Below are 72,089 nucleotides of genomic sequence, written 5' to 3' on the forward strand. Positions count from 1 at the left end.
TTTTAGTGATGGTTTCTTTTCAGTGTGTTTGTCTGCTGTAAGATTGTGGCCAGCACAGTAGCCGTGCTTCAGCAATGAAGTTACATTCCTTGTGTGCCATAAGCCCCCTAAGTAGGATAACTGTATCTTTACTAAATCTCCTTGTAGCCATGCTTTTTTTCCCTACTTTTCTCTAAAATCAGCTTGCAGCACTAACTTTCCCAATTGGAAAAATGTATGTTTATTCCAAACCCATATTTATTTAGTGTAAAGGGATCAAAAGTAAGTATGACAATTATATCTACTCACATCTGAGTGCAAGCATGTGCAATAGAATATCTTGTGTAATCCTGACCCACGGCAGGTTATGTCTTGTACTGAACTGACCTTACAGGAACCTGGAAGTGTTCTGTAGGGTCAGGTTCTTCCCTCTCTGCCAGCATTGCGCAGTGAAATTACCTGCAGCCCATGCCAAAAGAAAACATTGCCACAGATTCCCTCTTCGGTGCACCTCCTGTACAATCCACATGCTCCAGCTTGGACACCTCTCATGCTAAATGGCTGGCATTGGGGCAGGATGCTGTTTTTAATCCTCCCACAAGTGGCAACACCTCAGTTATTTTCCATGTTCTTACTTTGTCTTTTTTTAATTGCTGTGCATGTATTTATTTATTTATTTTTAATATGTGTAGGGGTATGTGTGTATTGAGTAATTTTGTATATAACATAAGAAGTTCCTCCTTTTTTTTCAGTTTTCTTCCAGTTAATATTCCATATTTTAAAGGCCTTAGCTGAACTGACTATTGCAATGCTGTACACTGTAGTTTAAAAAGTGACCATCTCTGTGTAAGACCAACAAAAATATCAGTGTAAGATGACCTTCTTTAGTGATAGACCAGGGCCAAGTTTGCTGCATGAACCATCAAGATCAGATCTCTCATGGAAAAATGTTGAAATCCAAGGAAAGGATTAAGAGTCACTGACTGTGTAATAGGCCAAATATACTTACCTAATTGGACTCAAGACACCCTGGCTGCCTGGCACTCCACTTGCTATTCCTCCAGCAAAACATACTTGAAAATGTGGCTGCCTCTGAATTGGTTCAACTCATCTGCAGCCCTAGAGCCAGCCAGCCTCACCATGGTTTAGTGTGCTCTTAGGGAAAAAATCGGTTTTAATATGTTTAGTTTGGGGGTTTTAGGTTTTTGAGTTTGTTTTGATAAGGCTGTGGGAACTCTTCACAGTGAGTCACTTTCAACTTGGTGTTCCTGGTTCAGGTATTTTCAGGCTCTTATTGCTCTCTCTGATGGTACAATAATGAAAGTAATATAAATAGAGACAGCGTGAACAAAGGACAAGCTGAAGCCATGACTCAGGATGAAGCCCTTCTCACAGCAGACCTTTTCTTTCAGCTTCATTGTCTCACTGTAACCATAACGATTCTCAGGCCCATTAACTAAAGTACATCCAGTCTCTGAAAGGTGTCATAAAAATGTTAGCCAGGTGTATTTAGACATGTGTATTTGGCCTCCTCTTTAGTGGTTGATTTTATTTTCAAATTTTATTGACAGTGGCCTGTACATGTAGTTAATCTATTTTGTTCCCTCAGTGAATTTTGGTGGTGGTATTTATGAGTTTCTTGGTGTATGCTTTTGTGAGAGAGCTATTAGAAGAAAAAGCCAAGCTACTGCATGGCAAACATACCAGTGGAGAGATGGTCTCTACAGGTCAGAGCCTTCATCTTTGGAGTCCTGCAATGCCACTCTCTAATTTTTTTTGTCTCATTGGTGATTTTGAAGAATAGCAAGACAGGATGAAGACCCACTATGAATCTTCACTTGTACTGTCACTGAGACTGGAACACAGACCTGGAGAAATGAAAAGCAATTTCATTCAGTTTTTCTTGTTCCTGTTTATCTACTCTTTACCACAGTGTATGTTTATATTTACATTGTTTAAAAAATTGCGAAGTCTACCCAACCTGCCTAGAGTTGACTCTCTGGTGTATGCTGATCATGATTTTCATTGAACAGATAGCATTTTTACTGTCAATTTGATTGAAGGTTAGTAGGTCAGCAAGAAGTCGGACACTAGAGGAATACACCAGGAGTTCTCAAACGAGCCCTTGAAATCACTTCAAGCGCCATTTAACTTCAATAATGCTTCTGGGAGACCAGGTCAGACTAGGTTTAAACAGAATTAGACTAAAGTAGATTTTCCTTAGTTGTATTTTAAGTACTAATCGATTTGTATGAAGGGAAGGTAGGTTTATGACCCTGGAAAAATCTTGATCCCTTTCAGTCTAGTTACAGGCTTCGGTGTTAGAAGGAGATTGAGTCAGTTCCTCTGGTTGCTGCATTGGACTCATCTGATGGCCAACATCTATCTGGATTTGTCTTTCTACTAACAGCCCACCTGCTGACTGACCATGTAAGATCAAAGGTTTGGATGCTTTTCTGACTAACCATCACCAGAACAGCTCATGGAGAGATCACTGGGTACTGGATTTAGTGTGAGGAGGAGGAAGGAACAGACAGGCAAGCTGAGATCACCAGAGCAGAATTGCTTTGGCTGCTGTGGCGTTGCAGTTTCAGTCTCAGTGCCGAGGTTAATTGTCTGGTAGCTTCAAGTACACAGCAGTGATACAAAGTCTGCTGATTTCAGTCATAGCTTCAGGGTTAGCTAGCAGAGGCTAAGCCCTTAACATGAAGGCTGCAGAAATGGGTTTATGTTTAATTTTGGGTGGGATTCCTTCTGATATTAGGAATTCCATATCTTACATGCAAGCATTTGGCAATAAATAAAGATCAACGGTGGGAAGAGTTTGCTGACTCCTCAGGAAGACTCTCTAAACTAGAGTTTAGAAATTATATTATGTAAGGAAATGGCCTTAAGGTCCAAGTTAATTTACTCAGCATTTAACGTAAGCAGAGGTTGTTGTGTTTAATGGTTTGTCATCTGGTGGGGGTGAGTCACAGGTCAGCACAGAGTCACCAGCCTTCAATAAACAGAGGCATTTAGCTCTGTACACAAACAGCTGCTGGAGAACAAAGGTTACACCAGTGAATAATAACATTAGCACTTCTGCAGCCCTGTCCTTGTTGTTTCCCAAAGCCCACCACCAGGCAATGCTTGCACGAGTGGGAGGCTGAAGCTCATTTCCATGGGTCAGCCCTGCCCTCCCAGGTCCAGCTGAGACCTATCCCCGTGTGCTGCCCCAGCCCCTGCACCCTCCACAGCCCCAGCCTTTTACCCCCCTACATCCAATGCAATCCATGCAATCACTCCACAGCTAGATTTTGCCCAAACAGGCACATCGTAATGAGTGGTGGGTGAGGAGTAGCTGCCAGGGCAGAGGTGCAAGCTCTGGGCAGTGCCCCCGTGGCTGAGAAAAAGCCCTAGTATGTGACACCCCACTGTCCTTCACCCACCTCCTTCACTGCAGTCCCCTCTCCTTCTGGGGGCATATGAACTGTGCTTGTCTGAAGCAAACCTGCCCGTGATTTCCTCAAAGCAACTTGCGTGACTTGAGAAGCTGCTGAGGGGGTTGTTTTTTAACTAGCTCAGCCAGAAGATCGTGTCCAGAACGTATCTGTGCAAAACTTATTAGTATTGGAGAAAGAAGGCTAATATATGTAGAGCCTGCTTCTAAGTATAAGTAGTGTGTTGTTTAGGGCTGGAAATAGAAGGCTATTTTTAGAAAAAGCTGACACAAGAATATCATTATCAACTGCAAATCCCAAGCAGTCAGGATAACTTCCACTTTTTCTGCTAACTATACCTTCTTTTTGGGTACGTTTCACTATCATAAGTTCAACTGCCAGCCTCTGTTTATCTTTTTAACCAAATAAAATTTAGCTAGGTGGAGTACAGGTAAAAGGGCTGTATGTAATCCCTGTGTTTTCCCAAAGCTGGCCCTTAGTTTTTAGGAAGTTTGCTGCTCAAACAGCTCTTGTTTGCACATGGGTCTACTCTGGATGAGAGCTGGGTCTGAACATCCCTGCCCCTCACTTATCCACCTGAGCTGAGTGCTGAGCATAGAGAACCAAACTCCTGTGTTTTGCAGAGATCAAATGCATATTTTTGCCTCTTGAAAAACCTTTCATGTTCCCAGGATTCCAGCCACAAAACACGGCACATAGGGTTTTTTTCTACTGCAATGAAAATACCTTTCTCAGCCCACAAAAGTAGTAACAAAACCAGCTGAGGAGTCTGATTCAGTTTAAAATAACCTGCGGCTAACCACAGCTTTCCCTGTGCCTCTGCCTCCCTGCAGACACATAAGAAGGTGATTGCTTGCGGTAGGTCCCAGAACATTGCAAAATTTGCTGGAGAGAAAGGGTTATCTGTGGGATCCTGAGTGGTACCTGTTGCTGTGCCCTTGCCTGTCCCATTGCCTCCATCCCAGCAGTGCCAGGGCAAGCATCTACCAACAGGGACTCAGCACCTAAATATCAACATTTGTTTTGTTGTTTTGTTTTTGCCTTTTTTCTTTCTTTTCCCTGTGTATTCGCAAGACATTTCAATATAAGGAAATAGTTTTTGTAAAGAAATTAAAAGCGAAGAAGTTAACCAGCGTCTTAAGATTTCCCTTTCCCAAAGCTACAACCTAGGAAAAAAAATTCTCCATTTGTTTAGTTAAAGAAATCATTGGGCACATCAGGTAGTCCCTTAACAAATTTTCAAGGCTAAGCAAATATTTTGGGCAGGCGTATTTGTTTTATCTGCACTGGTAGTGCCAAGATCCAGCACCATGAAATCAGACTGCTTCAGCTTTATCCCGCCAAGCACTCAGAGGGGCTCAGAGCAGCCCAAAAGGGCCACACAAAGGGCAGGGCCAGCTGCCAGGTGCTCTGTGAAGGTGTAAAGCATTTAGGCCCATCACACTGCCTCTGCTGGCCCTGGAACATCAGAGCATATGACTAAAAGACAGATTATTAAAAGATGAAGTTGGCTAAGCCTGCATCTGGGCAGGACAGCATCGCCTCTGCCAGCATTGCTCTAGCATAAGCAGTTCCACACCCCCATGCTTACTGCAAGTGGTAAAGTGGCAGGGAAGATTGAATTTCCCCAAGGGATGCTGACCTCTCTTTTACCTGTGCTCAGAAGAAAGGCACAAACATGCCACCAAAGAACCTACAAAGTTGCATGTGCCACCTTGAGGTGCGCTCTAGCAAGCTCAGTTGCCTTTTTTTATTTTATTTCATTTATTTATTTTCAAGGTGATATTTTTATTTTAAAAACAATGAAGACAGAATTTCTGTATTATGTTTTTGTCCTTTGCAGGGCCTCCGATCAAATTTTGTCCATGTCTGACCCAACTTACCAGATTTTGAAGCAAATGTTTTCCAGCCTGCCCATGCAAACTGCAAGGAGGACAACACAAGAAAATAAATGAAAGTGCCAGGGAAATTATTTTTTTGGCGGGGAAGGGGAGGTAATTTCTTTTTACTGTCTATTTTATGATTTTATAGAAATTTGCAGCCAGGAGTTACATGTCATGTTTCAGTGATCTGACATGCAAGCAGCAATAAATTGGTTCTATTGGTTCTAAACATTGGTTCTATTTTTATGATGATAGGATAAACTGTTAAAAGAGGAGTCTCAAAGTCTAGTATGCAAATATTTTAATCTCTTGTATCATGTACAGCTGTTATTTTAATATTGAAAAGGACGCAATTCCCTAAAGGTGATGACCCCCTGTGCAGTAAATGGGCCAGGGAAAATGCGGAGGAGAATGACAGAGCTGTTTATGACAGTGAGAGACACCATGTAAATCAGGCTTGTACTCAATTTTGTCAGATTATTAGCCTGTACTTCTGCGGGCAGTGGAGGAATCTGCTTATTAGTTAAAGAAATCATTGGGCACATCAGGTAGTCCCTTAACAAATTTTCAAGGCCAAGCAAATATTTTGGGCAGGCGTATTTGTTTTATCTGCATTGGTAGTGCCAAGATCCAGCACCATGAAATCAGACTGCTTTGAAATCCACTAGCTCAGCCCCCGTATTTTAAGGTTAAACATGTAGAGATTTAGTGAACTCACTGATCTCAGCCAATGCGAAAGTCAGCTCCATGCATTTAGCGCTGGTATTGCTGTACAACTCACACTTCAGAAGCCTGGTGAAATAACAGAAACGCCCAACACAATCATTTAAGAGACATTAGAAACCGAACTGCAACTTTCTTTGCTGAACAGGTAAGAGTCTCCTTTATAAATATCTTCCAATGCTGCTGAGGCTGGAAGTAGTTGGCAAAATGGATGCAGAAAACTTTAACTCTCCCAAAGCAATGTGAACTTTGCTTTGAGAGCAATAAGATGCACAGTTTCACTGCCTTTCTGAGCAGGTTGCTTAGACCTTTACAAGCAGCCAGAAGCGGCTGGTTTTCTTCTGAGGGGCAGACATGGCAGCTGAGTTCCTGAGGAAAAGGAGATGCATATCACTATATCCCCTTTACCAGCTGAGAAAGGGCAACATCCAGCCTGTCTTCCCAGGCCTCTGCCAAAGTGAGACAAAGCAATGAGGTGATGCCCATTTTCTTACCCTCTCCTATAAAATGATGAATAAGTCTTATTAAAGGACAGTCATGTTATTGCAAAATAATTTTTGATAATGTCTAGGACCTTGGTTTTGCAACTTTTTTTCCACAAGGGAAGACCAGCTGAATTTTTCACGGTCTTTGTATGCATGAGAATGTCAGGGTTGCACAGTAATCCTGGATTTAGAAAACAAGACACAAACTCTTATCCTTACTATATACTAATATCATCCTGTTCATCCATCCATCCTACATTCATTACCATGGTATCTGAAGGCTTATCTAATTGTACTTAGAGGACAATTTATAAAACAAAATGTTATTATTCTGAGTACTTGCATGAACAATGGCAGTGAGTATGAATCATGATCCAGAGGGTCATATGATTATCTTGCACTTTTTGTGTCTTTTTGCAGTTAAGCTATTTTAACAGCGAATTTGCTGGGGTCAGAACTCAAGTCTGGTGGTGGTTTTGAAGCAGGGCTCTAAACTTGTCCCAGAACATAAAATATGGGTCGTGGTCATAGACTGCATATCTGCAGGAACTCAAAAAACTACTCTGGAAGGACTTGTGAGGAGCGGAACCACTGATGGTGCCTTTTCCTCTCATGTTCTTAAGAGGAGGATGAAATAACCATGTTATTACACTGTTCTTTTTCTATTGGAAAGGATCACTTTTAAGAATTACATTCTATATTGGTAAAGGCCAGTGGTGAGGAAAGAGAAAATATCTTCCTCTTGCCTCTCCTCTCTCTTTCTTTGCCCTGCAATAACACCGCTGCTCTCTTTTTATTAGCAGCTCTCACCCCCTGCACCACACTTGTACAGGCAGAAAGAAACCATGGATGGCTGATTTGGTTAATCTGGCCTTGGATCAGAATAAGGGCATTAGCTGCACAATATTGTTTCTAAAGCCTGGCCAACACTGAGTCTGACACCATCCTTCAGTGATGTCTAATTCAACTCGTTCACCAGCCTTGGCCGGCAGAGGTCCGATGTCTCTGTGGTAGCAGGCAAACCCAAGTGGTTTGGCTCTTGCACAAGACGTACAAAATGTTCTGCCGCTCCCAGGTCTATGAAATGTCCTGTTCCGTAAAGGAATAGGCAGGACTGGCCATCACTCCATGCCTTCTGTGAAATCAGCCCAGTCTATTTCATGTTAGGTTGCTGTCCAGCCTCAATCTTTCTGTGCCAAAGCAAATTGCAAAATAAATAAATGAAAACACCCTTTTAATAAACACACGCCAAAATGATAAGAAGTATAAAATATTCCTAATTTTCCTTGAAACTATTTTTAAGAACAGTGATGCCAATGGAAAAGTTGTCAGTGATTCACTATGGACCACACTCTGGGAACCAGGCGCGCACATGAAGTCACATTTAGGCAGCTGGTTTAAAACAAGCAGAAGTGATTGTGTCACCTGACACATAATCAGTAGGTAAAACTCACTGTTACTGGATGTGATGGAAAAGAAAAACGTCAGTGGTTTCAGGAAGGAACTTGACAAGCTGAGAAACTAAACCAAGCTTCCCTGCTGCAAAGCTGACTTTGAAATTCTTTGACTTCCTGGCTGAAAACAGGAGAAGCTACAAGGGAAGCCTCAGCTCATGACATGCCTTGCTGTTTTCCCAGACACCTGTGTTTGTCACCCTTAACAGCAACAGGACAGTCCTGCTGGACATCCCTTTGGTCTGACACAGGTTAGGTACTCATACATCGCTGCATAAAGAAGTGCACAGCTTCCCCTGCAGGAGAACAGATGCGACGAGCAGTGGCCAGCGTGCCATCCACTACATCCCCGCTCTTCACATGAAGACCATGACCCTGTCAACAGCTCCTGGGCTCCTGAGACAACTCCTCTTTCACATAGCTTTTTTTCAGATGGAGTATTTTAAATAAATGAGAAAGGGATTTATCTATTTATTTATTTATTTATCTGTTTCTTTTGGTCTGAAAATGGGCCAGGGCCATCAGTGTGAGAGCTGAAGTCCTCCAAGGTTTCACAGAAAAGGTACTGAATTAGGAATGCGTGGTGGTGGTCAGAAAGGAGAATCACTGAAACCTCTGTGATGCCCAAACAGCCCTCAGCAGCCTAATACACTCGGCAGGATTTACAGATAGCATTTGACAGTGGCTAATCAATTCTACTTGCGGTGGGTGACTTTTTCTTCCACCTGTTCAGTTTGATTTTGGTTAGCAGACACCACTAAACAACGGTTAGCTCACAGTAACTTTCTGCGGCTGGATGCCTAAACTGGATTTATTGGATACCCTGAAAGTATCCTATCAGTACCCTCTGGTACCCTCTGTGTACCAATTATGGGAAACAAACACATCACGCAAAATTCATTTTGGATCAAACTGGGAGAGTAAGTGCATTAATAGCATGTTTTTACCTTTCCTCATTTGCCACGCTGTTAACACCGCCTTTAGTGGACCACAGCAGCAGGGGTGGAGAATCATTTCCCACCTCCACTGTTTGTATTTACAGCAGCCAGAGGTGGGTGGCCACATGCTTGGTGGGGAACTAAGCAATTCCCTCAGTGCCTTTCAAGGCTCTGCAAATACCCACCCCGTTCCCAGTCACCCCATGCCCAGCCTGTGCCCGGAGGGAGTGAGGAGGATGCCCTGGCTCCCAGTGGGCCCCCGATGGTTTCCTTCACAGCCTCAATACCTGAAACCACCTGATTTAATGAGGTTATGTGACAATGAGGCAGAGCCATTTCCTTTCTCAGTCCCGTATTTCACTAAGTTTAGCTTTCTTCTGCACTGACAGTGTTTCATTCCTCCCACAGGGTCACTTATGCCTGAACGCACGCATCTCCTGTTGTTATTTACCATCACGGACAGAAACAAAGGCCACCTCTGCCAGCATTAACAGCAGATGCTATTTACTCAAGCAGGGATTAATAATGTTTCTAACAGCATATTTAGAATAAATTCCATTGTAACCCATTCTTCCTTCCTGTTGGGCTTCATCCTTCTTGTTTGGGGTCAAGACTCAGGAACATTAATATAAAAACACCCCTTCTCGGGGAACACATTGACTGGATAAAAGGACTGGAAGAGCTGACTTTCCCTCGAGGCAAACTAGTGCTTACACTGGATTAGGCTTTGATTTTCAAGCTTCCACTTCACAGAGGTAGACAGCAGCCCATATGTAGCAGGGGACACGTCATCGGTATTTTGGCAGCAAAAGGCCCCTGTTGAGCTCCCACGAGCCTCACAGAGGCAGACAGGGCAGGGCCAGAGGCTGGGCAGGTGCTGGGATGGGATGGGGCAGGGAGGGATGTGTCGGAGGGCACAAGCCCCAGCTGTCACACCACACAGCTCCTCCCCACTGCTGCACCCAGGAGAGGGTCTGGGGACAGACCCCACTGTCTGCAGTCATATTTCCACAGCATTAGTAGCTTGGGTCAAAGTTCACTTGTGTTTTTTTGACAGGAACTAATTTGGGAGTGATTTATTTCTGCTGTGGCTCTATAAAGGATTTCCTTGAGCTCTGTGATTAAACGGTCTTTCAAGGGAAAAATAATCTAGAATAAGAGTCCCTGAGGCTTCTGCTAAGGGCGAACTGTGCTTGTGGATGTGCGTGGATGAGGAAAGCCAGGGGCAGAGAGGTACCAGTGGATACACCACCCCTTCTCCCACTCCCTGGCTGTCACTTCTTGCTTCCTTTTCCACCACCTTAAATCACAATTATTTTCATTTGGCAGCTTTTCTCTCTGCAGGTAAGTATTACCAAGCTATTTCTAGGCATTTAAATCATATATTTGCATGAAACACATAGAAAATCATAAGGAAGTTTGGCACTGATCAGAACCACACCTGAGCCTTTTGCACAGCATCCTGTAGGGCACCTCTGCCACAAATCATGGCCCTGACCCTGCAGCCACACACATATTAGCAGGGCTGGTGACAGGCACACTGGGGTCCAGCACCATCGTGGTGTTTCGTGCTTTGGCAGGCTGCAGCCTTCAGCATTGCAGCTGGTGTAGCACATGCTCTGTGGGCAATAACCACCAAGCAACGTCACAGGCTCTAGAGGGTCCGCATTAGTGTTGTTGTTATTGCTGTTGTTTTTTAATCTAAATACAGTTTTCCAGGACTAAATGCCAAGGAACTGAGTGTTTCTTTCGGCAGGTTGTGTCATCTTCTACAGTGCAGACCTCTACGCGGCAAGGAGGCTGGAGAACTGTTCAGAGGAGTACTGCAGCTTTCATACACCAAAGGACATAACATTCTCATTCCTTCTCCCACCCTGGATTTCAGCCATCACCTCAAATACCCGAGCAAGTCAAGCTTTTTTCACGGAACATTTAGACGCTGGGGAAGGAATTGTGAGATGGCAGTAGCCTTGTGGAGCAATAGCTGTGCGCTGCTTGCAAGCAGCTGCTGCTCTAGGAGGTGCACCGACATTTGGAGGTGTGAAGATGGTCTGCACACCTAGCGACTAGTGGCAGCCCATAACACAGCTGGGGGGTGTTATCACTGGGGGGGGATAGGACGGCTGTGCAGGGAAAATCAGGGAAAAGGGCTTTGTATTCCTTTGTTCTTGCTCCTCAGTTCCCTTCATTATTGCTTTTTCTTTCTTTCGATTTTCTATCTTTCTTTTCTCTTTCACTCTTTTTTCTTTTCCTCCCTCCTCCTTCTTCCTCCCTCCCTCCTTTGTTTGTCCCTCCCTCCTTCCTTCCTCCCCCCGCCCCTCCCTGCCCTCCTCTCTCCCCCCCGTCCCCCCGGGACCAGCCGGGCGCTGCGGGCACGGCGCTGCCTCGCCCCCGTGCGGGCAGCACCCGACACTGAGGACCTCGCACGGGACCGGCACGGCACGGCGCCGGCCCGCCTCGCCTCCTTGTTTTGGAGGCTGCAGCCCTTCTCCGTGTTTTGCTTTCAGAGGGTAAAGCCTTCTTCCTGTTTACTCGGAACAAAAAAAAAAAAAAAAAAAAAAAAGATGAAAAATCCATAATCTCAGATTCGAACTGGAATGAACTTCTCATCTGTTTCGCTAGTTTTTTATTCAAGTGCAAAAATGGAAATTATTAACCAGCTCTGCGCCTGGCTCACGTGGGAAAACATACAATTTGCAAGCTAAAATGGCATTGAAGTAGTATTTGGTGCCGGCCTTACAAAATAACCTACTTCTTTGCATCTGAGTTAATATGAAAGTTGATTTTATTTTATTTTTCAAACTGTGAAAGTTCTTAGAAATATATTTACGTTAACACACAAACATTTAATGTATGAAAAACACACTCATTACATTTGTGGCCTTACAGGCTACAGCTTGTAAATTTTGTAAAAATGGTATGAGAGACAAGAAATCAATGGCATCTAAACTTTCCGTTCTGTCATAGTTTATGAATCAATCGGGAAGTTTTCCTGAAAGAGAGCATTTCTGCTTCTTTATTTGTTTTCCCTTTATAATCAAGAGATGCTCTGGCTTTCACAGGCTTCTGCCCTGCAGGTGGGGCCACCTCAACCACTCCTCCCTCAGGGCCAGTCTTGAGAAGAGGTCAGAGCAGAGGATTATAACCACTCACCTCTTTACAGGCTTAGATTTAACAATCTGTGAATTTCTCTTTCCACAAAGCACCTTCTGTACACAGTTCAGACTCTCTTCTTTTCCCTCAAATGTCTCTTGGAGCACGCACGCCTTGGTGTAAGGTTTCTGGAAGTGGCCACGACATGTACAGCCCCTCCGCTGGTGTCAGGATCACTCAGTGCCTGCTGGCATACGCTGATAGCCAGTGATGGTCTCCCTTGGCACACCTGTTTGCAGCTTCACAAGCTGTACAAACACAACGGTGACCATCACGTTTTCTACACAGCTGTGGTCAAATCAGATGGGAAAACTGGGAAGCTATCAAGCAATGGGTGAGCAGGTGGGGAGCTGTTTTCTATATCTGAGAGACTGCCAGTGTTGGAAGGACAGAGGTGCATTTGTCTTAATGCTGGAGTTCTGAACATCTTTTGGTTCAAATCTAAGCATGAAGCTGCTAATGCAATAGGCATGTGAAAAATGAACTGGTCTTTTTGCTCTGGGGTCAGGAATCATTTCTGTGCTCCAGAGGGAACCCAGCAACAGTTGCCACTCTTTCTAAAACAGCAAGTGTTCAAGTTTTTGTCTGGTTACACTCAAGAAATTATATATTCTAGCATATAATGAGAGCAGAGGAAAAATGCATGGCAAAATCTCATGAGATCTGTATTTTCTTTTTCATTTGTGAAATGAAAGCATATCTTCCTTGCTCTTCAGGACCAACACAGGAGAAGCAGCATTTTTTTTAACTCGTGGAGTTTCCACCACTGTGAGTGTATATGATGGGCTCTGAGGTAACAATAATGGGGAAAATAATAATAATAATAATAATAAAGTATAGTTCCTGTGCTTAAAAATTCTTGATACACTCAAGTGGAGCAAGAGTGAAGCTCTCAGTGGAGGAGCAGGAGATCACGGTCGTAGGATGTGCCACCTGGTGGGCCACCAAGCTGGACAGTGGCAAGCAGAGCTGGACTTCGAGGGTACTTTGGAAGAATACAAATCTTTTCTTTCATAACCTTTGTATATTTGGTGCTAAAAAGTGACCTTGGCAGGAAGCGACCTAATGATGTGATGATGGGGGTGCCAAAAGCCCACCTGACAAGACTGGGGAATGAGAGGGCCCTCTACAGTGGGCTCACAGGGGAGACAGTGGCCTGTAAATTTCTGTCATTGTACTACTGGTATGTGTTTGGTAAAAGAGACAGAAAAGCAGACATTAAAAAAAAAAAAAAGAGCCTAGATGTTTCTTAGGGTAAATTTAATAAAATTGAACAGTCAGAATTGTGATACCTGCAGGATATTTGCACAAGGCTGAATGTGAAAGGAAAACACCGCCTACTCTATGAACTATTGCTGAAGTAAGAGCAGGGCACAGCTGTGTATTTTTAAGAGAACTAATTTTGTATTTAAACATTTTTGGCATTACTTAATTTCAAATTCATTGGGACATCTGGTGTAATTAGCATATAAGGTGAAGGGTCTGTGAATTGTACGCCACTGTGCTGTGCTAAGGGATTGCTAAGAACATCCATGTTTGTGTGTACAAGTGTGAGTAAACCTGGGGAACAGGACTTGCTCCTCAGAGGGCGATGGTACATTCTGGTCTCTGATATTTAGTCCATGGTGATTAAAGCCACTATTCTCATTAAGATTTATTTTCTTTCCGTTTAGGTTAAGATTTAACTCCAGTCTTAGAGGTAACCTTCAACCAAATCTCCATAAATCATGTTCTGCCAGTAATTTCTCACCCTATAAGATCATGAAGAACATGATGGTTAGAATAACATCAAGGAGGAACAAATGTATCTTTTAAGGGAGAAAAAGATCATAAATTGAATTGCATTGGTGAACTATAACTAGAGAATTGATTCAAGGGACAGGCTTTACAACTCAGCAATGGCAAGTATTTATGCCAACTTCAAATTCTGTAACAGAAATGTATTTCACACTCTGCTCCAAGTCAACATTTTATTTCAGACTAGCTCTGGTCCAGTCCCATGGATTGAATATCCACTGAGTGTAGTAGGTACACTTCTAAGTACATCTATTTCATTACAAAGCAATGCAGTTCAAGACCATTCCGTGAAGCAAAGCAAACACAGGATTGAAGGTGACTGGATGGTGACTTTGAATGCTTGCTCCTGCTCTGAACTAAAATGCTAACGTAGATGCACTCACTAACCTTCAAAGACAGCTTTGCATGTACACAGGTAGACCTGTCTGGAGATTCTCTTTGTAGTAATCCTTTTGTAAACAATATGAAAATAAGTCATGAATAATGTCACAGTATTTTTACAGGGTTGCTTATGCAAATGCCTGTGCATGCATTCTTTCTTTTTTTACCTGAGAGTCACAAATTAAGTTCCTAAGCAACTGTTACATTTTTCACACAAAGGCATTTTTCCAAAGATATGGTAATGTATAAAGTTGAAATATATTTAGCCAAAACTTGAATGCACAGATGTTCACATGTAAGAAAATCTGTATACTGATCAGAAGAGCAGTATTACCAAGCAGAACCTGTAGTAAAGTAAGTCTAACAGTAAAAATTTTGCAAAGTTCAACCTTTATAATCTCCCTTTGTCCCACAGCTATTTCCATCCCTTCTCTTCAAAATTAAAAGCTCAGGGAACATTTTATTCGGCACTATACACATATATATACATATATAGTCGGCACTATACATATATGTATATAACAAGCATTAACACTGCCTGCAGTGGAACTGCTATTCTTTACGAAGTACCAGAGAAGTTGTGCCTATGGCCTTCACCACTGCTGCGATTTGTTTTAACTGGGGGCTGAGATTAGACTGTTTTATTACTTCCAAGTTCTAATAGACAGAATATCTATTATATTTTGAATGGTATCTTTAGGACAAAATAGAAAAGAAAGAGGCACTGCTCATATTCCATCTGGATTTCATGGCGTTTCTGAACATATTTTTAGGTTAATTCCTAAAGGGCATTTTTAATCAGAATTAATGCAAGAATTAAACCCACAAACTCGTTACTTTGGAAAGAAGACAGCTAATTACAGGATATAAGCATAGGGCGAGCATCTTTCCTTTGAATTTTAACTATGTTTTTAACTTGTGAACTATAAACCTATTAAGCTTAGTTATAAATCATCCAGCACCTCATCCCAAATGAAGAGTCTTTGTATTCTTCTTAATAGCCATGGGAAGAGACTGGTGAAAATTACACTGGTAATCTGCTCATGACTATTCAATGGCTTTTTTTTTTTTAAGCTTGCAAATTCTGTGTTCACACGTGTACACCACATCTGCATCAATTAATTGTAGTGAAACAGGTAATTGTCCCTGAGATTTACTGACAACATACCCAAAGGCTCCCACATTTTTAAATTGGCTTACATACCTGCTGTGCTCACGTCTGGGGTTTATACTGCTTTAAATAAAATCTCAGATAAAAACTTAATATAGTACTCTAGCAAAATTTCATAAAGGCATTTCTTACTGCTATTTTCCAAACTAAAAATGTTAAGTAGTAGAATTCCAATGCTGAAAGCTTAAATAGGCCTTTCTATTAAAAACAATGGAAAAAAGAAGCTTTATTTTGTCTTTCCTCTGTAGTTTGCATGACTTGTGCTAAATTGGTTGATGAAAATACAAAATAACTTTATTTCTTGTGCACATAATTTTGCATTAGTTGGTAACAACTTGCACATAATTCTCAAAACTGTAGCACACAATTCCTCAGTGTTTAATTAGTGGTTCTGCTATGGGAGTTTTTGTTTTAAGGAAATCTGTTCCTGTTGTGTTTCAGAGCTGCTTAGATTGGGGACATTTATATGTCTATGCTTTGAAAAGTAAGAAAGTGAAGAAAAACACATTAAAAGAGATGTGACTCTTTGTGCTTGCTGCCAAGCACAAGAAAAACGCATTTCAGGGTAGTCTACTTCCACACGAAATAATAAAAATGTTACTGAAGCACTTGCTTTGATTTATCAAGCCAGCAAATCTGGTAATAAAGCTACATCAAATGCTCTTAAGAATTTAGAGTCTGGAAAAAGATCCCTTAAAATAACGTCATACATATGAAGCAGTTTACAACCCTCTACAATGGGTGCGTCTGAGTTCCCCAGTATTGTGCTTCGCTGACACTTTGCCATGTATTATGGTCTTCAGTGTAAATCTTCATTAGTCAGCTTGCCACCTTCCTCCTCTCTCCTCCAAAGTCAAACACAGAAACAGATGGGGGCTGGTGTAAACGCAAGGCCACTTTATTTTGTTTCAACAGCACATAAGTTCCCATTTAGCATGATCAAAACCAAGCAGAACAGAGGAAATCACATATAGCACTTTTTCCAAATACATTGTTCTTCCTTGAAGTTACACATAAGCACAACAGGGAGGAGGCATTCAACAACATAAGTCCTGGTTGGTATTCTTCATGAAAGAACAAAACAGAGCCTACACACGATAGGTGACAAGCTGACAAAACCAAGGACCAGAATCAGGAAAGCTCACTGCATTGAAATGCCCATTCTCCCCTGGGGAAAGAAGGCTCATATAGAAGCAAGGGTTGACAGTCTGCTATCTTCAACAGCTAATGAATACGTGTAATCACTTCTTAAAAGCTTCATCAGCAAAAGCTTTTAAAGGAGCACACAACCCATCTCCAAAGCCAGGTCAGATAGGACACAGAGATCAAAATCTTCAGTTGTCACCAACACTGGTCCCTTCTACTGAAGGCTTAGCTCCAGGGAGTTTTCTATGTAAAGGAGCCTAGGAGCACAGGGCTAAGCAAAGCTTCTGGTGACTCAAACACAGACCAAGGTAAAATGTTTTTATGTTTATGTCAGCTGCTTACATTTCACATCCTGGTCTTGGCTGTGTTTGCTACCTGCTGACTCAAGTCATGAAGCCAAAACACTGAGCCTAAGAGTTGTGCAAACATAATACTTTCCTGATGGGAGAGATCTTTTGAGTTGAAGTTTTAGGTGGGTGGGCGTAAGATTGTCTTTCAAGCCTTATCCTTCTCCCGGTTGTACTCATTCATACCACTTATTTTCAAATTAAAATGAAGTCTGCGAGAAACCATGAACTGAATACGCAAGTCTGAGTCCTGGCCAGGGAGAAAGTATGACTCCAGGCATGCCTATTGCATTCACTTCTGCACAAATCGCTGCCGCTTGCAGAAGCCACAGGAGATCTCATTGGTTGAAGCACACGCTGATTTAGGACATTTTCCAAGAAAAAAATTCCATTGAAATTTCCAGGAAACTGCCCTCCAAAAGCACTGCTCAGCCTTTCGAGGAAAACTAACAGTTTTATTAACTTTACATAGCAGATTGTTGCTGATGTCCTTTTGGCTTGCTAAGAATTGTTTTTGTTGCTGTTGTTTCTTTTGAGAGCCTTGCAGATGTCATTTGCTTGCTTCTCTTTCGAGAGAAGCGTAAGTTGTTACACATAACAGCAGCAGGGCTTAAAACAACAACAGCAAACTTTAGGCCAAAGTTCCTGGTAGCTTTAAGTTCCCTATTAGGTATGTGCAGTATAAAATGTGCTGTGCTCTCTGCAGTGTTCTGGACTTGAAAACAAGCTGATTTTTAAAACAGCCCATTTTCAGGAAAGTCTAACCACACCAGATACTTTTCTTCCTGTGCTGGAGTCTGTCATCATGGCACCATAAGGTGCATGATGTGTGGGGCATGCATGAGCAGAGGTTCTTCCCTGAGCTCAGACTGCTTCAGTATCTGACCTGGCCAATGCCAAATGTTTCACGGGAGATGTGAAGATAAAGCCTAACTTGTATTAGGTTTCTTCTGGAGTTGTTACAGGTAATTTTGGTTTAAATCTTGAAGTAGATTTTGAGAGGTTGAAAAGTGTTATAATTGGCTGTGATAATTTGGGCTCTTTTTCTAAGCACATAAATAACTGCTTCGCTTTGGAAATCTGTTCCATTGTTGGGCTTCAATGACCTTCTGAAGGAACGAAGTCTATGATTTAACAGAATACAGCCTGAAAAAAATGTCATATTTTCTGAGCATTTCCCACCTAAAACTTCATTGATATGTCATCGTGATTTTCTGACCTCCCCTAGTCCATAGTTCAGTTTATTTCTACTTTGAATTATTTTTCATTCTACTACCAGCCTTTTGAAATCTCTTTACAAAATTTTTTTCAGTCTTTTCTCAAATTCCCCATGTTCCTTCTTTTTTTTTTTTTTTTCATTTTTCTGATATTCCTTCTACTTGCGCACCATCTCTTTAGAGATGTGTTGACCACTACTATACACAGGGCTGCATGTAATATATCACCATTTAAGCACACAAACCCAGCACTATTTTAGAAGCTGTCCACCCTACCATCTGTTATGAATTGTTTATGGAAAAGCTTAACTTATTCAAACTCTTTCTGAGTAATATTGTTAATATAATTTCCAATTAAAATTGAGATGTTCTCTGAAAGAAGTTAGGCTTTTTCTTTTTCAAAACATGTATATTCTTGTTAAATGTGCAATCAGAGTTATATTCTTTGCTCAGTAGACTAGCAGATATTTAGGAAGAATGATTAACTTTTGCTAATCTGCATTGCACAATCATGAGTAGAATAAAAAATCTATTTCTCTGTAATTTTTTTTTATTAAAACATTACTATTCATGTCAGCTTTTATAAAACCATTATACTTTTTTTTTTTTTTTTTTAAATTCATGACTGTATAATCAGGCACAGACTTTCAAACAGGGTCATTTTAACATCTCTTTTTGACAGAAATTCCAGTTACAATAATGAAAATTCTCAGTACAGTGAACAAATATATTTTTTTTTCTATAAAGCTTTCTGATTGCACAAAACCACACAATAAATATAAACATTAGGCCAAGCCAACATTTTAAAGTGAAGAATTCCACTTGCCACACATGAATAATTCAAATAATGCTGCATAATGCATAAGCGATACTTACTTGCATTTCATTAATAATCAAAAACTAACGCGACACAATGAGATCAACATATAAAAGTAATTCAAATATACTCCATTTATAATAAATAACTGGTCATCTGAACATAGAACACATTAAGCACATTGTCCCAACAAGCAAGCTTTCCACAAACTACACTTATTTTTGTCTGAATGGTTTGTTGACATTGAACACAAAGAAACGTTAAAAATAAAGATCCCATCCACGATCTGGAAAGACAACTAATGGGGACTGACATCTGGAAACGGTTGCATGTACATTTTTCCAGAGGCTTTATCTTAAGTCAATAGCATGATATCATTTTATGCTGACTGAAAATTATCTTTTCTTCTACTTAGTCATCTCCCCTTAGCGTGTGGTTGGCTTATTTCTACTTACTTTTTTTTTTTTTTTTAATGATTATTTTATTTCTTTTTGGAAGAGGAAGGAGGAGAAGGGAAGTTGCTTTCATTTATTTTCTGTGGCAATAAGTATGGAGGGGGAACGGTGCTATGTCCTTGCCTCTGTTAGCACTTTTGGTTTGAGATAGTAGTGGTGTTTTGAAGTGAATTTCCCAGTCAGCCTCACTTACAGAATATTGGTTCAGTTTGTAGGGTGGTTTTGGTATACCACCAAGGATTAAGTTTTTCTTGGAAGAATCTACACTGGAGGCTCAGTTTCATGCCAGATACACTCCAACCTCTAATAGAGACTTCAAGCATCTGCACTAATTATTTTGCTTGCTTCAGACCACGTAAGCAGTGGGGACATTCATCCAAGGAATCAGACTATATGTAGGCACTGACTGCATACGGTGTAGACGTATGAGTATCAACAGTAACTGATTTCATCTACTGATATTCTCCTACTGCACCAAGCATCTTGGCTATCTGCACATAACCAGAGAGTCCCAAGGACTAATACTTCACAGTGGGATCCTCAGTGACTTTCCCAAAATTGCTTCAGAGAAGTCTGGCTAACACATCCTCTGACTCTCCTAAAACGTTAAGATTTCAGTGTGTAAGCCATCTTCCACTGAAAGAGCTTTTAGGTCTACCTCAGGGGGCCCTACTTCATTATTTTTTTTTCTGGCATTACAGTCTTGCTTCCTTCAATTCTGTTTAAGATGCTTCTATTGAAACTACCTTCCGATTTGTTCTTTACAGGGCTATATTAATTCCTCCACTGGCTTCCTCTCACACCAAATTCTGGCTTCTTTTCTTTACCACTAAGCACCTCTAAGTCCAATGGAACACTGTTCATCTTGGCCCATGCTCCTCCCCTGTCGTGGGGAATGTATGGTGTTGCAGGAAGAGCTCCTTCTTCAGCTGAGATTCTTGAAAAGTTGATTCTCCAATTCTAAGTCTCGCCTGTGTCTGGCTACCAGACACCAGTAAAGCTGTAATCAAAAAGCTAAGTTCCTGCCTTGTGCCTGAATTTTAACAAGTGGGAAACTACTCATTACACATCCCATACTCAAATCCAAAGCTCACTGGCAGTACTTTTCCTAGGGAGTCCCTTTGTAAATGGGCCAGCAGGAGCTAGTATTGAGCTTGTTAGAATTTTTTTTCTGTATTCCTAGTTTTCAAATAAGCAATCCCTCCTCCCCCTGCCAAATCTTTCAAGAAGAAATACTGAATCCCATTCTTAACAACACCACAAAATAGCAAGAAAGCAATAAAGTCAGGCACGGTTTGGACTACCACTAAATAAAAGTGTTGATATAATTCATAGCTCTGGAAGCAAAGAACTACAGCACAAACATACATAGTACACAAAGCTGCGTAATCTTTCTATGTCCCAAAATACATTCCTACAGGAAAGCCAAAGCTGTAAACCATGCAACTCCCTAAAAATAGTTTCAGACAGTAACTGGAGAATTAAAACATATGTCTCACAGATCTTTGGTTTTGGAATGTGAAATTTGGTCAATTAATTCATGTCAAAATTCATGAGGAAAAATGCTCCCTGAATCAGGAAACCAAGGTAAAGAATTGCAGATTGTATTTGCCAAGAAAGTGTGCTACTATGTATCTAATTGGGACACATGAAGAACAATCTTTTTAAGCAGACACCTTGATGGAATGTGAAAACTTTAATCTTTATATCTTAAATCCTAAAGCCTTAGGAATTATTAAAAATTATTATATTAAAGATAATGGAAACAAAGAGTATACTTCAGCAAACATATAGCACAGACCAGTGCCATGTGAAGATACCTGAGCTAACTCTACATGAGCAAGCACTGCAGCTGCTTTAGGGTGGCATATGCAAGCCAAAATACCTTGCTGTTCAGTAGGGCTACTCTGCGTCAAGAAAAAAAAATACACACACACACACACACACACACACAACCACACTGAAAATGACTTTAGGTACTTTCAATGCCTAAGCTAGCTTGTATTTGATGCTAAACTGTCTCATCTAGGCATAACCTTAAATGTATGTAAGCTCTGAAAATGCTTGTTAAAATCAGAGCAAGTTGTTAGCGATACTAGGCCAAATGTTCCCTTGTACACAGACCCAGAGTGAGACTTTGATGCAGTTACCTCCCTTGTTTTAGAAGCATAAGGAGGTCTTGTGCCTTTGTATCATCAGACAGTGAGATAAAAGTATGAAACTAAGCTCATTGAAATCAAAGGAGTTTGAAGGAAGCCTCAAAACCATACTCAACACATATATATAGCAATGCAGTGCAATATTGTCTCCACTGACACTGAAATTAAAGTTCATATTCTTTGCATTAAAAATAATAATAATAATAATAAAGGAACAAGAAACTCCCTTCTCAAACTATTGGAAAAACAAAACAAAACAAAACCTCCAATAACAAGCTGGGAAATACACTTTTTTAAGAAAGGAAATCATGTGGACTAATAAAATAAAAAGCACACTTTTTTGTTGTTGTTGTTGTTTTTAGCTGGCATTTTATAGGGCTGGAATTACTGTTCCAGTGTTGAAAGACACAGAGGACCACACTGAAACTGAGTTGCTTCTTTCCAGAGAGGAATTAACACCTCAAGTCAAAGGTGGTAACAGCGAGAGATAGACATTTCTTGCAGATTTTGTTTTAAACATACTCACTTCTAGTACAGAAAGCAGAAGGGACATTTTATAACTCATAGTCTGAATAATCAGGAGCAAATGAATTTAGTAAGGTTCTGCAAGAGGCTGAAGTAGAGGAAGCACGCCCTCTAGTCCAGAAAAAAAGTATTTGTTTGGCATCGAGAAGCACACTCAGACACCTCAGTGCCTGCTTCTGTTTTTACGTGAGTTTCATTCAGTGGTCACTCAGCTGAAGGAGATTCAACAAGTGGGTAGAGAATAGGTGGAAGATGAGGCAGACTGCTTCTAAACATCAGAGTGAAATTTGAGGAAATGTAGTTTCAGCTCACAGCATCACAGAATGGCGCAGCCTTTCCGCTCTTGCAGCTTGTGCCTGTTTGACCAATTCTGTATTTTTCACTTGGTTCTTCCACCAGTTCTCTTCTGCGTGACTGCTAATGATAAACCTGAGCTTGTTGATAATAAGGACCCTTAGTTACTTATAAATACATACTTCTTAATTAATTTCAATTAAAAAATATTTAAAATTAAAATTTAAAAACTAATCACATACATAAACAAAAATGAAAAATGTTCTGAATGCCCTCAAATGCCATTAAATTTTCCATACTTAGTGATAATATAAAGGAAATTACATTTGTTTGTGATATTCATTATTTTCAAAAATGATTTACCAGCACTGGCCTTTTTTTTCAATTAAAACATCTTCTAGACAGTGAGAATTTGTTTGCTCTTCTTAATACTTCTTACATTATTGTTAAAAGGAACACCAGTTGTCCTATTCAAGTAAGATATTTAACAAATTCCTTGACGGTGCACATATGTTATTTTTACAGAGAAATTTAAACGCCTGTTTCATCTTAGAACTGTGACAATTTTGGTAACATAATTCTTGAAAGATCTAACGAATTTTCTCACATTTGCAAGTTTTAAAACATTAAACATAAATGAAATGTCATTCCTGATGATCAGGCACTGTGTTTATCCATTTTTTTCCAAATCATAGGCAGAGAGATCAGCAGAGTATTTTGCAAAAGAAAAATGGATTTATACTGAACTTGAAAAAGGAACCACTTGCTTTCCAGCCACGTACACTTCAGAAATATTCCGGTCATCGCCTGAAATAACATAGTCAAAAGAGAGAATTGCACATAACTCTATGCACTGATTTTATTAATTAAAATTATGCAATCCACAAGAACAGTTTTCTTACATATGTAAGAAATACATATGTTCAGTTACCCATTTCCTAAGACTGAGAAAGTGTATTTCAAGAGAAATAGTCAGATACCATAAACACCATAAACATCAATGGGCATTAAACGACCCATCAGCTGCTGCAGTGGTGTCATGTATTTTCCATGTATTTAGCAGATTCAAAACCTGCAAATATACACCTGTACAGAAATAGCTGTTGCATACTATCTGAACTAACTCAGGTACCAGGCAGCAGTACCACTCAGGTACCACAACAGCAACTGGTCTGCAGAAGTCAGATTTTGTTCTGAACTGGTGATAGGCATTGCATAAGAAAGTCAGTATTACTTTTCTGTGAAATATGATTTAGCTCTTGCTATAGATAAAGATAGATGTGGCTATAAATCTGGCAATTAAACTTAGGCACCCGTTCATGCTAAACTGACTACTTTTTGTTCTTTTTTGTTCAAAAGATATACTATTTAATTCTTACTCAGCAGTTATAAATGAATGCAAAGGAACCTCCACATTGATTTAGAACATCTGTGACATATACAACAACATGAGAGCTTTATGCACATACCTAGATAAAGGAACTTCTCAAGACTGTCCTGTAAAAAATGGGAGAAAAGCAAATTCAGAAAGCAGTATCTGCAGACCCAGACGATAATTATTAGAAACTGATGAAAACAACTGATGAAAAGAGTTTTCCTAGATATGCCTGCAGACAGGAAAATTAAAACTTAATCTACATGTTTTGTCATAATTAATTTTCAGTAGGGAGGATGTATGTCTCCGGAAGAAAATACTGCACAAATTTGACAGTATAAACAAGTATATGGCTAAAACAATACTTTCCTCTTTTTAGAGCTCTCAAAATCATTTATTTTTGGAAAAATAAGGCAAAATTGTAAACGTTTTTATAGTCCCAGGAACTGCCAATTTAGCTTCAGTTTACAACACTAGTGAAGCCAAGGTAATTCAGCTTCATTTAGGAACAGATTGCCATTATTGAGTTTTAACTCAAAAAGTTAACTAATAGTTTTTCCTTGGCTGCAGTGCTTTGGTAGTGCACTTAGCTAACCCTAATTATCAGCTAGACCCACTGCATTAAAATGCTACATGCATTTTTTTTTCATGGTGATATATGCCTGTCATTGAGACAGTGAGATTCTGATAAAATCCCTGTACCTCTTGGTTTGAGATACAGACAGCAGTAGAGCACTACACCCAGTTCCTGTTACTGGAAAGACCCTGAAGAGACTTACATTCTGCCTGTATCACAGACCTTCCCCACATTATTTCCAGTAATTTTCTGGATCATTAATCCTGTTCAGATTACCTCAAAAGTATCACCAGAGAACAAGTCAAAAGGGCTGTCTGAAGCCTTGGTGTTGATGAGCAGTGCATCAAATTCTTTGCCAACCTCAAAGTTTCCAATCACATCATCTAGTCCTAGAGCTGAAAAAGAAAATAAGCTCACAAACAGATACTCAGTGCAAGCCTCCTTCCATTATACGGAAGCATCTAGCAACCTGTTTGTGATGTTCATGAAAAAAAAAACACAAGAATTTAGAGGACTGCAAAGAAAAACATAAAAGCAAATAGAGTGTGTAGGTTAGCATCTGAGTTTTTAAGCAACTTCTCATAAAAATCATGTGTATTTTGATGAATTTTTGGAGGGCATCTGTTAAGCATAAAGGAAATCTGTGAAAGAATTTGAACCCCTCTTAATTTTTGTTCTCTGAATGTTCTCTTTCGATTTTATGTCATTGCAGATCTGATGTATAGACCACCAACTGTTTAAAGTGGAATAATAATTGCTTACATTGCAAAAACTATATTCCAAAAGGGGTGTCGAGAGGAAGTCAGAGAAACCGTAAATTAGATAATAATATTCATGTTGCAAAGGCAGTGTAAGATTAAACTGTTTATAAAACACTTTAAGCAACGTTGACAGGTTGTATGGACATACTACAATAGTAATATATAATTTGATAATAAAAGGTTTGTTGAGAGCTTAACTAAGGGTAATCAGTAATAACAAAAAACAACATGGTAGGAAAAAAAGTCATAGCCAGATATGCAGGTCCCATACCCAGCTGTAAGACTTGTCTTATGCTCTGTTATCCAGCTTTATTATTTCATGCTTCATTGCAGCCTCTGGTTTTTGGGTCCACAAGCACTGAAAACCTACAATTTTACCTTAAGTGAAAGGATTTATGGAATACCTAAATAGAGGTCTTTGAGGTTGCTTGAAAATAACTTAGGATAGCTTGAAGTTTTTAAGTTATCTGCATATTATATCATAACATCATAGAATGGCTTGGGTAGGAAGGGACCTTAAAGATCATCCAGTTCCAACCCCCCCTGCCATGGGCAGAGACATGTCCCACTAGACCAGGTTGCTCAAAGCCCCATCCAATCTGGCCTTGAACACCTTCAGGGATGGGGCATCCACAGCTTCTCTGGGCAACCTGTGCCAGTGCCTCACCACCCTCACAGTGAAGAATTTCCTCCTAACATCTGATGTAAAACTCCCCTCATTTAGTTTAAAACCATTTCCCCTTGTCCTATCATTTATCTGCCTGAGTAAAAAGTTGATCTCCTTTTTTATAAGTCCCATTTAAGTACTGAAAGGCTGTGATGAGGTCTCCCTGGTTCCTTCTCTTCTGTAGGCTGAACATCCCCAGCTCTCTCAGCCTTTCTTCATAGGCGTAGCGCTCCAGCCATCTGATCAATTTCATGGGCCTCTTCCGGACCCACTCTACCACCCCCACGTCCTTCTTGTGCTGGGGGCCCAGACCTGGACGCAGCACTCCAGGTGGGGCCTCACAAGGGCAGAGCAGAGGGGCACAATCACCTCCCTCCACCTGCTGCCCACCCCTCTGTTGATACAGCCCAGGATGCAGTTGGCCTGCTGGGCTGCAAGCACACACTGCTCGCTCATGTCAAGTTTTTTGTCCACCAGAACCCCCAGGTCCTTCTCTGCAGGCCTGCTCTCAGTGAGTTCTTCTCCCATGTCTGGTATTGCCCCGACCCCGGTGCAGCACCTTCCACTTGGCCTTGTTGAACCTCATGCGGTTCATGCGGGCCCACTTCTCCAGCCTGTCCAGGCATTTATAAAGATATTAAACAGCACAAGTCCCAGGATGGACCCCCGAGGAACACCACTCATCACCAGTCTCCATCTGGACATAGAGGCATTGGCCACAACTCTCTGGGTGCAGCCATCCAGTCAATTCCTTACCTAATGAATGGTATACACTTATATAAACAGCTATAATCTATAATACATAATATGTATGAATAATATATATACATGTTATATATACAATACATTAAAAATGTTGAAACTCCTCAAAATGGTGAAATGTTTTGGCTGTCTACCAGTTTCAACTACAGTTATGTCACATTCTTTTAGGTTTGTGAACAGAATGCAGTTTTTAAAATAAACACAAGAGGGTGATAAGTGTTTAGGGTCTCAGCAAAGCAAATTAAGACAAGAAAAACAATCTCTCATTTAAATTTCCCCAAACAGTACTTGTCTGGATTACTGGAAGGCTGAACAAGTAATTTATATTCTACCCTTGCAAGTGATAGAACCGGTCAAAATCAATACATAAACAATCTTACTATATTATTGTAAGCTTAAGAACCCAGATAAAACAAGCACAAGAGTAGTTGGGAAGGGAAACCAAACACAAGTCTGGGATTTTAGTCTTCCATTCTGTATATGAACTAACTTACTCTCAACCAAGATGAGTACAGTACATATTCTGGGGAAAAAAAAAAGGACCCCTCTTTTTTGTCCTCTGCCCATTTTCTTTCTTACCTACTTCCCCATTACACCCTACAGTCCTTGTCCCACAGTCCAGACAGGACCTGCTTGAAGACATTTTCACTACATCTTTCAAGCTTCCACTAATAGTTTCCAATTAATTGGTATTTTTTCACAACAACAAAAATGTTACACTGAAAGACTTGGGACCAGTTCTTCAGGAGGAAGAGGGTGCTTTTCTGTTGACTAAAACTGTAACAAATTTTTACTTAGATGTGGATTTGCTCTCTGCTAAATGATACAAGTTCTGCTAAAACTTTGCTAATTGTATAAATCCATATGTGCATACTGATCATGGCAAAACATTCCAGTGAGACAGAATAACATATATACTATATGACTATATTCTGCAGATGCAATTTTGTCATAAATAACTATGATACATATCCTGCTTAAACTTTGTGCTGTACTCCCACCAAGGGGCAATTTGCATAATGTTTTGATTTACTGAAAAGACAGTCAAAAGCTGCCTCATTGAGATCTCAACAAGAAGAAACAAAATTAGAAACTGATGACAAACAGGATGCGTGATTTTACAGTAATTGCACAGCTTTTCGTTACATTTTGGTTGCTGAGAAAACAAAGTCTTTCCAATTGGTGTGACAAATTTACAAGGACCAATGATTAAGAAGTCTAAGGATCTTTTCAAATAAAATGTACAGCCCTGAAAAATCATTAGGATGCCTTTATTAAACTCTCAGTACTAATACAAATGCTTTTCTGTAGTGAGTGGTATTGTTATGAGAGAGTGAAAGAAATCTGTGCCAAGCAAATATAATTTTAGACTTCACTCTGGAACCAGAAAATCTTTAAGTTCAACCATCTTTTATAGACAGGGAGACATAATATCAAAAAAAAAGCTGAAGTTCTCTCCATATATTATAAATAAATTTCTTCTTACCTTGGCTTCCTCCTAAAGTTGCAAGTCGAAAAACTTCTTTAAGAGTTAGTCCTCTTTCATTCAGTTTATTAATTTGAAGGGTGGTAGATGCCATCATTGTTTTCCTGATAGCATCAAGCATAGAAGCTGAATATCCCCCGGCAACATCTAGAAGGGATAAGAATCTTAGAAACAAACTTTGGGAATATCTCTGGATTAAATTATTATGAGTTTGATTTAAGTGTTACAAAGTGCAAGAGGTAGTAAACATGAAAAGTTTTACTGCTAAGCATTGTCTTTGAATGGGTGATTCCTGACATGGGTTCTACAAGGTCAGGTAAATAAAATACAATGCAGAACAGAAACTTAATCTGGAAAAGTTGTTGTTAAGGCAGTTTACTGTTAAGGCAGGAACAAAACTTCTCAAACATCTTTTGACCACCCCTACATATTAAACAGTGAAACAAACAAACAAACAAACAAACAAAAAAACAGGCCACAAATTGGAGGCATGATGACTTTTCAATACAAACATGAGGGTATGTTTTTGTATTTTCCAGCAATTTCTAAAATAGACCCTTTTCTAAGAAAGCTACCAACCTGTGCCGAGGCCAAGCTTCACATTGTGTTTGAGAACCTTTTGCACATTTAAGATGCCACTGCTCAACCTGGATTGGAAAAAGAGATGGCTTCTATATTATACAGAGAGGAAAATTGATTCCTGCAGTTCAGTAAAGGGAGGACTTTGGGCAGTTTCATGACAAGGGTTCTCAGACTACATGTAATACATCATGTTTATTAAACAGGAATGGACCATTCACATTCATAAATCTGGATGATGGGTTTTAATCACTAAAAGTAAAAACAACTTTTCCTAATGAAAACTTTTAGTTTTCTAACAAAACAGTTTCAGAGTTATCTTTTGAAAACAAGCTCTTAGCATGTTTGTCAAAAAAATCCAAATATGATGTAAAGTGTACTCCCAGGAGATGGGAGATCATTTTGCAAGCTCCAGTAAGCCACTGCAAACAAGCTACTGATTATGTTATAGGCAAAATGACTGTTAATATGTAGTACCCTGACAGGATACTGTATAGTATATAATTTCTGTTAATGTAAGTATATTTCACCCTTTCCCATTTCCCAATAACGTATGTATTCTGGGGGAGAAGGATGTTGGCCTAAATCTGCCATTGATAGGACAGTCATAAGAAATTAAGTTTAAAAAAAGAAATATTCATATATATGTGATTATACTCAAAAATAATGTCAGTCCAGAGCATACCACACAGAAGTGGAACATGAACAGTCATGCTTGATCCAGTGTGTCACTTCTGTTGAAATGGAATATGATATATGCGGCCTTCTTACTGTAGGCTGGACTAGTGAGGCACTGGAACAGGTTGCCCAGAGAGGCTGCGGATGCCCCATTCCTGGAGGTATTCAGGACCAGGTTGGATGAGGCCCTGGGCAACCTGATCTAGTGGGTGGCGTCCCTGCCTATGGCAAGGGGGTTGGAAGTAAATGATCTCTGAGGTCCCTTAAAACCCGAGCCATTTTATGATTTTACAGTATCTTCATACTATGTGAAAAACAACTCTTTCCAGTTGTACACCATTAACTTATTTTATTGACTTACGAAAAATTAGAACTGGGGCAATGTGCAACTGCAGATCCACGAAGATTAAAAAGTTCCAGCTCTTCGTCAGAAAGATAACAGGCATGAGCCATCACTGTCTAAAGAAAGACAAAACCAACAATTTTAGAAAAAATAGCATTTTCTTCAGTACCTGTAAATTTTTTGCTGCACTGCTTTTAACAGACTTTTTTTTTTTAAAGGGTACCTGTTACCAGCAAGGGTAAAGGCATGCAATTCTTGAATGAAGCTTTTGAAATCAGGAAGGGAGGAACTCTCATTAACTTCAATAAGCCTAAGATATCACTCCCTCTGCATATTTTCATTTATTTATATAAAAAGATAGGGTGCTGTGGTATCTTGTGGTGGTTGTGATTGTCACTTATGAGCTAGCTGCAAGAAACAAAAGCAAGAACTGCCTATCTGGCATAGTACTGTAGTAACCTTATGATGTGTATTTCATAGCTACCACAGAGATTAAGTATTGGGGCCAAGAGTGTAACAGATAAAATGTAAGATGTATGTACTTAGCGTGTTTCCAGTTTTCTCTCTAAAGTTTTCCACTAGATTGCATCTAGAATATTCTTCAATTAAAACTGGTTCATTTGCAATGCAATTTTTTTTTCTTGGCCTACATTGCTAATTTTAAAGACAAGTTCAATAGTGATATATACAGAAGGTAGAGGTACAGGATAGTATCATTTAATAGGACATAAAATAATTATTCCCAGACAAACCTACTTCAGATTACCTCATGTGCCAAATGCCCCATCAAAGAGATGAATATGATAGGGCAAAAGCTGTAAGGCCTTGCAATCTTCTGATATAAATGAGAACTGCACACAGACTGTTTTCACTGGGCATCTCCTAATGGCACTACATCCTTGCTCTCTACTCATCAAGCTCAAATGCAACTGAATAGGCATAGAAAATGGTCACATCTTAAGTTAAGGATCTACAAATGATAGCTGTAGAACCGTAAATCTGATGATCTCTACTTTAAAAAAAAAAAAAAATGATGGGATGCCATCATTTTGTTTTAATTGGGGCTGTTCAGTCTGAAGAAGAGGAGGCTAGAGGGAGACCTCATCACTCTCCACAACTACCTGAAAGGAGGCTGCAGCGAGGAGGGTGTTGGTCTCTTTTCTCAGGTAACAAGTGACAGGATAAGAGGAAATGGTCTCAAGTTGCATTAGGGGATGTTTAGGTCAGATACAAGGAAGAATTTCTTCATGGAGAGGGTGGTCAAGAACTGGAACACTGGAACATTGGAACAAGCATTGACCAGGGTAATGGTGAAGTGCCCATCGCTGGAGGTATTTAACAGATGTGCGGATGTGACACTAAGACATGGTTCAGTGACAGGGCTCAGTAGGTCAGGCTGATGGTTGGACTTGACGATCCTGAAGGTCTTTTCCAACATAAATGATTCTATGATTCTATGAAGTATTTCAGCCACAGCTCTGAAAATCTAAAAAAAAAATTTAATTTGTTGTCTTGGTTCTGGTGACTGGGGAGGGGGAAATGTCTGCTGTTTTGTTATGTTTGTCTTTAATATGATGCTTCCTCAAAGAACAAGAAGCCTGGTATCCGAAGGCACTGGTAAACCCAGTTTTCAGTGACCATTTTCAGTGCTGGAGATATAAACATTTGATATGAACTGACAGAGCTGAGACCCATATTTTTACAGTGCTAGTATTATCTCTAGCATGCTGATGCAAAAAGAAACGTGCATAGTACTATGCAAGAACAAAAGTTAATATTGGGTACATACTTATGTAGTTTGTACTGATTTCTCACGTAAAACGGACTGTAAATAAATAATTTACTGGGGAGAATTTTCAAAGACAGAAAAGGAAGTTCACTAATTAATTCCTATGAAGTTTGCAGCTGTCCTTTGTGCCTTTGAAAATTCCATCGTAAAATTTTAAATCAGTTTGACTTGCGTTTAAGCATTTTGGCTGTAGTTAGGCTGTTTATATTTGTTCTTGCATGGGTACTCTGATGTCTAAGAAGGTGTGACTGACACTCCAACCTGTACTTCCTGTGAGCAGTTATCAAATCTGCTTGCTTTTACCTAACCAGTTTAAAACTTTAATTAATTTCAAATTTTCGGGCCACTGTGCCTGTCAATACTTGGTAAAATCAGCTGAGAATGCTTTGGGTTAGTAGGAACAGTAGAGTATACCTGTGTGTATGTGAGGTTCACACACAGAACACAACAGGACAAGCTACTTTTCCATTAAAAAAAAAATTACAAAATTTGAAGTTGGTCCTACTGTAAATCCATAGAAAAAAAATGTACAGGAAAAAGCAGTGTGCAAGAACACTGTAATATGAAGATAACTGGCTACTGCCCAAGAATTACCAGCTCCTACATTACCAGCTTTATCTATCCTCCTTCCAATCCTACTGTCCCCAGCCCTGTTTGGACCCTTAAAAACAGGCTCAGGGAGCATAAAATACCTTTATTGTTCATCTCCCCTAAAATGCCTATGTAAAGTATAGGCTTGTCTAAAGTTTCAGTCACTTCACCAAAACCTGTGCAACAAAGAACATAGAAACAATTTACTCTCTCCCAGATGCCACTGACCTTGACAAAACAGTACAAACTTTTCAGGTAACTACAACTAACCAGAATATTCTATACATGAATAACTCTATGCTATGCTGTGGAAGTTGATATGCAGCTACCTTGCTGGTAAGCAGCTTGTTTTTATCATACAAGTCAGTGTAACTCTGATAGGAAGGAAACATGTTCTCCACAAGTCTGAGTTCTTCTTCAGTCTCACTTATGTGACTCTGCAATGAGAAAATAAATAGCGATGAGTTCTTTAAATAGCATTATAGCATTTCAAACTTCTGAGCAACCTGCTGGTGCTAAGCACATAATGATAGAAAATAGTCTTTCTAAGGCATATAGCTAGATCTTGTCCTTGGGTTTCTATTTTCATTGGAGAGATCCCTGTGATCCAAAACAATAGTTCAATTTCTTCCTTTAAACTTGATCTGAGGAGGCATACCTGGATAGTCCGTCCCAGTAGTGTGGTGACTTAACAACCAAATTGTTATTTGGCAAATGTTAAAGTAATAAATAAAATGATAGATATGACCATGAGGTGAAAGAAAGATAGAAGCCTACCACAGAGTGGACCCTGGGATCGGGGTAACATATAGGCTAACTACTCCACGCATCTTCAGACGGGCTGATTAATTTCTGGTCTCAGACACAAACCTGGTTCCTCCTGTGTGGAGGCTGAAGCATGTACTCCCTGTATTTTCAAATGCTCAGCTTGTGATGACAAACAGCCCTAATATAGTGTAGCTTTAAAACCACATATACTAGGACTGTTTAACCAAAAAAGAAAAATATCAAAGATTCAACACACTTATAAGCTTCAAAATATGCCTTATTTAAATGCAGAAACCTTATTGTACAGGAAATTTTACAACAATGTTAACAACGTTAAATCAGATAGAAATATGAGTAATCGAGACAGAAAGATGAGCAATTCTTTTCTCTTCTGAAATCTGCCCTGTACAGAAACAGCAGATGGCTGACAGGCAGACATAACAACTTTGGACAAGGGACAGCAACCTTTATCAACCCAAGGGTTGCTCTAACTTACAATACTTGGTGTCAGTTTCCTAGTAACCATGCACTGGGGCTTGATGAGTTGTGCATCCTTCAAGCTATGAGCTTTCTCATTTGCTGTGGAGGTCATAGTGCTCTTGTAGAGTACCACTAATAATTTAAGAGGAATTTAAAAGACAGGTTCCAAGTTAAGAATGTGGTTTAAGTGCTTTGTGTAAACTGTGACAACTGCTTGATCTTTATGCTTCCTATCCATAATATTTAAGTTGTAAACAATGCTCTCAGAATTTACCTGCACATGTAGGTCATGAGCTTGTGCTAAATCACCAAGTGAACGCAGCAAATCTTCTGTGCAGGAAGGGCCAAAGCGGGGGGTTACTATAGGTTGTACCCTTGGATACTGAAAATATTAGAAAGACATGTTTGTGATTCCACATATGTATCAGTAACCATAATTAAGACAATCATTTACACAATTAGATGTTAGCTTTATTGCTTATTCCTTTCTTCATCCTTGCCAATGTGAATAAAGCTTGCAGTCATTTTCTTATTTTTATCAGAAACTTCCTCCTCAAAGTAAGAGAATCCTGAAACTTCATCACAGAAGTTCCCCTTAAAACCAATTTAATAAAACTCAGTGAAGTTCATTTCATTAGAACTCTTTCCTCAAGTCTCTGAGATTTTACCAGACTTCAGCAGAAGCACTGGATGCTTCTTCACATTTGCTCACAGTCAAGTATGAATTATAAGTGATAATCAGACTTTTTTTTGATTCATGCTTCTGTGAGCATCAAAGAGGTAGTGATGCAAATCTGTAGAGATGTGTAAAGTCAAAACCTTTTTCATCTTTGATCTTCTCTGCTCATGATGGAGCGGAGCAAACTGTCCCTATACTCTACTGTCTCTATACTCAACAGACAGGAAGATTATTGGTAACACCAGATATGCTGTGCAGTAGGAAACAGTGGATACCTGAACTAGAGCTACAGGTGTTTACTTTGCACTTCTGGATTGAATTTTTCATTAAGAGTTAGACAGTGGCTTTACAACTCTGCCTTCAGATACAGGAAATACCTACCTTTCATTGTGCATGTGGAACCACTAGAAGAAAGTATGTAATATCTTGGCTTGCAGTTTCTTTTAACATCTCCCAGACACAAGCAGCTCAGGACTTCTGAAGTATACTTACTTAGTATACTTAGAAGTATATACTTCTGAAGTATACTTACTTAGTATACTTACTTAGTACACTTACTCTACCAATACATATGATTTAGGCATTAAACTCTAGGCATCTACTCTTGAATGCTTTGAGCTATAAACGTTGACAAATTGAGCCATCAAAATGAAAAGGCTGACAAGAAAAATAATATCCCTGCTTTTAATATTGGAGTGTCAACCTGTACCTACAGAATTTCTTTAGAAATACACTGGAAGACATGTGGTGACCCAAAATACTAATATGGTAATGGATTAGTAACTGTGCTGTAAAGACACCAATTTGTGTTGGTGAAAACTTCTTTTATTTGTCTATTTATATACCACAGAGTGATGGACTGACTTCCATCCATCTTTAACAGAAAATTGTCCTCTGCAGGAAGCTGAACACTTTTAAGTGAATAAAGAATGTTTACAGAACATTACTCTGCTGTGTTCTGACCACACAAATCTGAATTTGTGCTGCTAGAAGTCAATTTCACAGCAACACAACTAGAAGAACACTTTGCAGACCGATGATTTCTGTCTGCTATACAGGAAGATCTATATTTATTGACTTGTCACTAAGTCAACAGAATTTGTCAAAGAGATTAACTATTTCATGTATTCACACAACATTTTCTGTATACAGAAATGAACAGAAAGGAGAAGTCTACTTACTTGCCTTTCCGTTAGCTTTCTAACAAACCTGAAAAAATACAGAGAAAAATCTGTTATAAATTTGTCACCTGTGATCTGTGTTATAAATTATGAAAAATAGAGAAAATATTTACTTAAATGTTCTGTTAAGCATTTTAGGCATCTATTAACTTTTTACAGGAAGTCGTGACAGATTCTCAGACGAAATAAAAAGATGCAACACAATCAAGCCAGGACAGTTACAAGAAATTATGCTAGTTGGGAATTTGACCTTGAATATGCAGAATCTTCTTCATTTGCAATAATTAACTTTAGACACATGGTAATTACTTTGTGTTCTCACTGGAAACCAAATACATGTTACATTAAATTAATTGAAAACATAATTATATCCTACTGTTGCAACTTCAGAAAAACAAACAAACAAACAAAAAAGACCCACTCTTATCTGCCCATGATTTTAAATCACAGCATTAAACATATTATGATTTCAAAATCCCACGTTTAAAAGATGCCGCCATATTTCGTACATTCCTTACAGTAGTTACGGATGTCCTCATGCACTTAAAGGACCCTTAATTTTCTAGAGATGTTTATATTAATGTTAGTGTATAAACTATCAACCTTACAGAAAACTCACTGTAGATTTACCTCATGAAATAAAAGAAGCTACCTCAGAGAACTCTATGAAAAGCCTCCAGCAGCCAATATGGACAGTTATTACTGTTCATGGAGCAATATGCAGCAAACAAAGCTTCCTTTTACTTTGAAGAGAAGAAATACCCTAAATACTTGTATGCACAATGTATACAAAGAATTTCAAAAAGCCATTACAAGACATTTTGATCAGGTCTCTGAATTTTTATGTCATAGTTTATAGTCCAAAAACTCCATAGTTTTAGTCACAATAAACATTGGATCAAATCTGTCAAATATCTTTAGGTGGAAAAGAAAATAAATGCTGGAGGCCAGATTCACAACACTGTGGCTAGTGCCAGATCACCGGTTGAAAGTGAGAGACATAAGCTAAATTTCTGCAATGAACAAAGGAGTTTTAACACACCGTTGCTAAGCTTTGCAAGGTGAATTAGGTTTTCTTCTGTCCATCTCTCCTCTTACTGATTCACCAGATATAATAAATATTCACCAGATCAGAAATTGTAACAGAAATCCCATTCTCAAGAGATAATGCAAAACCTCAGCATGGCTGTTTTCATACTTTTTCACATGCATTACAGAGAATCAGCATGGTTTTAAAACTGAAAGACCTAGCTTTAAATAACCTATGCTTTGTTGATTTATGTACTTCTCTGTAAGGAAATAAGCTCAGGTTCAAACAACCACCTTCTTCTTCAGAACAGGTCTGAACATGGGTGTTCCACTTCCAGATGACTGCTAGTGGCATATAACATATTCTGCTTTTCATTTCACAAAGTTTTTATTCAATTCTGTTCACAGGAGACGAGCAGATTGAAACAAAACACTTTGAACTGAATATTATCTCCGTGCCTACAGTACAAACATTTCTGTAGGTTAACTGCAAAGAATTGAAATCAGTGTAATAAATTTTCTGATAGTGTTACAGACCACATTTCTCTCTCTTTTTTTTTTTTAATAAAAAGGTCACCCTCTTAAAGGGAGAGTTTTTTCATCCTCTGAAATTGTACTGGTGAGGAGGTTCAGGCCTATGAGGTGAGTACTCCTGATCTATGCTGACAAGCACAGATCTCTTCTCTAGACAGCTGTCGAGTACCTGTGGCACACTCTCATCCAAAGCTGAGGAACATTTGTTATTAATATAATTGCATGGGAAGGGAGTAAAGGCACAAGATGGGAATTGAAGGAAAGCTATTTAGATAATTCTGAAGCTTTAAAAAATGGCAGAACGGGAAGCGCTACCACTCTCAGGTCCATTCAATGGGATTCACTGTATTACGAAAACCAGGGATTTAGGTAAACAAAAGCCAATGTTAGTGCAGTGCAAGTGACTACTACTGTATGTTTCAAAATGTCTCTAAATATAAACACTATTTGAAACCCATGACTATTTCTAACTTTTAACAGCATTTTTCCAGCATGACTTGCAAAAATAAGATGGCAATTTCACTCCAGTGCTCTAAGAAGTTTACAATACTGTTAGGTATTTACTCTTTCAGCATATTTGAAACATTTACACATCTGTATAAATAGTCCCATGAGCAAAGTCCTACATCTGCCTAAGCATCTTCAGAAGATGGACACAGAAGACAGGGGAAGCCTGAGACAGCTGGCTCCCATGCTTCAGCCCTGGATTCTCCTCCAACATACAACAAATCCAGAATGCACATTATCTTCACTTGATTCTTCTTCATTCACTCAGTTTCAAGTTAGAGTAGTTTTACTGGTGTTATACTGGAGAAGAAGAGAACCAGAGCATATTTAGAAATGGGTATATGAAAGCCGATTCCTGCCACTGGAATAAAGCTTTATCCTAAATGGGGAAAGGAGATAGCTCAGAAGTTAATGGGGGCAAAGGAACTGATTTTCTACCTCTCCACCCCTGTCAGGTCATGTAACCTCTACCCACAGAGCTGTGAAGGGAAAAGAGGAAGTAGAAGCCAGACCGTAACATACATGCCTTCTCCAAAACATGATGCTGCAGCTTCTCCCTTCCTTAGGCAAAGCCACAGTGAAACTGCACATGCTGTGCAGCAGCTGGGTATGCATGAATTGCCAGAACTGTAGAAAATAATACTGTAAGAAGAAAAGAACAGTTCCTACACCTGTAAATACTTGATCACAGCTTCACCCTCACTTTTCAGGCGTGTTAAAGTCTTATTTCTAAAGGTTGTGCCAACAATTTAATAGTCTTACTGTGGGAAAGGAATTCTCAGGTGGCATTGCACTGTTTCACACGTCCCTGAATTAGAGATAATGAGGAAACAAGCGGTAGAAACAAAAACCTGAGCAAGGTTGAGATAAATTGGCTACAGTGTTAAAGATGAGCTTTGGACAGTGGCCAATTGCTGGCTGGCTCGAGGCGCGTGTCTGAGGGTCTCTAACCAATTGTATGACAGATCTGGGCGCGTGGACAGCGCGTGGGGCTACGGGGAAAGTATATGTAGTGGTGAAAAATGGCAATAAATGTCTCCTGTTCAAGAGCCATCAGGAGTCCGTGTCTTGCACCCCTTCATCTTACCTTTCTGTCTCTTGAACAGAATCAGCTGTAGTCTCTTTGTAGTGTGGTACAGTGTCATTTATATCCATACAGACTTTGCCAACAAATGCTCGTTGTCCAAATTTATCTGTTGAGATGCATAAGAAAATAAAACTCAAAATTACTTGTTCTTTACAAAAACTGCTAGCAAAACCTGAATTGAAAAGAAAATAGTAAATTCCACGTTATCCAGTTTCATTTAAGATGAACAGAATTTATGTTGTTTTCTTGTCTTTAAGTTGGGCACATACTTGTGATCTTTAAAGCCAAAAAGGAAAAACTGCATTTAAGTAAGAGTTCTCCTCTTCCACATTAGTATCCAATTTTGTGTTATAATTGAGGACTGAATTACCAGTAGTTTAACCACAACCAAAATTCATAATGGTAGTGAATGAAGATGAGCACTGTGAAGCAGAGGATGAGAAATGTCCCCCAGCAGGGAGAAACACATGCATCAAAGTACAGTAGCTGCAGTAGGTGGTCACTCTGAGGTAAGAAAATGCATGAAGATCTCAGCAAACCCTGTTTCCTTAAAAGAAGGTAATGAGGGTCCTAAAATGACTCCCATTTCCAGCTAGAGCTACTTCTGGCTTATTGAGATTTATCAATGCTATGACTCAGAACTCAGGTGTAACACAACAGAAATGCATGTAACATTAAATTCTAAGCTTGTAAATGTGTTCCCAAATCTTTTTGCCCATTATTTAACATCTGAGATGTTGAATACACTGATTTCAAAGTTCCAGGGTTTCCTACAAAATCAGAAAGACTATGAAATTTTTGGTAGAAGCTGATTCGTATTGTTTCACTCTCCTATGGGAGCTGAGCTTTGAGAATTCTTGCAAGAAACACAAAGCTTGAGAAGAAATGACAGGGATTTGCAACAGTGAGCAGAAAGAAGGGATAAGATCCTGATGCAACTCCCATTGTTCTGGTTTCAAAGGGTGTGTGGAAATTTTTGATGTTGATTTTCAACTGAAACTTCAGAGTATCAGGAAGTTAAAGCACTGACTGCACCTCTTGCCATTCAGCCTTTTAATCCTCTAACAGCAAAAGGCGAGAAATAGCAGAGGACTGCCCTGAAGAAAAACTCCAGCAGACCTCACTCAAGCTCAGACTGCAGCTGATTTGGGAATGAAGTCCAGCAGAGGCAGAGGGAGCAAACAGTAGAGGAGAGATTGTTAAGCAAAGGGTAACTAGGCAGAATTTGGGGGATGTGGTATGACAGAAAATGAATAAAAAAAAGGCAAATTAACAAAATTGAAAGACAGATCCCTAGCTACTCTAAAACTCCCAAGCTCTGTTTCCTTCAACTAACAGTCTGCACAACATCCTTGAGAACTCACTCGTACCGTCTTACCTATAATTTCAGCCAGAAGAAGAGAAGTATCTGTGTGAATTGTAGCAAAGTAGCAAGCTGTAGTGGTGCCATTCTTTAGAGTTCGTCTCTATAAAAAGAAATCAGTTTCAACAGTTCGGAAAAATATAGTCTAGCTGCCAAAATGTAGAATAGGCTGTCTGATTTCAAGCTGCAAGAACATTTGGTTATTGTGAAATTCCACGGGAGTTACAGTGAAGTTGGAAGGTAAAATACAGATTTTTAATTTCATAATAGCTTTTTAAAGTCTGAATGTTAATAAACACAAAAATTCCTCTTCCAAGGCTATACAGGTTTTTAACAATGGTTTAATAAACTCATAGAAACCAGTCTGTATTTCCTTCACTCAAACTAGAAATCAAATTCTTATTTATGTCTAACTTGAATTTTACTTAGAAATACAAACAACCAGTCATATATATTATTTCCTAGTTTGGAAAGGCTCTCCAGTTTTCATAGTGAAGCACTTGAAGTAACATTAGCAAAGCAATACTTTTGGGAGAAAGTATTGTTTTTTATTTCGTCATCTGATGTGGCTGGGAAAAATAACCAGGTTTTCAGGTACACAAATTCTTCATTATCCCTGAGGCCAAAGTAACAAACTCCAGAATAGAAGGAAGCTGAGAACCACTGCTCAGAGTGTAATTTAATTATTTATCTAACTATACAATTTGAAAGGAACAGGTGCATTTCTACCTGTTCATATTACTTTTGGAGGACATACCAGTAGATGAAGAGTCATGTAAAGTTACACTAAGTCATCAAATCATTTATAGTTTCATTTGATCTTGGGACTAATGCATACTATATTGACGTCCTATCTACCAGAAGGGCTTAAATTGGATTCTGGCTAGAATGTAATGTGAGAATATATTTCTTTTAACAGGATAGAAGGTGAGACATCCAATGCAACTTTTAAGAATGGCTACAGCAAATTATTTAACAAACATGAAGCTAAGCTCTGTCTTTTTCATAAAATATTCAAATTAAAGTCTTTAAAAATATGTCTTCAAGTGTGCCTAAAATGAGTCACAAAAATAATGTCACTGCTGAGACAAACTACCTTCATCTTTTTTTAGCTTTTAAAACCCCCAAATCTGTGTTTTTTTTTTTTATTCCTAAAATTGTTTAATGAAATCCATTTTTTTTCCAAAAACATCAGCATGAAGAATTGGCTTTTCTAAAATTTGAGGGACCAGAGGTGGTTCCAGATACAATATGGCAAATTTCTTTTAATTCATTTGTTTTAGCAAATACAGAAAGTATTTATTGGAAACAGGATATTGGCTTGAAACATTTCACTATGTTTTAAGTACAATTCCTAAAGTATAGATACATATCTGCTTCCTGCTAGTTTAGTCCCATTTCTAACAGTGGAAGGTTATTATAAGACCCAAAGCATGATAAGTGCTCCTTAAAAAAAAATGTGACTATCCTTAAATGGTAACAAGCAAGTATATTTTTCAAACCCATTCATTTGTTTAGTCGCTGTTAGCTCATTTTTGGCCTTGACTCATGAGAAAGAACACTACATATTGCACAAAAGATTATTTCTGCTTATCATTTTTAAATTTATCACCCATTTTCTTGTTTCTACATCACCAATTAGATAGTATAAATTTTGGTCTATCTCGCATAGGCCAGTTGTTTTTTATATACTTTTACTCCTTATTTGTCACTTTTATAAGCTAAACAAACCATTTTTAGTCTCTCTCTCTATTTTCCCATGTCTTTGACTTTCATCTTTGACTGTTCCATCTCCACTGCATTCTGCACTCCTCTTGCCCCTCTGAGCTCTGCAAGTGATATTCAATATAAAGCTGTGACACTGATTTATAGAAAAAAAATAAAAATCTTCACTCATTCAAATGCCTTTCCCTGGATCACCGCTGAAGATTCAGAGAGGTTTTTACCGAGCTATGGCAATTATGTCCAAGTTACTTGCAAAGCAGTACATTAATTTTGTCTTCCAACTTGATTAAGACTGGTGAAACTGAGAAGGTGGCTCTCAGAATACTTACATTCCTCAAGCCATTTTATACTTCCCAGTTTGGACAGGAAACTATTGGTTCCATACTGGTTCCATAAGTAAGACTGTTTTAGCAACAAGAGAACAACAAACAGCAATGCAGAAAATAGTAGTTATCTAGATGGCTGGATTCTGTTCTGACACATTTGGCCATGAAGCATTGCAGAGCTACCGGTATTCTGCAGCATTATGAAAAACATTTTTGTGATCTTGTCCTGTTTTATTCCTACAGGGAGAGCCGAACCATTGTGTTGAAGCTTCTCCAACTAACTTCGAATTCTCACTGGCAATTCTTTTCCAGGTAATGTTATTAAACTTGCTGCAAAGTGAGCACTTGATCTGTGCTAATCTCACCCCATCTGAACCATTGGAGACAGTAACAGTATGTTGAAACGAAGGTGAGATCACCTCTACGTTATACGTAGCTGAAGGCGTGTGCTTGTGACTACATTTTATGACCAAGCTGCTCCTACTGCTGTGATTGTGCTAGATGGCAGAAAGGCTTTTTTTTTTTTTTTTAGATTTGCATTGCAAAGACAGTAACTATTTATTACAGATTCATTACATTATTGTTTTGACAACACGTTGTTACAGTATTAGACAAATGCAAGGCAGTTTATAGTGGTCATTTAATCTTAAGAAAATACTTCAATCTATGTATTAAGAGATACATTTCAGTTATAGGACAGAATCTACTGTGCAATGTGACCTTGCTGTTTATTGTTCAAGTGGAATTTGACCTCAAAGCCTTTATATTGCACAAAACCAGACTAGTTCAAACACAGGCTCTCTCTTTGATTCACAATACCATCAACAGACTTCTATCAGCAATGAAAGATATTCCTGCTACAGGGACCTCAGCTATAGAACCTTCTCCCTCAATTGCTCCAAAACACCCCAGATTTTTTGTTGGTGAGAAGTGTCTCCTACTTCACAAAATCATTGCAGAAGACATGTTCATAATACAGAAGTTTTGTGCAGAAAAGGAAATAACCTCTGAAAGGCTTTGTTTTGTTTTGTTTTGTTTTTTACAATGTTTGATCATTTCTGAATGAGGTTGTCAGCACCTACTGGCAACACTAGCTCTGAAAGTACTCTTAAATGCTGGTCAGTGTACTCAGATACAAGAAAAGATGATTAATGAGATGGTTGTTAATCAATCACATGATTAAATGAACTGTTTTACCAGCAACAACAGAACAAGAACGTAAGTAGCAGGCAATGATCTTGGCTATCAACTAGAACAGTGGATGTGTTGTCAGTTTTATCTGGTTTTCATGACATTAAGACACGTTCTCCTATTTCTGCTGACCTTCTGAAAATTTATGTATATTTTACAAATAGTAATGTTGTCAAGCAGGTAAATGAAATTTGCAATACTTACAACAACTCTAGTGTACACTTCTTCTGCAAAATCACTGTCTTTGTATTTGGCTTCCGTTGGGAACGTGTAAGTAGTTAGCCACTGCAAAAGAGGTAGATCTACTCTTGTACCAGCAAATGAATACTGAGGAGCATGAATGTGTGTGTCAACCAATCCTGGCATGAAGAATTCACTAGGGAAAGAAAAGAAAACGGTAATGGTCCAAAACATCCAAAATTTTTTCCAAGAAAAGTAGTTTTTAATTAAACAGTATGTTTGAGCAAAAGCCATCAGAGTAAATGACAAGTATAGACTAACCTTACTATTTCAGCACCAGCATATGCACTCCTACTACACCCCTACCCACACTCCTTTACTGTATGAATTAGTTGTCTAACTTTTATACAGACTTACATAGGTACCTGCAAGGAAAAAAATCTGTGGCTAGAAACTAATGTAAGAGCATGATGAATCCAATTATCTGTAATATTTACCCAGACTGAATACCAATAAGTAAAGCCAAACTGATTTCACAGTAATTAAAGTTATTCGACAGAAGAATCCACCTGAGCAAGATTCACGCTAGATCCCTAGCATATATTTGTAATGCCTCTAGATGTGAGACGTTTATAGATATAAAACTGTAACTTTCTGCATCCCAGTTTTCTACTATTGTATAAATGTATCTATATATATTACTCATTCAGTGAATTTCAAGGTTTAATGAAAGAATAGCATGTCTACAAGTGCATATACAGATGCTGGACAGAAAAGAAAAAAAAAAAAAAGCTCTGTTCAGTGTCTTGACAGGAAAGGTGTCTTTACAATGAAAGTGCAATATGGTTCATTGCCATGTAGTACTCATATAATAACAGGGATGAGTACACCAACATCACCATGAGGTTGCTATAATTATTTTGTTTTGTGCTGGAACTCCATAAAGAATCAAATTTCTCTCAGCCTTCCCCCCTTCTCCCTGGATACTGATAAAAACATCGATTTTGCCTCTGTAATTTCCCTTCTTTCTGTCTTCCTGCATGCTAGAAATGCTGAAAGATCTTTCTCAATCTTATCCTTATTCCCAGCAACTTCCATTTTCCCCAGGCTATTTCAAGTGAAAAAAACATCTGATGACTCATGTATGCTGTACGATAAGTGATCCAACAAAGCATACAGATTTTTAACAGCTGAACACTAAAACTATGCTGCAACTCTAGACTCTAAACTACACGTTGCTTACAGTTGTGCTACTGTGTGTAAAGAATGGTAGGTACAATCCATAAGTTCACTAAAAAGGTTGGGGATTTCGTTGGCTGAACAAAAAGGAAACACTCATCCAAAAATACAGCTAGAAATACAAGGCTCTGTGTTTAGAGGGTTTAATACTCTAATTTTATTAGTTTTTATTAGGGAGTGTGTCAAAGCCCAAGCACTTTAGTTTTATATCTGCAGTGTCAAGGCTACCTACATTTATTAAGTCCAGAGTTCCGAGCAGGCACAGCCTGCTGCTAAGAATATGCAATCTAAAATAAAGAAGACCATCTAGGTAAATGATTTTCTCAAGGAAGATCGTTGTCTTACACTTTGTATGAACTGAAGAAGTTATGCGTGAAAACTAAATACAGCATTTTGGTGTGCGCGGTACAAGTCAGCCAGCAGAATTCAGTGATGGCTGCAGTCCCAAACCAAGGAATGCAAAAAGCACACAGATGGCTTGCACTGCAGGCCTCACCCAGAATGCAGGCAGCCCTTGGATTAAGAGCTCTTGCAGAAATGAAAGAGAGTTTTGCCCATAAAATGGGATTTAATGTATTCCCTGCCTCAACTTATTCATACCTGCACTGCTTTGCTCAGAGAGTAAAATGCATTTGCTGAAGTTAATCTAAACAAAACACTTACTGATGACTCAGTTCTCTTATGTCAGACGTTTTGAAGCCCCACTTCTTAGCCAGTTGCTCTTGCTGATCAGCTTGCTCCAAAAACACAATCTAAAAGAAAGCGAAAGTTAGTTATATACCTTAAGTATGTATCCTACTTTACATGAAGGCAACAGAAGTCATATCTTAAAACAGATTTTACACACTTGCTACAAAGTGATAGGTTTGCATTGAAATACTTGTTCTTCTTGACTGTTAGGTTTGATTTTGAAATACCTACTCACAACCTAGTGAATAGCACCACACCATTTATAACTTGTAAGAAAAGAATTAATTCACTCAAAAGTAATACATGAGGAGAACTGCACAGTGTCCATGGGCACTCCAGTAGCCTACCACGATGCTAGCAGTACAGTCACTCTTTGTGGAAGTAGCTGACATCCTTTCTGGAAGGGGATTAGAGTATTAAAAAGCAGAGGGGTAAAATTAATTGCTTTACCCAGGACAGACTTGGACTGAGCTAAGTATTTGCTAACTTTCTGCTCATGTCCTTAATGTTTTATTGTCATTATTTTTAAGTGCCTAGGAAAGTGAAAGAAACTGAGGGAAAAAGTGCAGATAATCTTTTAATTTTACAGAACAGACTAAAAACATGCCTAAGATCTTTATTTATTAAAAAAAAAAAAAAAAGCAGAGAGAGAGAGAGAGAAAATAAACAACTCTACAATCTAAAGCCTAATTCAGCCCCATTTGGCTCCTAGATGACATTGGCTCCACTGCCAGGGAATTTCTGCTGCCAACTAAGAAATTTAGCACGCTTTTTGTCTACTGTCAGATTTTAATCTACGACATAACTCTGGGAGGCTGAATTCTAAACTTTCTAATTCTCTTGTCTGACAATACTAGCCTTGACAACTTTTCAAGAAACAAAGAGCAGGGACTCCAGGCACTGGAATGCCTGCTACAGGCTCCAGGCAGGCTCCAGGTTTCCATGACACTGAGGATCCCAACACCTCCCCTGACCAAAGACTGTATACTCTGAGCTTTCTGAGCCCGCAAGTTCTTGCCAATCAATAATTTCTGCCTAAAACCAACTCATGGACTTCTAACCCCCTTGGTATAAGAGCTTGTTCTTCTAAGTTCAAGGCTGCCTAGTCTCTTACGTGTAAATATGGCTTTTCTGATTTACCTTGTAAAAAGCAAATGTTTTACACTTCTTAGTCAGAAAAGAAGCTGTTAAAATCATAACATATCAATAAATATCCCATCAGAAATAACTGTAGGAATATTGTAGTCCATTAATACTTCACATAAAACACTGTTTGTCTCCTTCTAAAGAGGATTATTTAGGCCCTTCAGCCAGCTGAATTAGATGTCTATCTGCAGGGGGCTTCGAACACAGACCTGCTGAAATTTCTGATGAGCAATAAAGAAAATGTCACTCAGACACTGAAGTCAAAATGAATGCAGAATGACTAATGTTAGAGCTGCTAAACCAGGAAAAAAAGAAAAAAAAAAAAAGGAGAAGGGGAGAGAGAGAGAGAAACATGCAATACCAGATGGCAAATGCTGGAAACGGGTGTTGCCATGGAAAAGAAGTGACTATTACATACTTTTAGAGTGCAGATAAATAAAACACGTAAATTATGGAAGAATGAAGAAAATATTTTTCAAAGGAACTGGACGCATGAAATAAACCTAACCTTGACACCTGGGCCATTACTGCCAAATGCAGCTGTAGATGAATCAGAAACACATGTATATTCTTTTCAAACAAATTTCCAAGGACTGCTTGGTTTTCCAAGAGATATTCCCCAATAGTTTAGGAGGCCTTTGTTCTTGAGATCCTTCAATCAAGGACTTTAAAGTCCTTGAGGTCCCATGTTTGGGCATTTTCCTGAGTATTTGCTCGTACATTCCAGGTAACTGCCCTGGTGCCCTGGGAACCAAACCTTTAAATTAGTGCTGCACCTTAACATTAAAAAGGCAAGAAGAAACTCTGTGCCAGAGTCACTACTGAATCAGAGAAGTACACAGGTAAGAAGACCGGCTTTCTGCTTGTGATGAAGCACTTTAAGAAAGTTGTTATCTACAAAAAGCAACAGCTGCTAGGACCAGTGCTCAAACACTTCAATCAGTTCTGATGTGTCATTTATGTGATGGGGCTAAAGGATCCAAAAATGAGGAGCTGTGTGGTGACTATCCTAGTGCCCAGCTCAGCCCCTTTTTTTATTCCAAGTGATGTCTAAAGCACTGCCATCAACATGTAGCTGATCCAGCCAACTACATATTAACCCTGACACAGTAAACACTGACTGCCTCCAAGCATCACAGTGCAAATAACTCTGCTAACATAAGAGTGGAAAGTAAATTATATTGCCCATAGAAATATGCTTTTTTTTTTTTGATCCAGCAGTGCCTATGTGGTACTATGTGACACTCACAGACGAACATGAGTAACAAGTTCTTTCTTCTCTCCCATGTCACATCCTTTGATGCTCAGAGGGCTGGAGCACCTCTCCTATGAAGAAAGGCTGAGAGAGCTGGGGTTGTTCAGCCTGCAGAGAAGAAGGCTCCAGGCAGACCTCACTGTGGCCTTTCAATACTTAAAGGTGTCTTATAAAAAGGATGGAGAAGTACTCTTAACTCAGGTAGGTAAGGACAAGACAAGGGACAATGGTCTTAAACTAAATGAGGGAAGATTTAGATTAGACATTACGAGGAACTTCTTCACTGTGAGGGCAGTGAGGCACTGGCACAGGTTGCCCAGAGAAGCTGTGGATGCCCCATCCCTGGAGGTGTTCAAGGCCAGGTTGGATGGGGCTTTGGGCAACCTGGTCTAGTGGGAGGTGTCCTGCCCATGCAGGGGGCTTGGAACTGGGTCTTTAAGGTCCCTTTCTACCCAAGCCATTCTCTCACTCCACGATTCTATCATTCTTCTCATCCTTCCCTGTCTCCACAATGATTAGCTACCAGCATTAACACACATCTCTTTCCTGCCACTGACCATCATGCTGTCCTATTTGCAGCCTCAGTGAGTTGCTGCCAGCACTGTTTAATGTTGCTACCATATTCAGCAGTTTTACAATTAGAGATGCAATGCCTACTGTTTGTCCAGTTCTCAAAACTGGAACAGGAGGCTAGATGAGAGACAGAAGCACTTATTAGACCCAGCTCCTGAGCAAATAGGCCAAACTGCTGGGAAGGACCAAGCAATGAACCCCAAATGGTTGATGTTGACTTGATACCTTACCCCCTGTACATCTAAGACACATGCCACTTGCTATCCCAGCTGGCTTAAGCTAAACACTCATGTTTGGCAATACTTGACAACACAGCCTCATTCCACAACTCTTGCTTTTTCCATGCCTTCAGCAGGAGCTTTTATCTTTGTTCTATTTTCTTAATATTTTACTCAACTACATTATTTACACCAATGTTTCAATGACAGCTCACATTTTGCAGCTGATTCTATTTTCTTTGCCTTGGGGAATACCACTCTTTCTACTGGCAGTTCTTCAAGAGCAGCACCACACTGCCCTACAAACCACTCAATTAAACGTAGGCTTATTTTGTTAACTTGTGGTAACTTGGGTCTTCAAACTTGACAGCAATGTTTTCTTTGCTAAAGTTCCCTTTTCATCTACAGGCAAAGCACGCAGAGCTGACACTTCATCTCCTGCCTTTAACAGAGAACTATCCCCACTTGCTGCGGGGGCCTGGGCAGTGTTTCTGTGTCACCAGCTGTATGCTCCTGCTACTTTGAGGACAGTCAGGGACTCATACTCAAGAACAGCACCTGGCTGTTAGGTCAGAGGTTGGAATAGGTGATCTTGGAGGTCTCTTCCAACCTAGATGATTCCATGACTCTGTGATTCTGTGAAAAGCTGGTCTGTTCACCTCTTCTGAGATCATTCACAACTTTTCCATGATGGAATCAGCAACATGAGGCAAAAGAATGATAGCTGCATAGTTAATTATTTGGGAGTAACACTGAAATAGTATCGGTGTATGTTTGGACAATGAAGGAAAAAAAAATTTCTAACCATCACATCCTTCTTTGTGAAGCACCTCTTCAGTGATTCCATTGGAAGTGCTGCATGAGGCAAAATTATGAAAAAAAGAAAAAAAAAAAGGCTAGAGGGTACCAAAACTCATTGTATTTGATCCTGAAATAGTAAAATGACAGGAATTCTAAAAAAGATAAAAACATGCAAGTCCCTGCTACTCTATTCTGGTGGAAATTTCCTTTTTGGACAACAATGTTTTCTGGATTTTTTTTTTTGAACAACTGTGTGGGAATGTGCCAATTAATGCATGAAAAACACTACCAGTGAATCCTTGTTCACTAGGAGAAGGGGAGATAGTGACTGTGCCTGACAGCAGAAATTACTAGACACAACCTACTAAGCTGTCTGTTTTTCAAGAAAATCCCTTAAAGGTCTTGATTTCCTAAGGACACAGAGGAGTCACTTTTTAGCAGACCTTACCATTAAAGAGAGCAAGACAAGATACGAGTTTCTGCCTCCTGCACCTGAGTAACACAAATCAAACTCTTTACTCATTCAGGTCTATTGCTTCTAGTCGACACCACCCAATACAGAGCTTTATAAGTTTTTATTCACCTCCTGTATGCCAACATACAGCTTCTGAGAAGCCTTGCTATTGCTTGTACCAGACTCCCCAAGAGCAGCCATAAGAGGACTGTCTTGAAAGCGGCCCTCGAGGACCTGTGTGGATGGAGAGAACAAGCTGTAAGAGCCCAGAGTGTGCTCTGCATGTATTTCAAATGCTGCTAAAGCCTGACAGAGTAGTTTAGTCACCAGAAGGAAAGAAAATGACTTTTTTTATTAGACACAGGGCGGCTATGTACGCTGCTGAGCCTAGAAGAAATTACCAGTGCACATAGCGTGCGCTGTGAATCCCGGTGCCACCGGTGACCCTGTCAGGGGAAAGTTGCAGCTTCCCTGCCAGGATCAATCCTGCGCTACCTGTGAGTGTTATGCTCGTTCTTAAACTTACCATTAACACTCCCAACCTTACCATTTTCCTAACTTTCTACGGGTACGTGCCACGTTTTTGTTGCTTCTTATTCCTAGGACGAGAAGCAAAAAGCTTCACTCGGATGTTCACGAGTGGGGGGGGGAGGAGGGGGACACGACACACGACACCGCCATTTCTGCTATTTCGGCACTCGCCGCCGGCACAACCGCCCCAAAACCGAGCCGAGGAGCCCTCTCCGCGCCGCGGGGACGGGACGGGGCTCCCCGGGGAGGCTCCGGGACCCTTCGGAGCGCGGCGCTGCCTCGACGGGGCGCGCTTCCCCTGGCGGCTCCCTCACGGGCTCCGGACCGCGGCCGGAGCCTAAGGGGGGGGACATCGGCGCCCGAGGTGCACCGGGAAGCCCGGGCCATCTCCCCCCGTCCCGCCGCATCTCCCCCCCACGTCCCGCCGCCGTCCGCTCCTCACCGTGCCGCCGTCGTCCACCCCCAGCAGGTGTCCATGCAGGATCTCCATGGGCACGGAGAGCCGGGAGTGCACGAAGGTCCCCCTGAAGACGTGGGCGAGCGGCGGGCGCTGCGGGGAGCTCATGGCGGGGGCGGCGGCGACGGCTTCGCGGGGGCCGGAGCAGGCGGGCAGCCGGAACCCACTGTCTGCCGCTGCCGACGGCGGCTTCCCGGACCTGTCATCATCTCCCCACCCCCTGGTGACTTTCTCCTTCTGCGGGGAGGAGTTTAGGCGGCGGGAGGCCCGCCCGGCGGAGCGGGAGGCTCAGCCTCGCACCCGCCTCCCCCGCGGGGAGAGGGCGGGAATACGCGGGAGGCGCCCGCGGGGACGCGAGATGGCGGCGGGGCCTCGACGGAAGGGGCATGGCCACGCCGCACGCCGACCGGCGGATGGACGGACGGACGGACCGGCGGCGGTCTTCGGGTCCCCGCCGAGGTGCCCGGGAGGGGGTCGCTCTCGGGAGTCCGTTAGAGGACCTGTGGCGCCGTGCCCGAAGCACTGGGGGATTTGTTGGATGTTTTTGGAGTAGACCCGCTTGTAAATGTCGTGGTCGGTAAATGTGTGTCGTGAGGTGGCTCCTAACTGCCTCGGTTAGCCTGCTCGGTTGTACTCGGCGCTCAGAGATGAGTATCCTTCAGTATTAAGCTCCCGTGTTGTTTGTTAGTGGACACGGGAGCAGAATGCCAGCCGAGGCACCTGGAATACCTGAACTACCTCATTGAGCGGAGATGGTCAATAGGATAAGAGAAAAAGGCTGCAGAAAAACAAAAGGCAGATAAAAATGGATTTTGTTAACCCAGAGAACTGCAATTCCATGACCAGTTCTTGCACTTCAGTTTGTGCCTGTTGCCTCTCGTCCTGTCGCTGGGCACAACTGAAAAGAGAGCAGTTCCATCCTCTGGACACCCTCCCCTCAGATATTTATACATCTTGATGAGGTCTCCCCTCAGTCTTCTCTTTTCCAGGCGAAACAGGCCCAGCTCTCTCAGCTTGTCCTCCTTGTACAACAGGTGCTCCAGTGCCCTCATCATTTTAGTAGTCCTCCTCTGAACTCCCTCCAGTAGCTCCACTTCCCTCTTGTACTGCAGAGCCCAGAACTGGACACAATACTCCAGCTGTGGCCTCACCAGGGCTGAGCAGAGGGGGAAGATCACCACCCTTTACCTGCTGGCAACACTCTTCTAAATGCAGCCCAGGCTACTGTGGGCCTTCTTGGCCGCAAAGTCACACTGCTGACCAATGGTCAGTCTTCCGTGACTCCCAGCTTCCTCTCTGCAGAGCTGCTCTCAAGCAGTTCAGCCCCCAGGCCCCAGCCTGTACTGGTGCTTGGGTTTGTTCCTCCCTAGGTGCAGGACCCTGCACTTGCCCTTGTTCATGAGGTCCCTCTCGGCCCAGCCATCGAGGTCTCTCTGAATGGCAGCACAGCTCTCTGGGGTCTCAGCCACTCCTCCCAGCTTTTTGTCATCAGTGAACTTGCTGAGGGTGCACTCCATTCCATCGTCCAGGTCATTGATGAATAATTTTAACAACACTGGACCTAGTACTGACCCCTGTGGGATGCTGCTCACTACAGGGCTCCAGCTAGATTCTGCCCCACCAAGCACAACCTTCTGAACTCTGCCATCCAGCCAATTGCCAATCCACCTCACTATACACTCATCTAGCTCGTACTTCCTGCAAAAGAACTTGCCATCAAGGGTTCTGGCACTGTTAGTGTCAAAGCTGGATTGCAAAGTTAGCCATTAATTAGTTTACCATTAAAAGATCTTTGTCCTTCTCACTGTGCTGACACTATACAGACATGTAGAAGGAGACTCTCTTTCCTTCAAGATCTCAGGATCAACGATGGGAGGAGAAAAAGACACAGTGGGAGATCACAGGATGAGTTTAATTTTAATCTGCTGTGGGCACATCATCAACCTTTATCTTGTCTTTTTTGAACAGGAATCTTTTAGGTTACTGTGAACCAAGTTTTAAATAAGTGGACATACTGGTACCAAATGAAAGATCTTACCCTGACTTTGCTGTAAGCTTAGGCAGGCCATAAAGATTGTCCAAAATAAAACAGACATGTGAAAGTGACTCTTATATGTTGGCGTTGTTAATTTCTTGTGAGAAGTCTCACAAGAAATGTTGTTTATAAGATCCATGGCAGTTTTTCACTGTATTTCTGATCTTTTCAACCTGATAAATTCACAAAACTCACAAAATAAAACTCAAAATGGTCTTGCAGGTTAATCTAGTTTAGAAAATAAACTGTCACGTGAATCTTTCATGCAATTCAGTTTGCTTTCAATACTGTAATACTTCCTTCTTCTTTGAACACCGGAGTAATAATAAAACAAAAACAAAAATAAAAAGCCTCTTAAATTAGCACTTGCAGAAGCCTTCTTGCAAAGATGTTTGTCAGGGTGAAAATCCTGTGTTTATTAAGGCTGCAGCTGAAACCACCTGTATTCCAGGCTGTGACCCCAGGCAAGAAAAATTGTCTTTTGCTGTATGATGGAAAAGGAGTGAGCAGCAATAGCTACTGTTCCATACAACTCGCCTCTTTTCTTGTGGCAGCAGCGCACAATAATTTTCCAAGGCATAGGCAAGCTCCATGCTTACCTCTCCAGTACTCTGCCTTAAGGTATCTGTGTGCTTTACTTAACTTGCATCAGCATATACGTGGCTCTTGGCTTCAAAGACAGAGCTCTCATGCTGTATGGGTGCACTGCTGTCCAAAGTAACACTTTGCAGAGTTCGACACTCATGCTAATTCAGTGCTCCTGGGAGGCCCTTCAGTTGCCTTTGGTGGGGATTTGTGCTGCTCCTGAGCATTTGAGAATGCTTCAACCAAGGTTTTCTGTTAAATATCTCAGGGATTACCTTCAGCTATCCTGCATAAAGGTGGTATTTACTCCCGCGGTCACAGTGAGATTGAAACCAGCCTATATTTATGCATGAGAAGAAATCTGAAAACACTGATGGTGTTTTCCTTTAGTACATTTAGGGAGAAACACCAATAACAAAAGCTGTTAATGATCAATTTATTGTCATAAGTTGGTTCCAAAACCCTCTGAAGTTATATAATTTCATTGTTTCACTGTTAAAAGAAATATTGATATCTCTTTCTCTCTCTTTTTTTTTTCTTTTTTTTTTTTTCCTAGCTGCAATGTGAGAGAACATTGGAAACTCTTAAGAGGGTTGTAACGTTAATGGCTAACAGCCTTCCCAGCTGATTAAAGTCCTTAATCAGACTTTATTTAGTTATTAGTTTGCAACAGTCACACATATGTGCCCTAAGATACTGACATGGCTCAAGATAAGACCTTTGCCAACTGTGAAAAACCAAGCCATTCTTCTAAGATATTATTAAAGGATGATACTGAAGTATGTTTTGTTTCACTGGGGTACACTAAGCTTGGCACTTTACCTCCTAGGACAGAAGTTTAATGCTCTGGGATGATTGCTACTTACTGATTAACTCAAAGAGTGATTGAAATAACCTGGTTTTTTTTTTTTTTCAAAATGGTTAAGGGTCTAGAGTGAGAAATTTAGCTTCCTACAAATTACAGAAAAGTTTTGTTTAAATAGCACTTGAAAATAAACCTTAGCTTTAAAAAGTGTTAAAATCGTCACACTTGGGTTAACATATTCATTTTAAAGTACCTAGTACAGTGTTAAAGTACCTAAAGTACAGTGGTACTTTGACCTTCTGCTGTTAAAAGAAGTCTGTCTCTCCATTCAGCAGTTTTTCAGACTCTCTTTTCTTTTGAGTCATTGACTTCTACTCAATTTTTGAAACTCATCTAAGTCCTGAAGCCAAGCAACAGTAGAATGTTCAGTCACTGTTCTTCTAGGAGCACACGGGATTAAAATGTGTTTATTCCCATTAACATTTACACTTTCTGATCTTTTGTTTCACTTGGTACACTGTACAAAGCCAGAATTCAATGCCTTGTTTCAAAGTTTCAGAGCACATAAGGTGATCCTGCAAATTCTGAGAAACAAGAAAAAGGAACTTGTTTTTCCCCCCGCTTTAAAAAAAATAGTTGATCAGGTACATGTCACCACACAAAAGCTTCTATCTATAGGACTCCGCTGAGATAAGTGCTTGCAAGGCCTGAGCATCAAGGGTACAATAATTATTGTTCTAATACAGAAGTGATTGTTCTTATTTTGTTTGATTGTCAAAATGTACCCCATATATAATTTGTAACATAGCAACTAAGTCAATGGTGAAACAAAATATAATTGATTTATCTGCTATTGAGTGATTTTTGTCCAAAAATGAAAGTGCTGAGTATGCAGCAAACACTTGGAGCTGTTCAGAAAAAGAAAGAAGTGAAGCATGAAAAGTATCAGAAGGAGGGCCAACTGTATTCTGGGGTGCATCAAGCACGGCATTGCTAGTCGATCGAGGGAAGTGATTGTCCCGCTCTACTCTGCGCTGGTCCAGCCTCACCTCGAGTACTGTGTGCAGTTCTGGGCACCACAGTACAAAAAGGACATTAAACTGCTGGAGAGTGTCCAGAGGAGGGCGACGAAGATGGTGAAGGGCCTAGAGGGGAAGACATATGAGGAGCGGCTGAGGTCACTTGGCCTGTTTGGCCTGGAGAAGAAGAGGCCGAGTGGGGACCTCATCGCAGTCTACAACTTCCTCGCGAGGGGGAGTGGAGAGGCAGGGGACCTATTCTCCGTTATCACCAGTGACAGGACCCGCGAGAACGGTGTCAAGCTGAGGCAGGGGAAGTTTAGGCTGGACATCAGGAAGAGGTTCTTCACCGAGAGGGTGGTTGCACACTGGAACAGGCTCCCCAGGGAAGTAGTCACTGCACCAAGCCTGTCTGAATTTAAGAAGCGATTGGACTGTGCGCTTAGTCACACGGTCTAAACTTTTGGGCAGACCTGTGCGGTGCCAGGAGTTGGACTTGATGATCCTTCCAACTCGGGATATTCTATGATTCTATGATTCTATCTACTCTCAGATAAGTGCAAAATTAATTTGGGAGCTAGAGTTAACCCTGTACAGGCCAATTCAAACACCTCATGTTCCCTGAAACATCTGTATCATCAATATCAATTTACAATACCTTACTTCTCCAAATCCACCTAAAACTGAAAATTACCCCACTCAAGACGAGTAAGAACAAACGACCTTACAGACAAGGTCCCTTTCATCTACCACTGTGTGCAGAGCTCCCCGCGTGTCCTCAGCCTTGGGTTCTCAAGTCTACAGAGACTCGGGAAGGCAAGGCTCAGACATCTGCAAAGGATGCCAAAGCTAACTTCGGACACTTTTCACCTCCAAAAGAGGCCAGTGCTGGCATAGTACTGTCATAACGCATCCCGTTATTAGAATCTAAAGATCGTATGTGTTACTTGTTTGTTGATGTATGTTTATCTGAAGAGCAGATTAGCTATGTTTGTCTTAACACTGATAAAGATTTTCTGTTTTATTACAGAGAGGCTTACAAACCTTACCAAGGCTTGTCCCTAATAGGAGGTGCTGTAACTAGGCCAGAGGAATTTTTAAGAAAAGCCAGGAAATACTACGTGAATATCAGTAAAACTCATGAATATCAGTAAAGCTCATCCTTTACTAGAATTACAAGCACAAATGGGTGAAACATGTCAAAAGATTTTGGTTTTACGTTTCACAAGATGTACAGGATGGATCAATAGACTTGCTGGACTTTACCTCTGATTGTGTTAAGAGGGAATAGAACAAAACCTAGGTGTCTGCTGTTGCAACCGAAGCTTACTGGGAACAAATTGGACCGGGGCTAGATGTAGTTGTCTGAGCCCTTTCATCTGGAAAATTCAACCTGTAGAATACCATCATCTGATAAATGCAACACACGTAATAGAGAGAAAAGGATCAGCTGATTTCTAGTCGTGACATCATCATAAACCTCTGTTATTAATTGTTTCACTTGTTAGTCTTATTTTCAAGCTCAAAACCCATAAAACCAAATAATATGCTTCACCATTTTATCAGTGATGAGTGAGACTTTTATCTAACATTGTAGAGCTAGCAGAAGATAAAACCATTAAGACATGTAAACAAGAAATAAATTTTCATAAGGGAATTGAAAGAAGCAGTTCTTACTGTTTTTCTCTTTAACACTGTCCCCGCATGAACACCTCTCCTGCTTGAGAGAGGAGCAAATGGCTGCTTCTCTAACCTTGTCTGACAGTGGTAACTGATAATCCTGAGGAGCTCAGCTGTCCAATTCTAGTTAAGGCTAGAATTAATTTTCTTCTCAACTGATTTGTGATCTGTGAACCAAAATGACTCATCTAACTTCCAAAATAATTAATAATAGTAATTAATAATATAGGCATAGAAACCTACTCCTGTAAAATTGCTTAATAATTGCAATATGTTAACCAGTGGTTGCATGTTAATCTGTACAAAGGATCTTTTCATGTGTACTAGTATTTAGAGAAGTAGTAAAATCATTCTGAAAGATTTTGTGATCAAGTTGGAAAAATTCTACAAGAAATATAAAAATAATACCACAGTATGGTGATTTCATCACTTTGTCTTAGATTAAAATATATATCTGCTATGAGAATCTAAAAAATAAAAAATAGAAATCAGTTATTGAATTCCAGTGTTGACAGTGAAGTATGTACAATGAAATGACAAATACATGCATTCACAGGTACATAGATTAATGAATTACCAGCTCTGGCATTGAAAAGGATTTTATTTCTGTGCCCCATTGTCCAAAAGTTTCTTTCATTCAGAGGAGGGGATTTCTCTAAGTGTCAGTCTCTTATTTGAGGTACATACCATTTCCAACTTCTTGACAGTTCCTCTTACCAAAGCAGAGAGAGAGGGAAGAGGGGAAAGGAGGAAGAGGGGAAAGAGAAAATAACTTAGTGATGATAACAGTTGTATACATAAGCATGTCCATGTTATTTACCTATGATCAATCTGAGACGATAAGAGCCCTCTTACCCCCCAAAAAAAACAATTATGCAGAATGACAGGGAAAAACTGGAATTTCCATCACTTAAAGGTTAATCAAAAATTGCATTGTCTCACAAATGTTTTGCATCCTCATCTCCTTCCTAACAGGCCTTTATGGGATGCTGCCTACTGACTAAGAAGCCCTACAACCCAGAGCACTGGTCAGGATTCTACATGGGGTCATGTGGACCTGTCAAAAAGCATGATTTCCTAAGGCTGACAATGAACAGATGCTGACTGGCCTTAACCTTCTCTGTATCCATTTCCCTAGTTCTAGTTTTTGTCTGTTTTGCTTGTGTTTAGCTCTGTGTTTTCACTGCCATGAGACTTAAAAATTACTGTTTGGTCTTACTTGCTGACTCTCAAGCACTCAGTGGTATAACATGAAAGTGCTACGTGTGTATGCTATACTGGCACTTAGTCAATGTGTTTGCATTAGCAGTTTACTGTGCTGGACATGCAAATTTCCTAGACCCAAATTCATTTTTGATGCAGATTTGTCTGGTGTCTACACTTAGTCTCGCAGTGTCCATTCCATGCACCGCTTGTGTGCTTGGCATAGTTTCCCTCTTGGTGGGAGGGAACCCATGATGACATTGTATGCATGAAGGCATACAGAGGTCCCCAGCTGCAGTGTGTCTACAAGGTCCTCCAGGCGTTTAAGCTCTAAACATGCACAGGATTCTCTTAGCTATAACTAGACAGCCTGGGATGTTCCTACAGAAATCTGATTTCACTTATCAAGTACAGACATATTGAACTGGGAATCACCTACTAGGTGTGGACATGTGGTGTGTACCTAGGACCAGCAACTGGCATGAACTCTTGCTGGAAATACATGTTAATGTAATCCTAGAACTACAACAGAGAGTATCAAACCAAATTTCTGTCCCTTTTAGGCACTCTGGTAAACTGGGATCCTTAAGCCATTAATTATCTGCCTGCTTCTGGAGATACCAATCTTTTTTTTTTTTTTTCTTTCTTTTTTTTTTCTTCTCTCCAAAGGGAATAATGGTGTTCAGAGTTTTAGAGTGTACCATTTCCCTTGAATCTCAAGTTCATGTCTGAGTAGCACAGTTGTACACCCCACGCTGTTGTTGACACCTCCAGAAGGGAATCCTGACAGAATTCAGAAAAGCATCACAAGGCTTCTCCCAAAACCAATGCCAAGGCAAAATAGTCCTTCTGGAAATGCACCTGCAAAAGATGGAGATGCCATGCTGACTGGAATGTTATGTACACAGACATGTACACAGACAGCATACTGCCACACAGCAGAATGACATGACATGGAGATGTGTTGTGGCAGCTGTGTACCTGTGATAGGATTAGAGTTAGGGTAAGGGTTAGGGTTAGGGATTGGAGAGAGAGAAAGCACAGACTCCACTTGTGACTGCTTAGGGTTAGGATTTAGGGTTAGGGCTCCTTTTTAGCAAAGTCTCGTTTTGTTATGCCTGACATTATTTTTTTCATCATTTTATAGACGAACATGGTAAAAACATCTATTTTCCAATTCTGTTTTTATATGGCTCCTGTTTATGATGCAGTCTTTCTTCTGCTTATGAATATTATAAGATTAGGGTTTATTTTCAAATTTGTCGTCTTGCAGTATTCAAGGATTTCTGTGGTTTCTATAATGTTTTCTTTAGACCTTTTTAAAACTTAAAGTTTTTACTTAAAGTAACATTCCCATTTAAAAAATAAATAAGCCTTTTAGTTTTTTCATATTAGAGATACTAAGAGATTCTTTTTGTAATTGGGACTGTAAGCTGAAGCATGCTATACTATATTATATATATGACAATTCCATGCTTTCTCTTCACTGATACATGCAGATACATTTATAGGGTTAAAGGAGAAGGGATAATTGCAATTATGTAGTTTGATCATCTATGTAATATGTACCATGAGCTTATGCATGTTTGGGTATATCTCTAGGAAGATCTTCATAAATGACTTGCCAGTAACGGAAAATTAATTACGACCCTTAATAAGATATGCCAAATTATTATTATTGCCAATTACCCTTCATAGAATAAAAATAAATAAATAAATAAATAAAAGCCTCTTATTTGCAGTTTGATTTTTTTTCCTTGAATTTCAGGACACGCAATATTTTTATACTGCTTGGAAGAACCCATTATGAAAGCGGTGCTTTTAGGTTGTGATGAAGCATATCCCTTCACTCTCTCTTTGATAAGCTAAATGGATTGCACTTCTTGTCTCTCACTGTATAGTTTGTTTTCCTATCCTTAAATGTTCCTAATGGCTCTTTTCTGGATTATCTCTGATTTCAGTGTCTTTCATGGACATTGAGAACTGGACACAGTATGCCAGAAGCAATCATGCTAACGCCAAATGCAGAGGTTATGTAATGTTCCTATTTATACATCTGAAACAAGCATATTTACAATTTTGCTTGTGCTACTGCACTGGGAAGTCATATTCACTTGATTATTGATCACTATCAATCCTAGGGCATGATTAGCAGCAGAATAAATACACTCTGTGTTCTATATTCCTGAGGTACTCCTAATATCTTAGATTTATATAAGTTGAAATACACATGTTTGGTTTGAGATGAGGCAGTTTTGTGGTTCAAGTCAGGGAACTGTACTCTCTGTCATTTACTGCTCTCCCTACTTTTATGTCTTTTACAAAGTTTACTAATGATGATTTTTTATTTTCTTCCAAATGGCTGGTAATAATAATGTAGAGCAAACGACCAATATCTGCACAATTGTAGAAGAGATGCACCATAATGTACTGCTATATTTAGAGTACAGCTAGAGATCTGTCTGGTTTATAATATGAGCTGGTGGTCAACAGCAGACTGTGTATGGTATCCCACATTGTGTTTTAGCTGATAAAATACATTTGCTAAACATTCGGTGTGAAGCTTTTTTTTTCTGAAATTTTAGTATTTTGAAATCAGAGATTGCTTTCTTTTTTGCTTTTTATTACTTCACTATAGCAGAATGTACTTAATCCAATAATAATAATAATAATAATAATAACTATAATAATAATAACCAAAATAGCAATAACAACCACAGGGGATAATGTTTTGGGTTTGGATTATTTTTTCATCACTTTTTTAATATTTGTGTAAAAGAGCAGTGGGATCTCCTCTCCAAAGCATGTGTGTGTATCAGCAGGCACATATTTATAAATGTCAGCTCAGAAATTCTTTCAGAATCAGCCAAAAAAATCTATGGAGCAACCTGTCAAGCTGTCACAAATGAGGCAAATTAAATGGCAATCCGTAGTGGAGCTGAGTACCAGATATTTTAAGACCCAGCGGAAGTAAGGCTTCCTCACACACTCACTCCCTCACTTCCCCCAGCACTACCAAGATCCAACCTCCCACCCTACTAGAGATGTCACTGGTGACCCTGTATGGTTGGGCAGAAAGTCACGTCAGCACTGCTGCTGTCTTGGGTGCAACTGACTAAGGATGCTGGGCATCCCTGGGATTTGTCTCTGTGCATCTCACAGATATCCAGGCTTTTTCCCCCACCTGGATCCACAGATCCAGGATCTTCAGCTGTTCCATTCCAGGGCTGAACAGTCTGTGTGTAGGAGCAGGACATATGATCAACCTCTTAATTGGTGGTTCTGGCTTGTGTTCCTTTATCAATGGGAGGATTCAGGAAGTACCACTTTTGTTTAGGCCAGGTGTTACCAACATTTACAACTGCCTCCCACACCAGTTGCAATTAGCAAGAGGCAGGCTTCTGACTGGGAATGAAGTTACATCCACTTGCATACACATACACATGTAATTATATGCTGCCTTCTAGCATTCACAGGTAAGCTATTTTTTTTCATCCATGACACAAGCAAGATTTTTTATTTATTTATTTATTTTTTGGTGTGTGATTCAGAATGATTTTTCATGACTCATAGGCCCTTTTGATATGTAAGTGTGGTCCCTGAAATAGTAAGCTGTGACAGTAAGACAGAGCAGGCAAAGTGGCTTTTTTCCTTCAAGCATCTTGGTCCCTGGTAGGTCACACTCATTCACAGACACAACTGTTAAACTGCTGTATTTTTGTAGATTTTAGGATTAGATGCAAAAGATAAAAAAATATAAGTCTTCATATGGGCTCCTGTTCCTCAGTCCTCCACACACTCAGCATTGCAGGCACCGACAGGATTATTTGTGAATGCTTCATTGTTCAGGGGAAGAATTTAACCTATCACCTTGTCAGTGCAAGAGAAATGGATCACTAGGATAACAAGCAAGTACCAACAAACAGAACTGTTTCTGGTCTGGCTGCGTCATCTGAGGAGCATTTCTACTCTTTGACCCTAAAGCCAAACTAGTTTTGATATATCCCTATCCTACAGGTCTCAAGGCTGGCAGAAAGACCTGCTGCGCTGAGGAAGAAAAAAAAGGAAACTCCCATACATTCCCAAGAGGAGTTTTGTATCTCTCGCAACATCAGTAAAAACCTCTAGTTTTCTTCTCAACATGGTAGAGATGGTAGAGAAAATGCTCAGCTTTCCCTTTTCCTTTTTAACTGGTTAATTTTCAAATGATTTAGGTTAAAAAAATTCTTGCTAAAAAGCTGGAGAGCCAGACAAGGAGCTCACAGTATAGCATCTATATACCTCCCAAGGACCAAGATGGTAGATCAGGTGTCACATACATTCCTCAATCTTCCGTGGAGTCCCTGTGTAGATGGATTCCAGGAAAAAGTTGGAGAGATTTTGAAGCTGTAATATGCCTGGACTCCAGCATTGCAGCAATAGTTTACAAGAGGGAGGACAATCTTCATCAGGCAGCATTGCACTGACAATATCCACTGGGGGGCTATAGTGAGGTGGGGATCGGTCTCTTCTCCCAAGCACCAAGTGACAAGACGAGCAAATGGCCTCAAGTTGCACCAGGGGAGGTTTAGTTTGGATATTAGGAAAAATTTCTTCACTGAATGGGTTGTGAGGCATTGGAACAGGCTGCCCAGGAAAGTGGTTGAGTCACCACCCCTGGAGGTCTTCAAAACACGTGTAGATGTAGAACTTAGTAGCATGGTTTAGTGGTGGACTTTAGTACTAAGAATGGACTAGATGATTTTAGAGGTCTTTTCCAACCTGAATGAATGATTCCGTGAAACAACCATCACAAGTAGCTACCAACTAACTGGTTGTCTGGTGAAGTGTGGTAAATTCTAGTCTTCTAGGCAATGTGTTGTATATTTCAGAGATTTTCATTCAGCACAGCCAGTGTGCCAAGGGACACTGAGAAACTAAAATGTCAGGAGTGTCTGGGCTATTCCAGAGCCATGTGCAAGCAAATTCTTGAGTGCTTTCAGCAGAGGAATTGCCGTGTTCCAGTAATGCCAGACTTGGTGGGTCACACCAAAGGAACAGTGCAGAGAAGTAAAATATCCAAGCAAGTAAAATATCCAAGTTTCTAACTGGAAAGTTTCATGCACTTTTCAAGCTACTCCTACAGATCATTTTAGGTGAGTCTTCTCCAGACCGTGACCTATAAGTATGCCCTGTTGTTGCAAAATATAAGATCTAGGTACATTTGGAGTTCTTGAGGCATGCCGGAGATGACCAACCTAATTAAATGGTAGCGATTTGAAATAATTGCGTTTATATTTTCTGTTTTACCCTTAGCTATGTAACTACAAAAGTGAGTTTAACGAATATAGCTGGAGGGGAGTGAGCAAGCAGCTGTGTGGTGCTTTGCTGCCTGCTGGGTTAAACCACAACAACTGCACACCTGAACAGTCAAACTTGAACTGAAAAAGCCAGTATGTTGCTGCTGGTAAGCTACAAAAGAAGAGGAAATGATCAACTGAGGATGTTTTTAATTACAAAATGAAACTGGGGAAGGTTACATGCATCTGTACTTTTGGGGTGAATGGCAGTAGAAGAGAGGTACAAGATTTTTTTTTTTATTTTTTTTTTAACGGATAGACACCAGAATGTTTATACTGTCAAATGATTTTGTACAGTGAAGGACCTAACCAGAAAGGCCAGCTTGTATTTCATATTCCAAGAAACTTAATTGAAATAGTTTTGAGATTGAGCAGAGACCTTTTCTAACAATCTGCAGTGGTTAAAGATTAAGCAACTGACCAGTTGAAGCTTATATTACTACTAACAGCAGTCTCAGTTCACATCCCTTAAACAAAAATAACAATACACAAATATTCTTCAACTCCTCTCCCCCAAATACTTTCATTCACTTCCCACATGCAGCCACCCACTCTGTTCTTAACTCATTCCTTGAAATCATGCTCAGATGCACCCGCTTAAATAGCCTTACGGTTTTCTAAGAGTTATAATGCATTATACACTTTTCAGTAGAAGTCTGTCTAGTAACAAAATTTATAATTTCACAAAGGGCATAGCCAAGCTTGCACATGCAAGCCTAATTTATGTTTTCTGGGATGCTTTTTATTTCTCCTTTTTTTTTTTTTTCCTATATATATTCTGATTTAAACTCCTGAAATTACATGTTTCCCATAGCAGTAATTAATTTTGTTGGCTCTGTTCAACATTCATTGGGTGCTAGCTTTCACCAATATATATATCTATATTTATATAGTTTAATATTTTTTTGCTTAGCAATAGACATATAAAAGTTAGAGGTGATTTCAATAAGGAAGATGTAAAACAGTTTACTATACTAGCCCTGTGATTCCTGCTACTGGAGCATTTTGTTAAAGGATTTATGAGGTTTCTGCTTAAGAATTTGAGTTTCAGTTTTGCCTTAGCAAGAGAGCTCAAAGACTGTGTAGGAAGACAAACCGAGGTCACCTTGCCCCATATAATGTAGTGGTCTCCACGGTTAGTTGTTCTTTCAGCTAGTTCTTTCAGCTAATAAGTTGTTCTTTCATAGTCATTATGTTCCCTTGGACTCAAAAGCTACAGCAATTTCTGCCATGTCAAGATCTGGCTTCAGATCACATTTGTTCCCTAAGCGATTTCAAGGCCCTAATTACAACCATCTGCCATTGGGCGAACTTTGGATTAAGATTCTGCTTTTTCACTAACTTGAGAAGCGGGCAAGGAAGAAGAGAAAAAGCTATCCTTGTTTTCCACATGCCAAATAAATGCCTTATTTCCCATTAAAATTTCCATATACAAAGGTTGCAAAGCAATTCTCTCAAATGTTATGCACCTGCAGCAATGACAGTAAGAGTTGTTTGATTAAGACTGCGTTTATAGGATCTGTGAATAGCACGATGAATAGCACAATGAAGAAGGACCAAATAAACAATCTGGATGCATTTTTCTGGAAAAATCAGCCCTATGTCCTCGAAGAAATGGAAGGGAAGTTTTCTTTATTAAAACATTTTCTTTCTTTCTCAGAACTCCAGATAAAACTGCTTCTACTTTCTTCCCCATCTAACTTGAAGAGGTATATGAAGAGGTAGATAGATATTTGAGTAAGCAGTACCTGATACGTTAGGTGCTGCTTCTTGCAATAACAAATCACCCTCTAATTACTGAATATGTAATTTCCATTAAATGGTATTTCCATACCTTTCTTCTATTTCACAGTAACATCATTTTAGGTGTTTTTTATTTGTTTGTTTGTTTTATTTTTTATTTATTTAGCTAACTATTTAGAAGCATGATTAGATTTTAATTCAGTTCTTAGTAATGGGGAAAGTTAGTCCTTCTTTATATCAGGTCATAAAAAGGGATCATTTTCATAACTATACTGAACTTCCCTTCAAAAACCCTCAGAATTGCATGTGTACTAGATTGACACCTGCAGACCACCTTGCCACATAGATGGGTGCTTAATGGAGGGGAGCTGCCTCCCACTAGTTGAAAAACAGGCCTCACACGTCCTGTCAATCAATCTGAAGGTTCACTGAACACTAAAGGATGCATGTATATTCAAGAATCTAAAATATCATTATAAGTCTTTCCTTTGGGGTCTCAGTCTTCATTATAAAAACAGTATCTTTTATTGAATCATGAGTTTGCAGTTCTTATTCAATAGAAAGAAAGAATGGAAATCCACTTTGCCTCTTACTGTCTGTAACTAGAAATGAGAATAGTTAGTGCCACTGGGATGGTACATATTGACTATTCTATTGAATGCTCATTCATTGTATCCAGGGAAACTCGGTAGAAAGTAGCAAAAGAGACATTCTGCACAATGTGAACCCTAAGCATTCATACATTATGCAAGTGTTTCAGCAACCCACATAGCACAGTCTGCATACAAAAGAATAAGATGAAGAAAAAGTAAAAAGAAAAAATATAAAAAAAAACCTTTCTGTTGAATTAAAAAAAAAAAAAAAGAAAAAAAAAGAGTCAGGTGATCTAATGCCTAGTCTTGGGAGTTACAAGAAATTGGCATTGGTTTATAGCTTCCAGCCATGCAACCTCCAATTAAAAAAAAAAAAAAAAAAAAAAAAAAAAGTATTTTACAGCAGAACTAAACATTATATATCAAATTGTGTGTTTACTTCAGTACCTTATTTATTTCTGCACAAGATTTATACATGACTACTTCTGAGTTGTTCCACTACTGACCTACATTGAAGGGCAGAGCTGACTCTGCTGTGTGTTTGTATGGCTGGCTTAGACATAATTTGGTAACTGTTCAAACCAGTAGGAGACTTGATATGTGAAAGTTATGACCCTTTTACAGAATCGCAGAATTACAGAATGGTTGAGTTGGGGAGGGACCTCTGGAGGCCATCTGGTCCAACACCCCTGCTCAAACAGGGACACCTCGAGCAGGTTTCCCAGGACCGTGTCCAGGCAGCTTTTGAAGATCTCCAATGAGAAAGACTCCACAGCCTGTCTGGGCAACCTGTGCCAGTGCTCTGTCACTTGCACAGTAAAGAAGTGCTTCCTGATGTTCAGAAGGAACCTCCTGAGATCCTGTTTATGACCATTGCCTCTTGTCCTCTCAGTGGGCACCACTGAAAAGATCGTGCCTGGCTCCACCCTCTCTGCACCCTCCCTATAAGTTTATAAACATTGATAAGATCCTTCCTGAGCCTTCTCTTCTCCAGGCTGCACAGTTCCAGCTCTCTCAGTCTTTCCTCATAGGAGAAGTGCTCCAGTTGCTCAGTTATCTTTGTGGTCCTTCCTTGGGCTCTCCAGCAGTTCCTCATCTCTCTTCTGCTGGGGAGCCCAGACCTGGACCCAGTACTCCAGGTATGGCCTCCACCAGCACTAAGTAGAAAGGTAAACCAAGCAGCGAAGGGGAAAGCAGCACAGCTCTTGTCATTATTAAGGAACAGGGGGAGGGATTAACTAAAAAAGTTAGGAGCATTGTCATACTTCGTCATCAATGAAATATCTCAGTTAGGTGCTTAAAGACAGATACTTCCCGTTGTTTGTTACATCCATGAATATCTTTGTACTAATTTTTAGGTGGAAACAGTAAGCTTCTTCCTAACATATCTAAAACTATTATTTCAGATTTAATTCTATAATCACTTAAAGAAATATTATTTTTATGGTAACGTAGCAGCAGGAAGGACCTCCTCAGTCACTGAGATCAGCCACCTGATACCACCTCATGAAGTCCAATAAATCCTTGCAATATCAATTTCCATCTTAAAACTAGGTAGCATTTCTCTCCTGACTCCTGTGAAGTGGCAGATGTCCCAAGGCCTTATTTCTCTAAGGGAAAAGATTCTTCTGATTTCTAGCCCAAATATATTCAAAGACATCTCTTAGGTCAAATGAGCAAGGTTTCTTAGTTTATGAATGAAGTAAAATTCTTCATATACAGATACAAATCTTTCCATGCACCAGCAGGTTTGAAATCTGAATGATTTCTGTTAACATTTAATTAAAGTATTTGATTTATATTTCTCTGTTGTGGGTTTGTTTGTTTTGTTCTTTTCTTGTTTTTTGTTTGTTTGTTTTCAATTCATGCAACACAAAAACTGTAGTTAGGTGTCTCAGCTATTATTACTGTATTGATACTTGTTTTTTATACATTTCCAAATTTAAACATTTCTATCAAAACTCACACATTTTTATCTTCTTTAGTTATTACAAAGGAAAGAGTAACAGAGATCTAAATGTTCCCAAAACATGGTACCAAGACAAAGAGCCTCTGTAACTCAGTACTAGGCTCTTAACAGCACTCACAGAAAGAAGCATAGTGCAGAGTGGAATGGGAATTTTAGTGCTCAATCTCCATGATTACAGATACTATATAATGTCACCACTCAAGAGGCTGCAGTAATGAACTTTAGTAGATGAACTTTTATTGCTACTGGTCAAGAAATAGTAGGAGATTTGTGAACTGTGAAAGAACAGTGGCAGTTTGGCTCTGCCTCTATGTACTATGTATTTATTCATCTTAGATTTTGTTGGTAAGCCATACATATTTTCTTAAAATTTTGTGGAGTAGATGACTTCTACTTGCTGGAAAGAAGGGGAAGAAAATTGTTCACTTTTTTTTTTTTCTTTTTCTTCCTATGTTTCTTACATACTGAAACTTAGAGGCTAGATGAAAACCAGTATGGCCTGTAAGCATGAAAAGAGCATGCTATCAGATTATGCCTTCAGAAGCTGCACTGTTTTATGCTGCTGCCCTCAGAAATGCAGTTCTGTGGCTGCAGATGTGTGACAGGCTTTCCATCTGTTTTCTCCTTCTGGCTTGTGCAGAGGCTGAAGGCACAGAAACAGGTCCTCTTTTCATTTGTTTAATAGCTAGAAGGACAAATAGTTACAACTGCTAATATAATAAACAAACATAGAAGCTGAGTAGACACAGAGGCATTTTGTTTGATCAGCAGTGTGGGTTTCCATGGTGATAAAAAATGAATAAAAATGGAGGTAAACCAGTCAGATTTAAAGAAATAGTTCTCACAAGGACATACCTAGATAATTGTCTATGGAGAAATTACCAGTGTTCCCAAAAGAGTTCCATTTTCTGGATGTGCACAGATCCACCTTCTTGGATTCAGGCAGTTCAAACACAGTTTGTGCTCTGAAGAGTTGCTCAGGGGTCTGGCTGGGCACTTAATAACTTTCAGGTTCACAGCAGTAATTCCCTTTTGTTGATGTATAGTGATGCTTGTCAGTCTGTGGCAAACTCTTTCACAGTTTATCATTCTTATTTATCCATCATATTAATGGGATGCTTGAATGATAAGAAGTGGTAATGGGGCTGAGAAAGGAGATAATGGACAAAATGGAGTTGAAATCATATTTATAAATGGTTGTGCTCATGTTAATCAGTACAGACAGTTTTCTCCCATGATTCCTCCACTGGGATAGCTTCCATATTGCCCCAGCTACCAGGATTTCCACAGAAGTCTGAGTCTCATACCTTCTGGAGAACAGTTGTGCACAGTGTGAGCCATCTGCAGTGTCAGACCAATGTCAGAATCTGCCCCTGCTGTCACTGCAATGATAGCCCAGTTTTGTAAATGCCCAGCATGTTATCTAGTTTTTTCCTGAAATAAACAGCTCAGCCTGTATTACTGGCCTTGAAATTGCCTGACTGCTCAGATGTAGAACAATGACTTTTAGCACTTCTGTCTGCTTTGGCTGACCCGTGCCCATGCTCATTGTGATCCAGGTTTCCACCAGGTCCTGGCAAGGTCCTACCTGAAAATGTACGCCCAAGTTTCTTCTCAAGGATTTTTTAACTGCTATACTGGTTGTATGAAACTGAACGTGCTGAAAGCACTGCGTGACAGAAGGAATATGAAAGAATGGTGAAAAAAAAGAAAATAGGCAAGTCTTCCTTGCACGACTACGTGCTTTTGCTTCTGTGTGAAGGACTGCAGACTCATGTTTGGGGCTTTTGTGCTAACACAGCAGTTAAAATATTAACCATGAGAGGGGGCATTTCTCCAAACACAGAACCTGCACACAACATAGGACGACAGGATCTTGGGAGATTCAAATGGAAGGGGCCTCAGGAGTTCTCGTGTCCAACCTCCTGCTCAAAGCAGGGACAGCAACAAGACCAAACTTTATCAGGGCTTCACCCAGTCGGGACACGAAACCCCCAGGTTGCAGAGTCCTGACCTCCCTGGACGCCAGCTCCACGGCCGGGCTGTCCTGGTGGGGAAAAGGCTTCTCCTCGTCTCCATCCTGAGCCCCTCATGCCTCAGCCCGTGCCGTGCCTCCCTCCCTCCTGCCAGGCACCCCTGGGCAGATCCCGGCCGCGTCTCCTCCATCCCCTCCTGACGGTGCCAGGGCTGCTGCTGGGAGCCCCCGCAGCTGCCCCTTTTCCCGGCTGAACCGGCCCCGCTCCGCAGCCTCGCCTCACAGGGAAAGGCCTCCAGCACCACCGCCTTGGTGCCTCCCCTCCCCTCCTGCTTGTTTGTGGGTGTCCTCCTCCCGGACTGCAGCATCCCAGCTCAGACACCAGGTTCTGGGGAGCTGTGCCTGGTGCCCAGCTGCAGTGGTGTAAACAGCATCCCCGGCTCTCCTCTCATTCCCAGGGTTTACACCACAGGGGGCAGTCAGGTGGGACAGGCATGATTTATCCTTGGTGAGCTCTCGCTGACTGCTCCTGGTCACTGCCTTCTCCCTCAGGTGCCCAGACATGGGCTCCAGGAGGACTCGCTCCATGATCTCACCCAGGACTGAAGGGAGGCCAGCTGGCCTGCAGTTCCAGCTGTCTCCATGATCCTTTCAGAGCTGATGGAGAGCAGCCGTACAAGGGCATCAGCCAGCTCCATCAGCACCCCGGGGTGCAGCCCAATGGGTCCCAGGGATGTGTGTGTGGATTCAGTGCTCCCAAGCAATCCCTGGCTTGACCACCAACCCTGACTGCAAGCTCCTCTCCTGCTTGAGCTTGTCACCAAGTACAGAAGCCTGGCAGACTTCGCTGGTGATGACAAAGAGGATAGTGAGAACCTCTGCCTTATCTGTCCGCTCACACTAAATTACACCCTGCAATGCATCCAGATTTTTCTTGGTCAACTTTTTATGACTAATGTAGCAGCAGAAGTTCTTGCTGCCCTTGATGTTCCTTGCAGATCCAGCCAAATTTTGGGTTCCCTGACACTGTCCCTATACGCCTGTGTTTGCTTGCCGTGTTTCTTGATTTCACTTTTGTAGCCTCTCCTTGCTTCCCATCTTGTATGCTGCCTTTTTGCATTGGTGCAACTTCCTTACTTAGCCAAGCTGGCCTGCTGAGACATCTTGTTCTCTTGAGGATGGACCATTCTTGCACTTGAAGTATGCAGTCCTGAAGGGTCAACCAGCATTTCTGGACTCCTTTACCCTTCAAAGCTGTCTCCTATAGGATCCTACATACAAGTTCCCTGAATAAAGAAAAGTTTTCGTGCTTGATGCCCAAGGTCTGTGCCTGGCTGTTTACCTTCATGCATATGGGAAAAAAGTGCTATTAATGTCAGACAGGCATTTGAGCACTTTTTAAGAGCTCGGCCAGTTATAATAATGCCAAAATGCCAAAAGAATGCTGTCTTCAGAGTACTTAGCTTTGCAATTTTCAGTTCCTGGAAGAAAGGGAGAACATACTTTGTTTCTTGAGAATTATTTCCTGTCTGTTCTTTCTGCCCTCCTCCTCCTCCCCCCCTCCTCCCCCCTTATAAAATCTGTCCAATTCACAGTGTGAGAAACAGTTATACAGAACATTAAGCACAATCACTACCTAAAATCAAACTGGAAAATATAAGCACATGCATTTGTCCTCCACAAGAAATTTCTGTGAAACAGCCAACCAACTAATTTTCTACTATTAGCTCAACTGAGTTTGTCTAGGAAATAAATCTGTGCTTCACACTTTCTAGAAGGTTTGAAGTGATATAGCCACTGCTTAGATAATACTAATTTACCAGAACTGAATAAAAGACACATTGAACACACACAATTTGTCAGCTTGACATTTTCCTCCCTTGTTTTATTTTAACACAATAGAGGATTGTTTTCTATTTTAATCCTGAACATATAAATGTAAAGCATAATCACTGAGCTACTTGCTATTTCTATTTGTTCATTTGTATGTACATGACAGGAGTTGCACAGTCACATGGAGTTTACTAGATTTATAGTACTGGAAAAAGACACTCATCTTAAAAATATTATTTTCCTATTTCTCCTATTTCTTTACTGAACATGACTTAGTGTAAAACAGGAACCCTCCTTTATCACATGAGCATCTTCTAAAGATAATTTGGGATCACACAGAAAATTTTATATAGGACAAGGCTGAGAATTATAGTAATATAAATTTTGGATTTTTTTTTCCCCCCAAAGGGAAAATGTTGCATTGCCATTCACAGTGCTTGTTTTATACTTGTAATCATAAAGTCATATGTGCCAAAGATCAATATATTCATCCTATTATCTCAGGTTCTGTTTCTTCTCCTTGATGCAGAGCTGGAGTGTCCAGATAGATATATACCATTGTTGCTTCTTGAGACTAAGCAAAATATCTTTTTTTTTTTTTTCCAGTTCTAGTGAATATCTTTGAGAACTGTTACTTCTCCCTTGTTCAGAGCTTTACGAATGAGGGTGCTTTTGCAGTATTTGGCATTTGGCTTATTTAAGGTAGTGGTGGCAGAAATGTGTAGTATTCCTCTTTGGAGATCTTCAAAAGCCCTCTCTAGAGGGCCCTGCTTGAGTAGGGGTCTTGACCAGGTGACCTACAGATGCCTCTTCCAACCTAAACTGTGATTCTGTGTAATGGGATCCTCCCAATTGGCTTGGACCAGGTGAGGTTAGGAAGTTACGTGCCAAAAAGAAAACCTTTCCTTTTTTCTAGTTATG

General features: G+C 40.2%; 1 protein-coding gene across 2 annotated transcripts; it reads right to left on the reverse strand.

Annotated features, from left to right (window-relative positions):
• Nucleotides 1-16,284: 16,284 nt before the first annotated feature.
• On the reverse strand, nucleotides 16,285-50,763 carry GDA (guanine deaminase). Of its 2 annotated transcripts, none has more exons than XM_035558493.1 (15): nucleotides 50,375-50,763; nucleotides 44,928-45,016; nucleotides 43,050-43,221; nucleotides 39,619-39,706; nucleotides 38,241-38,346; nucleotides 35,084-35,111; nucleotides 33,498-33,605; nucleotides 32,305-32,412; nucleotides 29,614-29,711; nucleotides 28,575-28,642; nucleotides 27,996-28,142; nucleotides 24,596-24,714; nucleotides 23,837-23,864; nucleotides 23,115-23,174; nucleotides 16,285-22,502 (listed from the first exon to the last, which is right to left on the reverse strand). In XM_035558493.1, exons 1-15 carry the CDS (start codon nucleotides 50,495-50,497, stop codon nucleotides 22,453-22,455), a joined length of 1,392 nt encoding a protein of 463 aa, XP_035414386.1. In that variant the 5' UTR covers nucleotides 50,498-50,763; the 3' UTR covers nucleotides 16,285-22,452. The 2 variants fall into 2 exon arrangements, with proteins under 2 accessions (XP_035414386.1, XP_035414387.1); XM_035558494.2 differs by having other exon boundaries at nucleotides 16,285-22,507; nucleotides 50,375-50,608.
• Between the last annotated feature and the right edge of the window lie 21,326 nt (nucleotides 50,764-72,089).

Source organism: Cygnus atratus, chromosome Z (genome assembly GCF_013377495.2).
Source record: "Cygnus atratus isolate AKBS03 ecotype Queensland, Australia chromosome Z, CAtr_DNAZoo_HiC_assembly, whole genome shotgun sequence".
Lineage (NCBI taxonomy): Eukaryota > Metazoa > Chordata > Aves > Anseriformes > Anatidae > Cygnus > Cygnus atratus.

Excerpts from the sequence above, each read along its gene's own strand:
- GDA (XM_035558493.1), bottom strand. The coding sequence starts at position 50,497 with ATGAGCTCCCCGCAGCGCCCGCCGCTCGCCCACGTCTTCAGGGGGACC. Across the intron at positions 43,222-44,927 it reads ATAAGAGAACTGAGTCATCA|TGAATTCTTCATGCCAGGAT; the intron begins GTAAGTGTTTTG and ends TTCTTTCCCTAG. Across the intron at positions 22,503-23,114 it reads GCAAGTGGTTCCTTTTTCAA|GTTTATCATTAGCAGTCACG; the intron begins GTTCAGTATAAA and ends CAACAAGCTCAG.